The following is a 72,089-nucleotide window of genomic DNA, read 5'->3' as shown; positions in this document are numbered from 1 at the left end:
ATATATATATATATATATTTTAATGCACATGATAACTGAATCATTTAGATTTTCTCATGAGCATGCTTTCCAAATTTTATTTTATTCCTTTTTACTTTTCTACCTTTTTGTTTCTATTATCCATGTTCCCAAAAGGTTTCCTGCATTTAACTCTATTTATAATTTTCTATCTTAAGCTAACCAAGGATTCACTTGGAATTTTATTTTGTTTTTCTGCTTAAGGCTAGTAATTTGGCTAAATAGAAAAAATGAGTTTTGAAAGGCTCAAAGGGGCTAACAAGGGTAATGTAAAAGGTAGGCTAATTTGGGGTGAGTGAGCTAAAATCAAATGATGGCCTCAATCATTCTCTTGGTATGTATCTATTCTATATTCTATAATTGGACAAATAGATTAAAGCAAAGTAAAGAACATCAGAATAAAAAGAAATGTGACACACAGAAATGAAATTATGGTTTGAATGCAACCATATAATTTAACCTCAAGACTCACAGGCGGTGTGTTCTCTAACTCAAGCATCATATATCATTCATATTCTCTTGAAAAAAATTATTTAGGGTAGCTTTTAAAGTTTTAATGTTCCTCCTTGATGAAATGTTGTCAACTAACATGTAATGCTATATATACAAGGTGTAGGTTATTTTGATTCTGTTAAAGTTCCTAGTTTACTTCCTTTTTATATTTTTCTATTTAAACTATATTATCTTATACTAAAAAGGGTAAACTATACTAATTAATCCACTAATAAATCAGAATTGCAAACTAAACTAAATAACTAAAATGAACTAAATAACTAAGATATGAACTAAAGATGCAAAATGCAGAAAATAGAGTAAAATACACAAGTAGCAATGTATAAGTACTCAGAAAATAACAATAAAAGAAAAAGAGAAAAATATAGAAAAATATCCAAAATAAAAGAAAAAGTATGTAGTAGTTCACCAAAATAAACGCTAGAGATGGCGACCTCCCCACACTTAAAATGAAACATCGTCCTCGATGCTCAATCAAGCCTGGTGTGAAGGAGTGTCATCAATGGTAGGGATGGCAGCTGGGGTCTCCGTGGCGGTGGTGGGCTGAGGGTCTGGCTGTTGTGGAGGTGGGACGGACTGGAGCGGGATCTCTGGATCTGTAGCCTCTATCGGGTGCATAACCTCCTGATGCGGGGCAGCCTGCTCTGTGGCTGCCTGCTGATGAGTCTCCGCCTGGGAATGAGGCTCCTCCTCGTGCTCATCCTCTAATGGCTCTGAAGGGGTGTCAGGCTCGGAGGGGATGTTGGCGCCCTGTCTGATCATCAGCTTCAGATGGGAATAGCGTCGCCTGCTGCGGCGCTCTAATCTCTCATACCGGCGCCTGTTACGGCGCTCCATCTGATCAAGCTGGCGGAATAGACGGTGCACGAGGCGATAGACTGGCTCAGAGGCGGGTGGAGGTGCAGTGGTGGCAGCAGGGGCAGCTGTGGATGAAGAGGGTCCAGCAGACGGAGGGGCTGTCTCATCAGTAACAGTGACAGGTGGTGGTCTGTAGCCCAAAGCAAGGAAGTTCCTGCTGTGCGGGATGATCTTCCTGCAGTCCGCTGCGGGTGGTCTCTCATCGGCATCCTCCCAAGGTACATCAGTCTGACGGCCTAGCCGTGTAACCAGGTAAGGAAAGGGGAGGGTGCCTCGGACGTGGGCCCTGGCCATATAATGCCGGATAAAACGAGGCAGATAAATGTCCTTACCCTCCAGCACACACCAAAGGAGGGTGATCATGGTAGCCGGGATCTCCGTCTCGTGAGTACTCGGCATCACAAAGTTACTCAAGATCTGATGCCAAAGCCGAGCCTCATCATTTAAGTACACTCTCTTGATCCCTCTAGGCATAGTGGTGTTCTGACCCATCTCCCAAGGAACAGCAGGGTCGAGAGCTATCCTTGCCTTCACAGCATCCCAGTCAAACTGCATCTGGCCCATGTCCTCCTCAGCCTGTGCAAAACCATCTGGCTGATCGAACTTGGCTGGGAGCTGGAGAATGGTCTCTATGGCCTCCTCAGTGACCAGAATTAGCTTTCCTCTCAGGTTCACTGCAACTAGGGTAGTAAGGTAGTAGTTGCAATAGAATTCCCGGACCCAAGATGCATTCACCGCTGTCAGTTGTCTCTCCAGAAAGTACCAGCCCCTTTGCTTGATTTGCTCAGTAGTGTATTACTGGAGGGCCTCTGGAATCTTCAAGGTACGTTTCAGGTATAAATTTCTGGAGTTTGCAAAAGCCGGGTACTTCAGTTCACAGTACCGGTTTGCAAATTTTATAGGATCATTTGCAGGAAGCAGTTGGTTAGCTTTCTCCTGCTGTGTGAAATTCTTCTCCCGCCATGATGTATCGTGCATTAGAGAAATGATGGACTGGGAGGAATCTCCTCTCTTGCGCTTGCCTTTACCTTTCCTCTGTGAAGCAGACATCCTGAAAAACAGAAAACCAGGAATTGGATAAAATCGGAAAGCAAATAGGCAATTAAATAAAGGAAATCCAAGCGGCAAAGGAGAAATAACATAAGGAAAATGAGTAAGTGAAATATGATTGAATGAATGTTAAATGGAAAGAAAATAAGCAATATGCCATGGTTAGAAAGTTAGAGGAAAGTGAAAATAATCAGAAAAGAGATCAAAAGGGTTAGTATGGTTAGGATTGGAAAAAGAAATTAGTAAATTAAAATCAGTGAGTTAGGAAGGTAAGTGGCATAGAAAAATTCCATATAACAAGGATTCACAGGTAAGAATAGAAGTACTCATAATTTGAACAAGCAGTTTATGAACCAGGAAATCAAAAAGGATGAGAAGGTCTGCCATAGCGTTCATGTAGTGGTTTGGGTAAAGCAGAGGGAAACAGATTTCAGAAATGCGAAACCAAAACATGAATGAAAACAAATTTTTAAAAAAATTGGGCAGCATTCCAGCTAAAATTGGATTGTCCCGAAAAACAAACAGCAATTTAATCAGTTCATATGAATTAAAAAAAATCAAGCTGCATGTACATAGATATAAAATAAACATAAAAACTCAATGTAAACAGCAGCAACATACAAGAAAGCAGCATATGAAACATGATTATAGCAGCAACATATTTGCACATAGGGTAAAACAGAAGTAAGAACGGTGCAAGAGCCTAAACTACCTAACAACCTAGAAATCCACTACAACATGCAAGTCTAACTATCCTAATTATGAACATAAACGGAATAAAAAATACAGAAAATTTACGAACAGATAAAAAAAATGGTTGCGTGTTGCGGAACCTGGTAAGCGGAAGGGGTGGAACAGGGAAGAAGGTGGCTGCGGCGGCGTTCGGCGCGGTGGTGGTGCACGGCGACGCGGTGGTGGCGGCGGAGGAGGCAGTGGCGGCGAGGATTCGGGTTGGTGATAGAGGAAGGGAGGGGGGCTTGCGGGTGGGTGGCGGAGGGGTGTGCGGCTGGGGTGCCGGCGGCGGGGGGCGGTGGTCGCGAAGGCAGTGGCGGAGAGGGGAGGGGAGAGGAGGAAGGGAGAAGAAGGGAGGGGAGGGAGTTAGGGCGCGGCGTACGGGGTGGCGGCGGCGTTGGGGTGGTGGTGTGGCGGCTGGCCGGCGGTGGCTGGGAAGGAGAAGAAGAGAGAAGGAGAAGAGGGTTGGGGGTGAAAGGGGAGGGCTGCGCGACTGATAGGGTTCGCGGGCTGGGGGGTTATATATTCGAATCCACGCGGCCGCGTGGGGCACGCGATCGCGTGGCTGGGACGAGAATGGGAGTGACGCGATCGCATGGGTCGCGCGATCGCATGGGTCGCGCGATCGCATGGGTCGCGCGATCGCGTTGCTGAAATTCGTACTAAACGCACGACTCCAGCGCCGTTTCAGCGCAACTCTCTGTCTCCTTTTGGGGTGATGTGCAATCCATGCGGCGCGATCGCGTTGCTCACGCGGTCGCGTGGGATTGATATTGTATATGTGATGCGATCGCATGGGCCAATTTGTGCGAAACGCACAAGGGCCGCACGATTCCAGCCCAACTTTCTATTCGTTGGATCCTTACGCCGATATATATATCACGCGGCCACGTGGGTCACGCGGTCGCATGGGTGGTGTCTTTCGCGATATGACGCGATCGCATGGGGCGTGCGGTCGCGTCGTGCAACCACTTTTTTTTTATGCACGAAAAGTACAGGATGCAATGACTATCATGGATGCTTATGCATGATTCTAGGTTTAATAAATAAAAATAAAAAAAGAAAAATGAAAGCAATTAATAAGAAATAAATTGAAAAAGAAGAGACCATACCATGGTGGGTTGTCTCCCACCTAGCACTTTTAGTTAAAGTGCTTAAGTTGGATATTGGAAGAGTATCCTGTTATGGTGGCTTGTGTTTAAATTCGTCCAAAAATCTCCACTAGTGCTTGGAATGCCAATAGCCTCCGAGGTCCCAAACTAGGCATGTAAAGCTTCTGCGCAGCTTTAAACAGATATTCAGCCTCCCGGGATGACGAATGTCAGAACATAATCCATGATCCCAAGCTGTGTTTTTAGATCCGCCTCCGTTTTGATTTGTAAGTTTCCATTCGGGCGGGTTAAAGAGTAGAGTCTCACTGTGGCGACCAAACGTTCTCTGTGATCCATGCAATTTAGCACGATACCAATCTGTGTACTTCGAGGTGAAGCGTGGAACCTTATTGAACCTGGTGCACCAGCTCTGAATACGAGCCATTTCCCTCTTACTCTTAAAGCCGCAGAGAGCTCTAAGCTGGCCATCTATTTCAAGCAAACCATATTCAAGTGAATAAGTAAAATTATAAGTTAAGGATTGTACCCACTTGAAGCTTGTATTGGGTGGTAATGGCCTTGGGATAGGTATTTTTGGTGGTTCTGCAAGTTCCATTTCCTTGTGTTCTTCTGTGAATTCTTCCACTTCCTTGTAAAGATCTTCAATTGTATCTGTTTCCTGGTCAAAGTCTTCTATGTCTTCCTCATCACTCGAGTCATAGATTGGAGGTTGAGAGAAATCTACCTCCGCATCATCTTCATATTGACTTGGGGAAGATTCTTCGATCTCAGAGAATTCACTTGCGGACGCAAGTTCATCACTAGGAGCACTAGACTTGTGACTATCATCATCAAGGAAATTTGCTTCTTGGATTATTCCATCTGATTCTTCGTAAACGACTTGCCTTGGAGATTGTACGGTATCCTCCTTAGCGTCAACTGTGGCATCTTGGACGGAGTTTTCCTCAATTCTGGATTCTCAAGGAAGTTCAGCATCGCCTAGATCTTCAACCAATTCAACCAACTCTTCTTCTTGAACAATGACAGCTTCTTCCACTTGTTCTAGTATGAATTCATTCTCTGTCTTGCCCGCTGGAGTCTCTAGTATTTCTTTCATGCTACGCTCTTCATCGGGCTGTCCACATGGAGCTGTGGTTGATCCTTGTATATTTAAGCACCTAGTAGCCCATTGAATTAGTGCTTGCTCCAACTGTTGAACGGTTGTTTGAAATTTAATCATTGTTTCTTTTAGGCGATCCTTTGCTTCGCGGTTTTCCAGACTTGGACATGATACAAAGGAAAGTGGTGACGATCGGGAACGATTGGATTGGTATTGGGGTAAGGAAGGATCATATGATGGCGAATGGTGAAGAGAAGCTTGTGAGTGTGGTGGTTCGAGGTTATGTTGAAAGGATGGTTCATATGCACGGGGTGGGGCTTGTTGGTAGTTACAAGGTTGTCCACCATGTCTTTCAGCTGGGTATGCACGGTAGAATGGTCTTTGTCCAGGATATCTCGGAGGGTGTTGCTGCCAAAAGGGTTGATTAGATCCTCTTGGTTCCATCCATCCTTGATTGGTCTGACCTTGATGCACATTCCTGCTGTAACTTCTATTTCCTTTAACAATATTAGAACCAAACTCAAAGCGAGAGGGGTGAGAGTTCATAGTAGCAAATAAAGATAAAAAGGAAAACGAAAATAAATAAACAGGCAAAAGGAAAATATTTACAATAACCAATAATAAGGCACACGTTAGCAGTTCCCCGGCAACGGCGCCATTTTGACGTCAGGGTTTCTGCCAGTAAAGAAATTCATAGAAACGGTTGCGTTGTAGATATAGTTTCTGAACCGGCAAAAATCCCTTTGTACAAACGTGTTGGGTGTCACAAGTAACAAACCCCTTTAAAAATTGTTAACCGAGTATTCAAACCTCGGGTCGTCTTCTCAAGGAACTGCGAAGAAGTGTGTTCTTATTATTGGCTATAAAGGTTATAATCGGGGTTTAGAAGGTGAGAAGCAAGTAATCTAAATGACGAGTGAATTAAATGGCAATTAAGAATAAATAATAACTGTAAAGCGACTTTTAGCAAGGTAGAGAAATTAGAGGTCCAACTTAGTTATCTCTCTCAACAATAATGAAAGTTGAATCTAAACTCCACTTGATCGACCTTTACCAGGGGTAAGGGAAAGTCAAGGGACTAATTAAGTTGACCTTTGAATCCTAATTATTTCCTCAGAAAAGGTTGGGATTATTTAAGTTCGGCTCAATTAGCAAGATCATGATTATCAATTGTATTGAGTTTGATAACTGTTGAATTACTAAATTCTTAACCAGAACCAAAAGGGGAAAAAGTAAAGTTGCTGGAATAATTGTAAAAATATCCTTAGATGGAAAACAATGGTAACTTAAGTCAAAGAGAACAATCATAAACTAAAAATACCTCAATTATCATTAATTCAATTAGAAATCTGTAACATGGAATAATTCATAAATAAATAATAATAATCAATTCAAATGTTGGAATAAATAAAGAGAAGTAATATTAAAATAAAATTAAACCTGAATCCAGAGTTACTCTTAAAACAAGAAGAAATCCTAAATCCTAAAAGCGAGAGGGAGGAGATCTCCCTCTCAACTAAATCTAATTCATTGAAAGGTGAAAATATGCGAGCTCCCTCTGAATGGAAGCATTCCCACACTTTATAACCTCTGGTCTATGCTGTCTGTACTTGGATCTGGGCCAAAAAGGGCTTCAGAATTCGCTGGGGGCGTATTCTGTAATTTCTGATGCGTGGCCTCTGTCACGCGTCCGCGTGGGTCACGCGGTCGCGTCAATTGGAGCTTTTCCTTGCCACGCGGTTGCGTCAGTCATGCGACCGCATCATGTGCGTTCTGCTTAAGGCGCGCGGTCGCGTCAGTCATGCGGCCGCATCGCTGCTGATTCGTGCTTGGCACGCGATCGCGTCATCCATGCGATCGCGTGGATACCAGTTTCTTTAAAGCTCCGTTTTGCTTTCTCCTTCCATTTTAGTATGTTTCCTTTTTCATCCTTTAAGCCATTTTTGCCTTAGAAAATCTGAAACTACTCAACACACTAATCACGGCATCGAATGGAAATAAAGGTAATTAAAATAATTAATTTTTAAAGCTTAGAAAACATGTTTTTCATTATATGACATAATAGGGAAGGGAAAGTAAAACCATGCAATTAATGTGAATAAGTAGGTGAAGAGTTGAATAAATCACTTTAATTAAGCACAAAAGAACTCATGAAATATGGGTTTATTACACATCAATTACGGCGCACATGAATTGGGCAATCTCAAGCCCACCGGCCACGAATTGATCAATTAGCTGGCGGCGACCACGAAGTGGGGAGGTTCGTTCCTGGCGTCCACGAGTTGGCTGTTCTAAACGGCAGCAGCAGCAAGGTCACATGCATTGGTTGTGTCTAGTGGCAGGGGACAGTTGGAAAGGGAGCCAAGAATGGTATAAAAGAGGGTGGGGAGAGCTTTCATGCACGGCTAAATTGCAAAAGGGGTAGAAAAAAAAGTGGTTAGCATGGTAAATGAAACCTGAGAGGAGGTGAGCTTCTGGTAGTGAGTTTTTCAATAAAAAAATTAACTTAATATGAGTGGGGGTGGGGTGAACGTGGAGGAGAACTTGAACCGGCTGGACGAACATCATATAGTGGCACATTTATTCCATAAGGTTTGTTTCCACCATTAATCCGATTGCTATTGTTAGGGATTGTTAGTAATATTTTTTCGATATTTACCTTTTTTATAGAGTATTTCTAACTGTTGTCTTTCTTGGTTTCTTATGTTGTAGCCCACACGTGTTCTTACTCCTCATGGCATGCTCGTAGATGTTTTCATGTTAGAGCCTGGGGATCCAACCATGGAAATTAGGCAGGAGAGGCTCGACCCTTATTTGAGACGCACCGGATTTTATCATGCCTCTTTGATCAAGCGCTTCGAGTACGACAATCCACTTATTAGTGCCTTTGTGGAACGGTGGCGTCCGGAGACGCATACGTTTTATCTCCCTTGGGGTGAGTGTACTATAACTCTGGAGGATGTAGCCATGCAGCTAGGTCTACCTGTTGATGGTCAGCCTGTTAGCGGTACGTTGAGATCATGGAGTAAGTTTCATCAGAGAGATATTTTGGAATGGTGTCATGAACTTCTAGGTGAGTTCCCCCCGGCCATGTAGGGACAACGAAGTACAACATCAAGTTGAAGTGGCTCAGAACTCGTCTTCAGCAGACGCCGCTTGAGTTAGATGATAATGGTCTCATGCAGTATGCACGTTCTTACATACTTTACTTGTTGGGAGGCGTGCTTCTCCCGGACAAGGCCAACAACACAGTCCATGTTTGATATCTGCCTTTATTGGCTGACTTTGATGCCATCGGTACCTACAGTTGGGGTAGTGCCGTCCTCTGTTGGTTATATCGTTCTATGTGCCTAGCAACAGATTACAGTGTTGAGGGTATGGTCGGGTGTCATACCTTGCTCATGTTGTGGATATACTACAGATTACCATTTTGGGCCCCGGATGTTACAACACCGTTTAGTTTTCCTTTAGCCACGAGGTATTTTTTTCAGTCTTCACACTTAGTGACTTTTATGAAGTATCCTTTCATGTTGGAAATGTATATTTGTGGTTAAGTTTGTGATTGTCCAACAGGTGGGCAGGGAAAAAAGGACAGAATGACTATGCTGAGCAGCGCCTACTTAGGCACCATCTGCGCTTGGACAATCTGCAAGTCGATGAGGTTGGTGCCCCTTGTTATTATTATGTACTCAATACCTGCCTATGTGGCTGTAGTGACGGCATTCCTTTTTCTTTGCAGTTTGTTTGGCAACCGTACATGGACCCCCGGATTCTGTCTAGAGTTCCCGTAGAATTCCTAGGCCACCCACATGGAGATTTCTATAGCGCCGTTGTGCCTCTAATATTTTTCAGGTGGATTGAGATCATAAATGTTTTACCGGGTGTTACGACAGTTTGGGGGAAAGCAAGGACCTCCAAACCCGCCGCTTAATATTGATACCTTCCATCGACAATCAGCCCAGAATGACGATGGTTGGTGGCCGGTTCGACTATCAGAATGGTTTGAGGTATGGTGCAACCGACGCATGGATGCATACCGGCTGCGGATTGATCGTGCAGATACATTGCGTCCCAGCCATGATTACTATAGGTGGTACTCTGAGAGAACAAGGAGGTTTCTGTCCGCCCCTGATGCACTGCATGACCCGCGGGGTGACGTTGTCCCCGCAGATGCGCCGGCAGAGTATGGAAGAGGCCCTGTGGTTAATTTGCCTCCCGTTCCCCGAGACCATCGGTGCCGCCGTCCCTGCAGAGCCAGAGTTGAGGGTCATACTGACCATGGGGAGGATGAGCAAGAGTTGCCAGAACAAAACTGACCCATTTTTGAGCCAGACTTCGGACACCATATTCCCCGAGAGGCTCCTCCAGTTGCAGAGGACTGCTACTACCCGCAACCTGCTGGACCAACGGAACCCCCCCAGCCTTCTTCCATTCAGCAGTTTATGCCATATCAGAGTAGCTACGAGGTTGGCGGTTCATCCCAGGGAGGTACCCAGGACTTGATTGATTCAATGGACAGAGTTGGGTGGACAAATTTCTCTTCATTATTCGACAGGTTGGACCATTTTATTCCTCAGCAGTCATCCCCACACATACCCACTGATCTTGCACTCGTCCTGCCTTGCTCCGACACGTACACGCAGCCTGCCTACGCGGGGATGAGATCCGCTTCTCTTGGTGACACAGCTGGTTCTGCACTTCGACCATATAACGCCATGCAGATGCCTGGCCGACGTCTTTCTTACACAGGAGCTGATGCTACACCAGACGAGGTTGAGGGACCAGCTGCTCGTCCTCGCCGAGACACTCGAGCCCCTTCGTGTGGCACAGGCGGCAGATTGGGTCACGAGCACCGTTAGTGTTATGCTAGTTTGTTGATGTTGTTCATTTTACTGTTTAGTATTGGTGTCAGTTATTCTTCCTTTTTAACATTTGCTGTTTTGTACGTTATTTAGAGTTTATGTCCTGTACTGTTACTTGTTTGAAGTTAATGTGTTGTTTCGGTTCTTTTATTAAGTATGGATTTACTTTATGTCTTCTTTTTACTCACGATTATTTTTAGTAATGATAGCCTCGCATTTTATTATCGTTATACCAAAACGAGAATGCAAATGTGAAAGAAACAACATAATCAAAAACAATAGACGAAACATTTGGGTCTTCTCCAGTACAGCGAAACAGAAACAACCAAAAACAAAATATATTGAATTACATTGGTTGAAACTTAGGTTGCAGAAGCATGTGGACAATGTCGCCTGGTATGTCCTGGTTGCCTGCAAATCCCGCACCTCTTCCCTGGTTCCAGCTCAACCTCGTCTATTTCATTCCGAATCCTAGTAGATACCGGACGTCCTTCCATTGTACGTCGTAGGAGGGGGTTGGGCCGGATATGTTGTCCTTCTGAAGGGGGCCACATCTCCTCATTGGGCATGGGCTGGAATTCCATTTGATAGACTCGAAACACACTTTCAACACGGTAGACTAAATCAACATACTGTTGCCAATCCAATCTCGCATTTGCACATGCGGCCAGAGCATGTGCACAAGGATAATGTAACGCCTGGAAGTAACCACAATCACATCTGCGGTACCGAAGGTTAACTCGGAATCGTGACTGCACCCCTGCAGCAGCTATCTCGTCGACTGTGAATATAGTGGTAGCTCTATCGTATGACGTCACCAACATCTGAGGAATGCCCTCACGGTTCGCTAGTATGGCTTTCTGCAAGAACTGTGAGAACACCTGACCGCTTGCAACATGCGCTTGTGCTTGCCAACCCTTCATGACGAATAACTCATTCAGGCGATGGTAAGTGGACTTCACAATTGCACACACTGGTAAATTTCTAGTGCCCTTGAGGACGGAGTTGATACACTCAGAGAGATTCGTCGTCATGTGGCCGTATCGTCGGCCTTCATCTAGGTGCTGTAGCCATTTAGGTGGCTCTAGCCCTTGGATCCACTCCATCATCTGCGGAGATGTTACCGGATCCTCGCTACTGATTAGCTCTAGGTAGTACTGTGACTGCTCTTGCGTCTTCGAATATGCAGCGTTAACCAGGTGTCTCTTGGCTTCCTTACTCTTGAAACTGGTAGCAAAGTTGGAGGCAATATGTCGTACACAGTACACATTGTGTTCCCAACCACACCCCTCACGTTCCAATGCGGCCTTTATTGCCGCATGCCTGTTGGATATAAGCAGAACTCCCGGCCAAGTTGCGACATGCCTCCTCAAATTGGTTAGGAAGAAGTACCATGAATCTATGTTCTCTCTTTCGACAAGTGCGAAAGCGACGGGTAGAATGTTGTTATTCCTGTCCTGTGCAATGCCCATGAGAAGGGTGCCTGCGTACTTACCATACAGGTGTGTTCCGTCCACTGAGACCAGCGGTTTACAGTGTCTGAAAGCTTCAATACATGAAGGGAACGACCAGAAAACCTGGTGAAACATGACACTACCACGGTCTAGTGTGTTCCCGACATAGTACGGCCGGGTTTGGAGGTCAGCAATTGTCCCTGTTGCGAAAATGCTTACTTAGTTAAACATGTAAACGACTAAATGGACATTAAAGAGCAAAGACCTTTCCATAATAAAATACAAGTAATACCTGGGACAAAAGCTTGAAGAGCATTGAGGTATCTACGCAGCTGGTCATACGATTCGTCCCAATCACCATAGATCCTTGAGATTGCCTTCTGCTTCGCGTGCCAAACCTTCTTGTAAGACACCTTGTAACCGTACGCTGACTCTACTGATCCTTGCAACACCTTTACACAAATCGTCGCATCAGCATGCACCATGGGAAATATGTGCTGGCAGATGACGATGCTATCAAGTTGGGCGTGGTCTTGAGACATTGTACTTGCCAAGCAACTATGAGGCCTTTCGTACTTTCGGATTTCCCAAAATCTACAGGACCTTGTCTTCGCAACCCGTACCATCCAACGACATTGATCCCCGAACTGCTTGCATCGACATACATACCTACTTTGGTCTGACTCTACAACCTTATATTCTGCACTCCTACGGATGTTGCAGTTTTTTACTGCTAGCATCGTTGTTTCCCGGGTAAGAAATTTCAACCCAATCTCGAGCTCCATCTCGCCTGACAAAGGGTACGTGCTCGGTCTGTCCTCTGCGTTAGTCAAATGCATTGCTCCCAGATTTAAGGACAGGTAGTGTGCCGGTGTGGAGGAAGATGCACCACCACCTTCAGGTTCGACCCGTGTTGGAGGAACATCATCGCCATGCAGAGGCTGCGTCTTTGGAACGACTTCTGCCTCATCACCACTGAAATCTTCAATCTCATCCTCGTCAGACGTATCTGCAATAGCAGCCTCTGGAACCCTATCGACCCCCACATGTGTAGAAGGGGCGGGGCGTGCTTCACGAATAACTACATTTTGTACCCGCGGAACAAATGCATTGAAGCTTGGACTTGGGGCCCTACTGGTATCCCGATCTGGAACAAAATCAGCCGCTCCTCGATTTCTAACACCCTCCACATTATTCGAACTGGACGAGCTTCCACCAATGTCCTGAAGATTCAGACAAAGCTCCAACGAATAGATACTTCCTATGCTGTGATGATAAGAAAACATCATTGACACATGCTGATCAGCTTTTATCTGCATTTTTTGATAGGAAAACGAGTTGGCCACTGCAACCGGCATTCTGTAGGTCAGCTTCGTGATTTCCTTTTTTCCAACCATTCCGGTATGCATCAGAATCAGATTCTTCAAATCTTGCAACGATGTTTGTGGTGGAATCATTATCCACAGTGGATCGTCGCAAACAAATATAATACCTTCTGCCGTATGAGAAATTTCTCCATTAGGATATATAATCACGTAAACGTTTTCCCCCGCTATACAAATATCAGACCAATATTACTACCTGAAAATTTTAAAGAAAGAAAGAGGGTGCAGAGGTTGAGGGCAAGTTTGGAGTGTGAGAGGAGAGTGATAATGTTTTCTTTCGCCGTTGATCCACGAGCGTTTATATAGCAAAATTATGTTACCAATTCGTGGCCGGTACACATGAGGTGCACCAATTCGTGCCCGCCCCCCATGCTATCCCTATTTCGTGGTCGGCGCAGTTGAGATAGACTCTGCTGCTGTCCCCCCTCCCCCCATTTCATGGGCGCCTGTTGCGAGTTGGTATGGAACTCCATTTCGTGGCCGGTGAGGTTGAGTTGGCCATGCGTATTTCAGTCATTAAATCAAGTCATGCGTATTCCTGGAATTAAAGTTTCTCCCATGCTTAATTATATAAAAATGCCTTGGTTGGACAGTGAAAGTTATTTGGTTTTATGGTTTGTAAAGAAATTAAGATTAGTCTAGAAAGCTCTTTGAAGGAACAAAATCTCGTGTTCTAAGAAAACACTCTCCTATTGATGGAAAAAAAATAAGGTGAATGCTATGGTATTTAAGACATGGTGCCTAACTTCCTAAAAAAGGTAAAGAAATAATATTTAATAAATTTTAAATATTTTTTAGTTTTATTTTATACATTTTATTTTTTACTTATAAAGGCAAGTTAGGTAATTTAGGTACCACAATAAAAGACACCATAGAATCCACCAAAAAATAAATCGTACCTTACATATAAAAATATAATCACGCTAGCTAGATGTCCACTAAAATTAATTACAAAAATTAATTTTTAGTATAAAATATATATTAAAAAATAATATATATTAAAAATAAGTTAAACAATATATGTATTTATATATAAATATATAATAATTAATTTTAATATATAAATAATATTTTTGATAAAAATGTAAAGTAAATAGACAAAAGTATACAATAAAAAAGTTTTGGATGAACAAGATTACAAATTAAAATTTGTAAATATTAATGTACATCACAAAATTTGTTTTCGACAAACAAAAAAAATCATATTGTTGTGGATTTGTAAAATATGAGATATATTTTTGTCTATAAAAAATAATCTTTTTAAAATATATTTTAATATTTGTAAATTTTGTGATGTACTTTTATCCATTTTAAATTTTTTTATATAAATTGTTGTCAATTTATTCTAAAAATCTAAAGTTTGTTTGTAAATTTTGTGATGTACTTCCCCTTTTGGTATTGAAATCATTTTTGTTGTCAATGTATATTTTTTTCTAAAAATAGTAGATTATATTTTATTAATTATTGAAAAATAAAATACAAAAAATGTCTAAAAGTAGGACAGCATCATAAAAAGTAGGGATTTTCTAAAATAATAAATTGAAGGTATTCATCTAACAGTGCATTGTCAAAAAACGAAGAAAAATATTGAAGAAGAAAGAATGATAAATCAAATTGAATGAAACTAAGAGTTTGTCTCATGGAGATGACGATCTAAACTGGAAGTTCTTTGGATTTCACGGAGTAACTTGACAGAGCTTGCTAGAATGGCAGACGACATTGAAGTACAACCTTCAAAAATTAACTGGTTGCGAGCTTTCCAGTAGCTCTAGCAAATGATGGCAAGCAATTGAGGATTACGGTCAGCATTCTTTAACGGGTTAAGCATCTCTGTTGATGCAATCCACCATGTCCAAAAGTCGTTAGGGCTCTGAGGGGGAAGATAGTCACGAAGATAACTCTGAGACCATACTTCTTTAATTCTAGAGCAATCGATCAAACAATGAGTGATTGTTTTTGTTGCTTCATGACAGTGGGGCATATTGGCGATATAGATGCACTACAAGAAAATGGAACATTTGTAACAAAAAATTTATATCAAATTTAAAATTGTTACAAAAAATTAGTATTTTGTAATAACAATTTTTGATTGTTACAAAAGAATAATGTTTTGTAACAACGTTACAAGTTGTTACAAAACATGATAATATTTTGTAACAATCTGTTTTATTTTGTTACAAATTATGTTAGTTTTTGTAACGATATAGTGTTTTGTTACAAAATATTGTAATATTTTGTAACAAAAAAAAAAACAAGTTGCAAAAATTCAAAACATTTTGTAACAATTTTTTCTTTTCTTTCAAAAACTCCAATTGTTTTGTAACAAAACAACGTTTTGTTTCAAAAATTCTAATTGTTTTGTAACAAAAAATTAATTTGTTACAAATTCAATATTGTTTGTAACAAGTTAATTATTTGTCACAAAATATAAGTATATTTTATAACAAATTCTTTTTTCAAAATGTTAAACACTTTAAGAGTAAAAAAATTGTGTATATATATTTTTTAAAATAATTTTATTTTGTTTCAAAATTAAAATTTTCTACATAATGTATGTATTCGTAAATTTTTAAAAAATTATAAATATTATTTTATATTCTTCTAAATAATTAATATATAATGTTATTAATAATTAGATTTTTAAAATTAACAAAAAATTAATTTATGTCATTTAAAGAAATTTTATTAAATTATAAATATAAATAAAAGTAACTAAATATAAAAGAAAAAAAAATCAAAATACTAAAAGCTGTAAAAAGGGATACACTGCAGTAAAAAATCTTAAGTCTCCCCACCCCCTCACTCACGAACACTCTGCGCTGTCTACCACTCCAGGAAGCGCAATGGAGATCATGCCGGAAGAATAAGAAGGATCAGCGTAGCCCCCGGAAAACATTCTCCTCGTTGTCATCTCGTCTGCTATTACTGTCTCCTCCGCCGTTGTGTCGTGAGCAGCGGCCTGGTGGTCTTCGATGTTCTTCGTCCCGTCGTGTGTGCTGTAAGATCCATAAATTTCAGAAAAAATCTTATTAAGAGCTAATTTTGATTTATTTATTTATTAAGTATTTTAATCTCAGAAATTATTTTATTAAAGATAATTAAAGGAAATTTTGATTAATTGAGTTTAAAGTAATTTAAGGTTTTATATGATTTTATAATTATCAAATTATTTTCTATATTTAAATAATAAAGTTTAACAAATATAAAATAATAAGAATTTTATATAATCTAATTTAAATAATTGAGATTTTAGAATTTAATACTTTAATTTTATAAACAGAAAATAAATTATATTATTTCTAATTTTAAATTAGAATACTTGATTAAAAGCTGATTAGTAAATTGATAATTGAGTAGTATTTTTAAAGTAATTTTAAGAGATTAAATTAGATTTTAAATTTATACAATATACTTTAATTTTATTAAAAATTTACCAAATTCTAATTTATCCAAAATTCTTAATTTCACTTTTGCCCCAAATTAAACCTTAATTCCCAAATTAAACCCTAGAAACTCTAACCTTAATTAACCCATAATTTTTCCCTTTTACCCAGGAACCCTAACGCAGCCTCTCCCTTTCACTTTTCCTCCTCTTCAGAGCAACTTCATCCCCCATTCAGCCATTATCATCAAGTTTGATCATCACCACCGTTCACCCCCTTCCTCCTCAGCTACCCGAACCACCCTTCTCTTCTTCTTCCTCCTTTCCTCCTTCCCTTCTCCTCTGTCCGCTGAACCATGGCTGAACTGCCGTCGTCAAGAACCAGAGAGCGTGTGCGAGGAAGGAGAAGCCCCTGTCCTCGCGTCCGTCGTCGTCTCCAAGTGTTCCTGCCGCCGCCATCGTCTTCGCCACGAAGCCAGCGTTGCCATGGTCCTCGCCAAGAAGCCAGTGCCGCCATCGTCACCATCACAGACTGCTGCTGTGCGTGCCGTCGCCACCGCCTCTGAGTTCGTCGTCGTCGCTTGTGGGGGCCCGAGGAGAGACACGATCGAGAAGCCGCATCTTGTGGTCGCCGTCGAAGAAATCACTGCCACCGAACCCCAACCTCGCCGTCGCCATCGAGCTAGGCAGAGAGGGAGAAAGTAACGTCGTTGCCATTGTTAGAAGGGAGCTCGACCATCCTTGTCGCTGGAGCTTGTCGCCGGAAGAGAGGAGGTGACGGAGGAGGAAGTTGCCGCCGCTGCTCTGCCTCACCGAATGGTGCTGGAAAACCGCTGCTGCAGCCGCTGGAGGACTCCCCTGCAGCTGCCAAACCCTATCCCACTCCAGTTTGGGTTCCGACCATGGTTTGTTTATGCCGGGTTTTGTTCTTCTAGGTGTCGGAGCTGCTGCCATTGCTTCGTCTCCATGTTTCTCCTTTCTTAAGTAAGTATATCTTTTTCAAATCCTTCACCGCTAGTGTATGTTTGCTCTGTTATGAATTTGATAAAGATTCTGAGATGTTGGTAACGTAGGTTCGAGTTCCAGTTGTTGTGTGTCATGCTTAGAGATGCGGTTGCTGCTACGGATGATGGATAAAGCTGAGGTTACGGCTGCTGCGGTCGCTGGCCGAGGAAAAGTGGTTTTGACGCGTTTTGGTTGTGCGAGTTTCGACTTTGAGGTAGGGGCGTTTTCATTAAACTCATTTTTATTCTTAAGAATTGTTATAAATTGATATTTAAGCAAATAAATATTTTTGGTGATTATGTAATCTTATGAATTGAGCTGAATTGCCTTGAATGAATGTGATTGCTTACTTAATTGTGGCTATTTCTGAATATTGAGTTGGTATTGAGATAGTGAGTTGGCTATTTCCGTGATTATTGAATTCTCTGCAGCTAGCTTTGTTGCATTGTTTCTGAGTAGTGAAAATTCTGAGTTTGAGTTGGCCTGAATCATCGGATTGGGATTGCTGATTGATGAATTTGGTGCTGGATATGCTGATGTTGATTGTTGAATCTGCAAGGTTGCACAAATTCTGGTCCTGCCCAAGATTTATGAAATTTAGGAAGTTATGTATGTATGATATTTCTCAATGCTTCAATACTGGTTTTACCACTACTTAGTACTTACAGATTAAGTCATCATATAATATATATAGCCAAGTATTTGTCATACAGGTTAGTAAGTGCCACTTAAATTTGAAACATAAGGTATGTGTTGTAATTTTTACCATCCTTAAGGCAACTAGGGCCTTCTGCTAAGCTAAATAACTGGAGAAAATATATCATACATGCTCTAAATATAATTGCAAATTGCTTAGGTTGTTCTTGATTGTTGTCATTCATTTTATTAACATACATGAATAAAGAAACAAGAAACTGCTTTACATCCGTAATAGGTTAAGGTCAAGGAGTGATTTAATGATAGAACTAGTCTATTTAATCATTTGTAACTCAGTATAAAAGAAGCTGAAATAACAAGAGTTGGATGCCTACAAAAACTTAGATGAAGGTCGTCAAATTAGAGGATACATTAACTTGTTTGGTAGATACAATAAACTGAATTCATTTATTGAAATTTTTAGTTGAATTTTGTTACAAATGCTCCACTATTATTCACGTACTCATTCTGGGGATTGACAAGGCTGGGAAAACAGTAATGCATATTTTGAATGCCATTTTTTTACAAAATTGTTGAACTTTGTTATGTTTCCCTGAGTTGCTGAATACATTAACTTTACAGACTTTGTTGGAGAGGATGAAGTCAGTGTACTCAAACATAGAAAACCTTCCTCCTGATCAAATCGTTCCAACTGTGGGGTTGAATATCAATCGTATATCAATCGTATTGAAGCTGCAAATAGGAAACTTGTGTTCTAGGACTTGGGAGGTCAGGTATGGTCATATGTTAGAAGGATGAATGATTAATAAAAATTGAATTGAATTTTGCTTGTTCGGTATCTTGTTTTGGATTGATTAAAATGAATGATGGAAATTTTATTGTTGTTGAAATTTTTGTTGTTGTTGAATATTCATTCAATTAAAAAGAGAAAAAAGGAACTAAAAGCAAAGTGTCTTGTTTTCAATGTTGCAGGTCTCATTTAATTTGAGTTGAACCGTTTAGTTATGTTGGCTATGTGATTTTCTTGTGCTAACTGAACAATTTGAAACTATAGGTACTAGAGACAGTAAAGCTCAAATTTTCTAGACAATTATTGTTGGTCGTCTTTTCAGGTGTGTGTCACTTATTAGAAGCTTCTCCATGAGAAAGAAGATGTTTGAACATGATGGAGTTTGTAATTTGTAGTTTATATTTTAGAGATTTATAATTCCTTGTTTTTCTTGTCCTATGTATCTATCTAGTTCATTAGGGTTCTTCAATGTGTCTTGTTAGTTTGTACTTTAAAGTTTATATGTTGAAGATTTATAAAACAATCTTAGTTAAATGAAAGATATTTGAACTATCTATGTTGTTATATATTATATGAATGCTGACTTGCTGAGTAAATTAGTTAATATATTAATTAATTAAAAAATAATAGAATTTGGCAAATTATGCGTGTAATTTGTATTAAAAAAAATTATTACAAAATAAATAGTGTTTTGTAACTAAAGAAAAAAATGTTACAAAATCAAGTTATATTTGTAACAAAATTTCATTATAGGAAAAAATAAATTGTCACAAAAAATATCTTGAAGATCAAAATTTGTTACCACTTTTATAACGACTTTTGGTTTTTTGTATCAGAAAAATTTGTTACAAAATATCACTTTGAAGTTTGAATTGTAACAGTTCCATTTTTTGTTATAAAAACTTTTTGTAACGGGACATACTGCAACGGCCCCTTTTTTTATTACAAAATTTTTTTGTTTCAAAATTTCGATTTTTTGTAACAATTTTTTTTGTTACAAATATTACTTTTTTTGTAGTGATGGGATGCGGTTGTGAATCTGAGCAAGCACCGGAAGCCAGCCATGGAGAGCTTTCCAGATAAATAGCTTAATTTTGTCAGACAAGTTCAACTTCCATAGATCAATCCACGACTTTTTCTACTGCATATAATTAGGGAAAAGCTCCAAAGGCGGATGGTAAAATAAATAGCAAATTCTGTAACCTGAAGCTGTATCATATTGCTTGGATTTGTTCAAATCCCATTACAATTTGTCCTTACTCTGCTGAATTTTAACTGACAAAATCTTGTCTGCAACGTTTTGGGAAAATAATTCTTGAATGAGATTCTGATTCCAATTCCTGTTTTCAGTAATTAGATCTTTAACTCTTGAAACCAATTCAGAAATAGCCTGTCTGTTTGGCATGTCAGAAATCATTAAAGGATATGGAGGAGGCAGTCAAGGATCCTCAAAGGTTTGGATATTCTCTCTAGTACCCACAACCCAGTTAAGACCTTTTTCAACAATCTTTCGGCGTTCCAGCATGCTCCTTCATCCCCCGAAGTCAATCACATGGAAAATGTGTAATCATCAAATAACTCACCATAAAGGCGGATCTGACTTAATTAAACTCTCACACGTAATTAACAAGTCATAACAGGCTATGAAAAGGTAACGAGCTGAACCATACCTTAAACAACAGCGGGGGATTCTCACGCTATAATCTTTGCACACATGGGAGGCACGTTGTAATAACCCCAACTCCTGTATAGACTAACAAGGTACAAAAACTGAAAAAACCAAACACAGGTTTAGCCTCCGTACTCAAATACTAATGCATGTTTAACGCACAATACATAATCGGTGAACTCATCAAGAATGCCACAAGGACAACAAACTTACATATAGTCGCACACAACCTCGGGACAGTGTGTGGCTACCTTAAATAAGCCTTCTACTTTGACCTAAACCCTCAACACTAGCTCTCAGTCCAAGCTCTTCGACCTGAATAAATGTTTTGGTTGAGCATCTAGGCAAAATTCCTAATGATCAACACAAAACAGAACAACAACATGTACACCAACATTATGTTAACCCTCTTTCGTATCACAATTACCCTCCTTTTTCCCCAAATTCCATTTTCGTTCTAACAATCTTGCCGAATCCATAAAAGGGTATCTTAAAGTATGTTGACTCAAGGTTTTCAGATACTCATCAGGATGCGCCGTTGGGGTAAGCACACTGTGACTACCCTCCTCCCGTGAGATGTTCGCAAGATCAAAGAGACCCAAAAGTTACTTCAAGGGATGCCCTAAATCGCAGTTATTTGAGCCTGCAAAACACGCCACGGGAACATCAATTGGTACGACTAGCATTAGTCTTGTTAGCTAAGGAGCTGGTGGAAAAATCACTCCTACTTTCTGCTTTGCAATTACAAAAAAAAAAAAAAGAAAAGAAAACTACGATATGCACATTTTACAATTGGCCAACAATGCAGCAACAGTTTGATCAACAAAAGAAAGTTGAAGCATGGCAATGCCCACATTGCATACAAAACGAAACTGAATCCCACTACAAACAACTTAACCCATTCTGTCTCGTATGCTACATATTAGTTCAGTTTCAAATCCTACATGTCGATCACTTATGTCCTTAAAATTCATATACATATTTACACTTGATAGCATGCTTATTGATCTTGTTAGGTGGACGACTGACTTCATGTATTCTGCACAACGACTATCAATGCTATCCAAGGGTCACTTGAACGTTAAACATGAAAACAAAAAGAGGGGCGAGGAAAGTCTCAAGAAAACTTAGCAATTGTAAATGAATCCCATAACTCTATTCCTACACCCATTTCGTTATTAACGTTGGTCGACACAAGTTGGCATTCGAGTGACATAAATTGAAAAATAGAAAAGTGCGAAGGCAGTCAAATGTCCAGGAAAACAACATAAACTAGATAACGATACTCCTTACCGCACCCTAAAGCCAAAACCATTGCAACGAAATTCTTCAACAAACTCATGGATTCATTTGAATTCGCTACACCCAATGCTCCAAACCACTAGAGTAACACCGGTTTCAATAAAGTATACTACAACCGAGCAAAAACAACCTATTTCATACCTGTGGTGATCCCCCTGAGTGACACAAAAGTAGCTCCCCACCACGTCTGCAGTGGCAGCGTGTCAGGGACAGACGCAATCAGTGCCTGATACGAGATGACTCAGCAACCATGACTGTAGTTGGTTTGAAGGATTCAACCTCCGACGCGGCAATACCTTATGCGGCTGTGTCTGTCTCCCTTGAACGTAGGGCTTTGTTTTTGGGCATAGTGTAAGGTCCCACATCGGTTGGGGAGGGGAACGAAGCATGCCTTATAAGGGTGTGATACCTCTCCCTAGCATGACGCGTTTTGACGAGTGAGTGTGGGGGGCTTCGGCTATCATCCCTATCGTCAAAGGCAAAACCGTGAGGCCTTGTGTGCCAAAGCGGACAATATTGTGCTAGCGGGTGGTCTGGGCTGTTACAGATATTGTAAGGTTGGGGAGGGGAACGAAGCATGCCTTATAAGGGTGTGGATACCTCTCCCTAGCATGACGCGTTTTTGACGAGTGAGTGTGGGGGGCTTCGGCTATCATCCCTATCGTCAAAGGCAAAACCGTGAGGCCTTGTGTGCCAAAGCGGATAATATCGTGCTAGCGGGTGGTCTGGGCTGTTACACATAGCAACTTCCTCAATACTTTGTCCTCCGTGGATGCATCACGATATGCCTTTCTTTTTTTTCCATCTCATTGCAAAAAAAGGGGCCTATCTTCTTTGAATACCCATGGTTTTTCTTGGCAAAGCCCACATCAAAAAGTCCACCAACGCAGACTCCAACCGAAAAATTCTGGCTCACGGCTCAGCCACCCATACCATCAACCAGGAGACAAGCCCTGCAACGACAGAACAACGTATACTCACATACTATTTCAGATAAAACATCTATAAAATCTGTATCAAATTGAATCTGTACCATAGATTGACCCATAAAAAACACGTCTCTTTCTTCAGATTTTTCTCTCTCTAGGATCATATTTTCAGATATATTGTTCACCTTTTGCCCCCTAAATTTATTGCATGCATTCTCTGGTTTGCCGCCTAAATGCCTCCTGCCAGCCCCTCTGTCCTACTCTTCTTTTCTTCCAATAACCTCTCCTTTAGTATATCTTCTCATTGATGTTTTCCATTGGTTGCAAACCAAATCCATTCCTTGTGATGCTAACTTATTGAACAACCCAAAGAAAGCCCATATCCCATTAGTGAAAGAGGTAGTCCCCAAATATTGCAAGTCCACTAGATTGTTTTAGCCATAATCACTCATCAACTGTCAATCTCCTTTCTTTCTCCCTCAACTTCTCCACTCTCTACTCTCAGAGCATCTTGGTGACGGCGGCCATGGCAGCCTCCGCAAAGTTAAATACTTGTCCCTTTTGTCTAGTGATTTGTATTGTATGTCTTGAAGCATGCACCTAATCTCATTCTCATAAGTCATTAGTTGGTTTGTTGACTAATGCAATTAAGTTCCTTCTCCTTTTCTCTTGCATAGAAAACATTATTAGCATTAGAAATGTGTAGTTTTATATTTGATTTACCATTTTTTGTTTTATTTACAGAAAAATCATTTTGAAAGGGAAAAAGAACTTAATGTTACAAAATTTGAAGATCAAATTCTAAAGAGTAAAAGTCATGAAGTTGTGGGCATGATGATAAACCTACAGACTACTTAATTACTTTAACTCTTTTTTGTTATTGAATATTTTGCAAAGATGATATAGTTAGAGATTATTATGACTTATACTAGTATTATGGTATTTTGCAATGATGATGTAATGTGTGTGAATCTTATAGAATACTTTATAAATTGAATTTGTTGGTAAATATTCTATTAGTTTTTTTTAGTAATTTGATTCAAATAGTTAAGGTTATTTATTGACACTAAATAAAAAAAAAGTTGGAATACTAATTTCAATATAACATGAGAAAACCATTAGAAATAAAAAATATATAACTACAAAAAATTGTTGTAAAAAATCACAAAAAACAATAGTGTTAAAACGGTAGCTACAAAATGTCAATTACATTAAAACCGTTGTTAAAAAAAAACCACAAAAGGCAACGGTTCATAAACCGTTGTCTAAATTAGTAACAAAGCTACAACGGCGTAGAATCGTTGCCTATCCTGTTACGGTTGTAAATCGTTACATAATTTACCGTTGTTTAAAAATTATTGTGAAAACCGTTGTCTATTAGGGTAACAGGGCAATGGTTTTCTTTGTTGCCGTTGCCTTAGACAAAAAACCATTACCTATAGCATTGGTAACGACCGCACATACCACAGATAAAAAATCGTTGTCAAAACGTTGCCTAAAATTTTAGAAATAATTTTCTAATCTACAACAATGGTTTTCAACCATTGCAAAAATACTTATCTATTGTAATGTTGTGCCTCACATAGAACTTGACATCCCATATGCTTTGTGATCATTCAACCCTTGACCACTAAATGAATTATTCTCTTGCATTACATCAAGAACCAAAGTGAAATAGTGGCTCAGAATCAATGACAACTGATTTAAAACAAAAATGGTGTTAATAGAAGAATTGTGATAGACTACAAGAATTGGTTTCAATAGAAAGAATTGGGGTACTATGCACAAACTCAAACTCCTCATCGTTGTCATTAGGTACATTGGTCTCAATTATTGCATACTCGTCATTTGGTTCAGAATCCTCTTCCAAGTGGTTGACTGGATTAAAACATGGGTACCGGATGGGAGGTGGTGCTCCTGCTGAACCTCCACAGCTATAATAATCTCAAAATAGAACTTGTGGACTAGATCTTGAAGGCCCTGCACCTCCCCGATGTCTACAACCTCAATGTAGAGCTCTATCACTTATTAGGCCAAAATTTTGCATGACAATCAAACATCACTCGAACTTGCTCATTGCCTTCAAACTAAAGAATCGATATCGGAAGCATTGATTTCTAACAATTGTTAGAAGTCTGTATCCAAAATTCACTATTTTATTTTATCTAATGCCCTCATATTCATCAATATGAGATTTTTCAACTCAACCAACAATTCATCATGACAACTAGGTATTAGGTAGGATAGGCGTATTCAAATGAGACTTTCTCTCCACCATTCCTAATTACAAACGAAATAAAAAAAAAGTTTTTTAAACATATATTTTATTTTAAAACAAGATCAGGGTAAAACATAATTTAATACTTATCTCGTTGGTAATATAAACGAGATAGACACTAATTATTTTTGTACACTATGCAAATGAGATAGCAAACAAAATGTAAATATCTCAAGAAATACATATATTAATAAATATAATATATTTTTTTTATCTCAGCTAACTCATATACTGGTATTTTTAAAATAAAAAAATTGTATTATTTTCAAAAAGCACATCTTGATAAATCTTCTGAAATGAATTTAAATTGGTAAATAATATAATTTTTTATTTAAATAAAAAATATCCCTCACATAACTCATATGGCTGTAACTATCGGCTACTAGCCTACTATATTAACCAACATAACTAAATAAACTAGCATCTACTATAACTAATTCTATTATAAGCTTGGCCAAACACGAACTGCACTGACTACGCTGATAAGCGCATGTATCATTTATCAAGAGACTTAAATAGAGCATAAATAAAACCGTAAAGTAGGTTATAAAACTTGATTGTTGTCAATTAAAAAAAGATAAAATAACAAATAAGTTCTTGAAAAAATTATACTTCGTATATATTAATCTTTAAAAAAAAATATCAGTAAAGTCTTTTACATTAGAGGACATGCATAAATTATATTTAAATTAAAATTTTTATCTTGATTATGAAAACTAATTTAGAGGCAATGTATCCATATGACCATATCTATTATCGTTAAAAATTTCATTGGCATTTTTATTCCTTTAAAAATTAATTCGTCTGAAACATAAAGTTTATAGGATTTTATTTGTCACTTCACTCTTAAAAAAAATACACACATGCATGCATCCTGTTTAGAAAGAAATTTTACCGATAGGAAAAGTACATAACAATTTTGGTTCAAAAGAAAAAGTTATAGGCATGTAGCATGAGTAGCAGATTGGGTTTAAATTCTTAACATGTGCCAATGCATAAACAAACAAGCCCATAACAGTAGCCCCCAACTCCATTGTCCTTCGTAGTACACACGTTGGCGCAGCTGCTGCTCGAGAAACAAAGCCCCGAAAATGCCCCGCTTGGCTGTGTACAAAGTGCTTCCACAATATGCATCTCTAATTAAAAGAAACAAAAGAGAGAGGATCAAAATTCAAAATCTTGATTAAATCAAGTTATGTGATTGTTTTACGCATTGCAGTTGCAGCTTAATGCGATTGGACTGACCAATCTAAACTCGTAATATTGTGACTTTGTCGTTCGTAATTTTAAATCATTAGAGGTTGAGTAATGCTAGGGATAATTTTTTTTAGTCAACATCAGATGTTTTTTTTTAATTATTTTATTTATTTTAAATTTTAAATACTAAATTATAAACTTTAAACTTTAAATATTTTAAAAAATAAGAATTTGTATAATTCAAAAAACGATTTGTTACTGTCTGGTCCAAAGTCCCTGCGGGTCGACCCGACCCGGACGCCACCCGAACCGGACACATGCCCCACAACGATCCGGACACGCGTCCAGGACAGCTCATGCACAGTTAGGGGATAACCTCCCTGGAAACATGGGCCTGTTCTCATCGGGCCGACCTCTGACAGGTATAAAAGGGGAGGCTTGCTCTCCCCCAAAGGTACGTCACATACTTTATCACCCCATCCGCTTGCACACCTTATTGACAAGAGCGTCGGAGTGTCTTTGCAGGTGGCACCCCCCTCTCACTCGAAGTGCTCGGGACCTCGCATACCGCTGACCAGCAGTCCACGACTTGACGAGCCCCTACCATCATCCCGGATCACAACCCGAACCGTTCAGCAACCGACTTACCGAACACGACTAATATTTACTAATTAAAAATTAATTTTCTATATTTTTTATAGTAGTTTATTCTATTTCAAAATGGAACCCAAAAAAAATTTTTTTTTATAGTGACTCTATCTCATATTTTGATTTAACTGAATTGGATCTACATGCAGTGATGAATCCAAAAAATTTTAGAAGTGGGACAAAAATATATATACTAAAATAAAATTTTATTGAACATGATTAATTATACAAAAAATATAATGGAGATATAAAAATTAAAAAGAGTTAATGAACACTTTTATTTTTAAAATATTATTTATTATATATAATTTATAAAAAAATATTTCTAAAACTTAAATTTAAAATATTTTAATTAAATTATAAATAACTTGTTATTCTAACTAATTTTACTTTCATTTATTTTTATACACATGTAATAATAAAAGATTGAATCACTTGACATGTTAACGCCTAATAATATACTAATATTTATAATTTGAAGCTAAAATTATATATAAATACAAAAAATATAAAACATGTATATGAAAATTATGTTTATATAAAATAATAGAAACTTATTTTATAATTTTTTCTTTTTTTTTTAAATAATTAAATTTTTATTTTTTTAAATAATTTTAATATAATATCAAATTAAAGATTTTATGCATCTGTTTAACTATGTATTATAATTAATATATTTTTTATTATTTTTAAAAATAAAAAATATATTTTAAATTAATAAATTGATCAAGTCACTTTAAAAATTTATATGCAATATAATTACATATAATAGAATGAAAAAAAAACAAATAATAAAGATTGATAATAAATTGAGAATAAAATAAAATATATAAAATCGTAGAGAGAATAAAAAATTAAATTAATATCTAAGTTATAATTGATTGAATTAAAATTTACAATTAAAAATATCAAAAAGAGAACTATATAGAAGAACATAGAGAATTTGCAATTTACCTTTTGACGAATAGAAGATGACCACTAGATAAGGAATAGAAAAAGAAAATTAAAAATGTAAAATCAATAAATAATAAAAAATTTGGTGTCTTACTATTTTGTTTTCTCTTCATTTCAATATTGTTAGTAATTTAAAAAGAAACTAAGAGAATTTAAAGGAATAAAGAATTTACGGTTATGACTTGAGAGTTAAAAAAAACTAAATTTATAGATTAACCAATAATCAAACTACTGAAGAGATATGTACGAGATGTCTCTGGTACGGTTTGAAGGGTGGATCGGGAACCCGCGGACAGTGCTGGAGCCGGGTCGTTTGACGGGAGCAATGGGGGTGGTACCTGCAAAGACACTCCGACGCTCAAGTCAGAATGGATCTAAGAGGTAGAAAGTATGAGGAATGAATGAATACCTGGGGGACCTGGGTCCTCTTATTTATAGGTGATGGTGAATATCTTATCTTATCTTATTTGGTTAAGATAAGAGAGATATTTGGGTTAGAGGCTTTGAAGGGCCGGTGTTTGGGCCTTCGGGTTGAAGCGGGTTGTCTCCGGGTAACCGAGTATGCGGGATCCGTGGATCGGATCCGTAACAGTTGCCCCCCGCAGCGGGAGAGCGAGCGAGGTCGGTCTGTCGCTGGGAGACGTTTGTCATGGGCTCGACTTTTTCTCGGGTGCCCGTCTGGTTTCTTTGAGATGAGGTCGGTGCCTCGGTCTCTGTGTTTGTGGAAGATTCGTCTGACCGTTTAGGTCTGGCGTGACTCTTCCGTATCGGTCGCGTCTGTTGCGTTCTTCGAGGCATTACCTTTTTTCGAGGGGTATTTATTGCAGGTTGTGTTTTTTCTTTTTTGTCCTTGCGTTTGTTTTGCTTTCTTAAGGGTATTTTCGTCGTTGTACTTCTTTCAAAAACCGTTTTGGTTTTCCTCCTTTAGTTCCCTCGTTTTGCTTTTACTTCTCTATTGCTTCTCTTTCTGGTTACAGCATTTCCCTTTCTCCATTTTCGCTTTCTGTGGTTTCGGTTGGATTTCTTTTGCGGCGTCTTTCCTTGGGGTTGTCTTCCTTCGATTTATCAGGTTAGCATCTCTTTTGTTACTTTTTGCTTTCTTCTGCTTTATTTTCTGCAGCATTTTGTTTTTGTTTTTGCTAAGTGTAGGCTATTTTAGAGTAGTTTTGTGGTGTTTGTATGGTGGTTTAGATAGTTCTGTTGGTTTCCTAGGAGAGGGTTAGGGCGAGTGCCACCGTATAATTGATGGTGTGCGGTGGCGGTATTTTTTGGTTTTTTACCCGCCGTCGTTTTCTGCCGTGAGGTTTGGCTGATGGTGGTGCTCGTCGATCTTTTAGGTATGGCTCGCCGACGGATGGAGGGTGTGAGGGCTCCGGTGGCCCCGGCGGGGGGTGTCCCTGACCTTTTTTCTTGGGTCACCAGTGATGTTTGGGGGACACCGTCGCGGATGACGGAGGCAGACCTCCAACGGCTCCGTGATGAAGGGGCTGTTTGTGGGGGTGGCGATGCCGAACGCCACTACGAGCTTGCCCTCTCTGGGGTTGACGAGAGGGTTTGCTATACTAATCTCGACTCCCCGACCGTGCCGGATTGGATGTGCGTGTATGAGGCGATGTTCACCCGACTTGGTGTTCGGCTTCCCTTTTCTCCTTTTGTTCAGCAATTGTTGAATCGGTGCTCCGTGGCGCCGTCCCAGCTACATCCGAACAGCTGGGCGGCAATACGGTCTTTTGAGCTCGTTTGTGATTATTTAGAGTTACCTGCCTCAGTAAACGTTTTTCTTTTCCTTTTCTTGTGCACTCTTCCGACTAAGGAGGGGAAACATAAAAAGGGGTATGTGTCTTTCCGAGCTCAGCCCCATCGTCGGATTTTCGGTTTGTATGAAGACTCCTTCCACGGTTTTAAGAGTGGTTATTTTAAGGTTCGTCCCTCGGAGGGACATCATCCCTTTTGGTTGACGTTGGAGGGTGATCGTCGGTTCCCCACTTACTGGAATTTTAAGGCGGGACCGTCGGTTTTTACTCGGGTTTCGAAAGAGTTCCTGTCTTCGGAGGAGCGGGATATTGCTCTCGTTCTGTGGCAGTTGTTTGGAGAGCGTCCTCTTAATCCCCGGGATGTGATGGGTGATCCGATTGCTTGTCAGTCATATGTTGGTGTGTGTCTGTTTTTTCTTTGGTTTTTTATGTTTTGTTTCCCGTTTTTGTAACTTGGGAATTTTTTGTATTGTTTGCAGTTGAGATGGCTGGTGGCTTGACATCCTTGGCGCATCTGAAGGCGGCGATGGCCCAGGAGGAGGGGTCGTCGTCCCCGGCTACTCCCGTTTCTAATCCTGCCGTAGAGTCGCAGCCAGTTTCTCAGGAGGTGGTTTCTTCGGGTGCGCGGGCCGATACTCAAGTTTCCCCTGGCCCTGCGAACTCTCTTGAAGTCGTCGTGGTGACGGCTGCTGAGGCTTCTCGGAAGAGGAAGAGGCCTGAGGACCCGAGCAGTGAGACTTTTGAGGATGAAGGTCTTGTGCCCAGCGTGATGGATCGACGCTTCGATGCTCCGGGGTTTATTGATCAACACTTGATGCCTGGAACGGAGCCGTTTTTTGATGGCTGTGATGTTTTGTTCCAGGCCAAGTCGGTGTATCGTGCTCTCCTCCGGTCTGCCGTTGTTGTTCGGAAGGCTGAGCCTGTGATGGCTCAGGTCGGTTTGCTGGACAAGAAGCTTCGTCATTCTCATGCTGAGGTAGCCAAGTTGAAGGGGGAACTTGAGGCTGCCGAAGCTGCGAGGGAGAAGGCTGTGAAGTCTTCTGAGGAGGCCGGGTCAGAGATTCTTCGACTTGCCGAGGTTGAAACTTCGCTTCTCTCTCAGCTGGCAGAGGAGCGGCAGCGGGCTTCTGATGTAGGTTCTCAGGCTGCCATGCTTCTCGCCGAATCGGAGGCTCTAAAGGCCGAGGTTGCTGCCTTGAGGAGGGAGAAGACGGAGTTACTAGCTGATGCGAAGGACGCAATTGCGGCTACCGAGGAAACGATGAGGGCTCAAGCTTCAGTGCTGGCTCCTGGTGTGGATATGTCCGTGATGGGGGCCTTCAAGACTGTTCGCGATGGCCAGATCGTTGATCTCGAGTAGCTTTTACTTTTATCTCTTTGGATTTTTTCTTTGAACTGTGCTTTTGGATATTTTCGGATGGTCGGGGGCCGTGTATTTTGATTTTGGAACACTTTATTTTTGTTTTAATGGTACTTTATCGGCCGTTCGGGCCTTTTGTATGTTCTGTTTGTTGTTTTTGGGCCGTCCGGGCCTATCATGTATTCCGTTTTAGGCTATTTTGCTCCCTCAGACCGTCGTTTGGTCGGGTTTTTTCATGGATATCCGCGTATTTTGGACCTGGGGGGTGATCAGTTCCCCAGTTGTGGCCGTGTTTTCGTTCCGTTTTTTGGGACGTTTAGGAAAATATAAATAGCTGTTTTATTGATGGTTGGGCCTCGTTAAAACCCTCCATTGGTGGCGGGAAAGAGTACCCGAGTTTAAAACTTAGATGAAATAAAAACACTTAGAATTTGCATACAGGTAGGAGAAGTACAAAAACATAGATGAGGGCAAGGGTGCGACCTTGTGGGTTGGTCTGGGCGTAGTATCGTCGCAAGTTGGCGGCGTTCCATGTTCTCGGGACTTCGTCGCCACTGAGCCGTTCGAGTTTGTACGCTCCTTTTCCGATTACGGCCTTGATTCTGTATGGTCCTTCCCAATTGGGGGTGAGCTTCCCTTCTCCTGGGGTCGGGGGACCGATGTCGTTTCGTCGTAAAACGAGGTCGTTGGCCGCGAATTCTCGCCGGATGACTCCGTGATTATATCTTAGGCTGATTCTTTGCTTTAGGGCTAGTTCTCTGAGATGGGTTATGCTTCTTGTTTCGTCAATAAGGTCTCGTTCTGCTTCCTCGTCGTTACCTCCGACCGTTTTTCTGGGGCTTGGGTCTCCGATTTCTACCGGGATGACCGCCTCAACGCCGTATGTTAGTCGGAAAGGTGTTTCTCCCGTTGTTGTTTGGGGTGTGGTTCGGTATGACCATAGGACCGATCCGAGCTCGTCGGCCCATAGTCCTTTGGCTTCGTCGAGCTACTTTTTAAGTCCTTTGACGATTATTTTGTTCGCGGATTCCACCTGTCCGTTTGTCTGAGGGTGTTCTACCGAGCTGAAACGGTGGGATACATGTAGCCCCTCTAAAAATTCTTTGAATTTTTTGTCGGTAAATTGGGTTCCGTTGTCCGAGATAACGATCTCGGGGATCCCGAATCGGGTGATGATCTGTCGCCAGAGGAATTTTCGGCATTGGGTTGCCGTTATGGAGGATAGGGGTTCGGCTTCAATCCATTTAGTGTAGTAGTCTATGGCGACGATGAGGTATCTAAGCTGGCCGGGTGCCGTTGGGAAGGGTCCGACGAGGTCGATGCCCCAAGTGCCGAACGGCCGTTCTGCCGATATGGTGCTGAGCTGGTGCGGTGTGGCTTGGTGGATATTGGCGTGCCTTTGGCATTTGTCGCAGTTTTTAACTATTTGTATGGAATCTCGGATAACCGTGGGCCAGAAGTAGCCTGCTCTGATGACTTTTTGGGCTAAAGTCTTGCCCCCGACGTGGTGACCGCAGCAGCCTTCGTGGATTTCACGGAGTATGTACTCCGTATTCTCGGGTTCTATGCATTTGAGCAAGGGCTGCGAGAATCCGCGTTTGTACAGCTGTCCTGCGACAATGGTATAGTTGGCGGCTTCCCTTTTTATTCGCTTTTCTTCTTTGGGATCTGGTGGCAGTGCTCCATTGAGGAGGTATTGCAGGATCGGGTAGGTCCAAGATCTCTGGTTTGAGATTGTCAGGTGAGCGCTGATTGTTGTTGACACGGAAGGTGTCTTAACGACTTTCTGGATTAACGATTTGTTGCCGTGTCCGGGTTTGGTACTGGCTAGCTTGGAGAGTAGATCTGCTCTGGCATTTCGTTCCCTAGGGACGTGCCGTATGGTGACGTGTTCGAATCCTTCTCTTAGTTCGTTTACCTTGGCGAGGTATTGTTGGAGTAGGGGGTCTCGTGTCTGGTAGTCTCCGTTAATTTGGGAACTGACTACTTGTGAATCGGTATTTACTTCTAGGACCTTTGCTCCGACTTCCTGGGCTAAGGAAAGGCCTGCCAAGAGGGCCTCGTATTCTGCTTGGTTGTTTGATACCGGGAATTCGTATCGTACCGATTGTTCGATCGTGATTCCGTCTTGATTTTCGAGTATGACTCCGGCGCCTCCGTAGGTGGAGTTTGATAAGCCGTCGACATGTAGTTTCCATGAATCGGGGGTAAGCTTTCCCGGGGTCATCTCGGCGATGAAGTCGGCCATAGCTTGTGCTTTGATTGCATTTCGGGGTTCGAATTTGATCTGGAATTGAGATAGTTCGATGGACCATGCTAGCATTCTTCCGGCTAGGTCGGGTTTCTGCAACACTTGTTTGACCGCTTGGTCGGTTCGAACCGTTACGGGGTGAGCTTGGAAGTATTGTCGTAGGCGTCGGGAGGCTGTAAGGAGTGTGAAAGCTAGCTTTTCTAAGCGTGAGTAGCGGGCTTCCGCGTCCTGTAGGACTTTGCTTATGAAGTATATGGGTTTTTGTTCCTTTTTCTCGTTTTCACGGACGAGTGCTGCTGCGAGTGCCTCTTCCGTTATGGAGAGGTATAAGTAAAGTGTTTCCCCTGTTTGGGGTTTGGCGAGGATTGGTGGTTCCGCTAGGACCCTCTTGAAGTGTTGGAATGCTTCTTCACATTCCGTCTCCCATTTGAAGGGGGCTTCTTTTTTCATTAGTTTGAAGAAAGGGGTCGCTTTTTGGGCCGATGCCCCGAGAAAGCGTGACAATGCCGTTAGTCGGCCGGTAAGCCTTTGGATGTCTTTAAGGTTTTTGGGGCTTGTCATCTCGAGGATGGCACGACATTTCTCTGGGTTTGCTTCGACTCCGCGTTGCGTAATCATGAAGCCGAGGAATTTCCCTGCCTCCATTCCGAAGGCGCACTTTGCCGGGTTGAGTCGCATTTGGTGCTTTCGTAGGGTGTTCATTATGACTTTGAGGTCGTCGGTTAGTTGTTCGCCGGATTCGGTCTTGGCGAGCATGTCGTCTATGTAGACCTCTAATTTGTTACCGGATAAGTCTCGGAATATCTTGTTAACCAGTCTTTGATAGGTTGCCCCAGCGTTTTTTAGGCCGAAGGGCATTACTGTGTAGCAGTACGTCCCGTCTGGGGTGATGAATGCTGTTTTCTCTTCGTCTGGTCGGTGCATCGGAATCTGGTTGTATCCGGAGTATGCGTCCATGAAGCTGAGGTATCGGTGACCGGATGCGGCGTCTACCAATCCGTCGATGTTTGGTAGGGGGAAGGCGTCCTTTGGACAGGCTTTGTTGAGGTCCGTGTAGTCGACGCACATTCGCCATTTCCCATTAGATTTTTTCACTAGTACGACGTTGGCTAGCCAAGTCGTGTAGGGGAGTTCTCGGATAAAGTTGGCCTCGAGTAGGGCTTTGACTTGTTTTTTGACCTCGGTGGCTCGGTCCGGTGACATTTTTCTTCTCCTTTGTGCTATTGGTTTGGCTTTGGGATCCACGGCTAGACGGTGAGACATTAGGTCGGGGCTTATTCCCGGCATGTTGGCCGGTGTGAATGCAAACAGGTCCCTATTTTGTTTCAGGAGTTGAGAGAGCTCCTCTTTGAGGTCGTATGGGAGGTTCCTGTTAATGAAGGTGTACTCATCCTTGGTTTGCCCTATTTGTAATTTTTCCATATCCCCTTCTGGTTCTGGCCTGGGTTGGCCGTCTTGTCGGGCATCCAGATCGGCTAGGAATACACCGGCCGCATCCCGTGATTTCTTCCTTAGGGCTAGGCTGGTGTTGTCGCATTCGGCTGCGACTTCTCGGTCTCCGTGGATGGTGCCGACGGAGCCGTCGTTGGTTCTGAATTTCATAAGGAGGTATTTGGTAAAGATAACTGTGGAGAAGTTGTTGATTGTTTTCCTTCCGAGAATCACGTTATAGGCTGTGGAGTCTTTTAGGACTACGAATTCAGATAGAATTGTCTTCTTTTGGCTGCTCGTTCCTATGGTGATGGGGAGTGTGATTGAGCCGTCTGGTTTGAGGAAGTTGTCTCCGAGTCCCGTGACGCCGTGGCGGTGTGTTTGGAGGTTGTCGTTGCGGAGTCCGAGTTTATCGAAGGCTCCCCGAAAAAGGATGTTTGAGTCTGCCCCGGTGTCTACTAGTATTCTTCGTACGAGTCCTGTTCCGATTCTAGCTGAGATGACGAAAGGGGCGTCCTCGGCTGAGGTGCCGTGTTGGCAGTCCTCTGGTAAGAATGTTATCGTATTGTCGGCCGCGGAGATTGGGACTTGGTTCCTTACAGCCATTATCTTGAGGTCTTTTTTCATTGTTAGTTTTGACTTGCTTGATACGTCTTTGCCTGTGATGACGTTCACTATGATGGTTGGATCTTCCTCTGGGCTTTCCCTCGGGGGTTGCTTTTGGGTTCTCGGGTTGCGTCCTTCCCTCTCCGACGACCTGTCTCTCTCCGCGCGTCTCGGTTCTCTGATGATTTTGGCGAATTCTGGGAGTTTGCCGTCTCGTATGGCTTGTTCAATGGCGTCTTTAAGGTCGAAACAATCTTGTGTTCTGTGACCGTAACCTCGGTGGTATTCGCAGTAAAGGGTCTTGTTGCCTCCTGTCCTTTCCTTGAGTTGCCGTGCTTTCGGAATGATGCCTCGATCTGCTATTTGGTGGTATACCTCGGTAATTGGTGCTGTCAGGGGCGTGTAGTTTGAGAATTTGCCTATTCTCGGTGGTCGGCTGGTCGGCCTGGGGTGGTCCCGTTGATTCTCTTTGGGTGTTGGGTTTTGGTGAGAAGCCGAGTTGCCGCGCTGGGCGTTGCCGTGCTGCCGTTTGTTGGCGGCAACGACCTGGCTGACTTCTTCGTCGTTTATGTAATCTTTGACGACGTTCTGGATCTCATGCATGGTCCATACTGGTCTGGTGGTGAGGTGTTTGCGAAAATCTTCGTTCATTAGCCCATTGGTCAGGCAAAGGCTTGCGACGGAATCCGTGAGTCCGTCGACCGTTAGGCATTCGTCGTTGAAGCGGTCGAGGTATTTTCTTGTGGATTCTTCTTGTTTTTGCGTGACCCCTAGTAAGCTGATGGGGTGTTTGGCTTTGGTGATCCTAGTAGTGAACTGGGCCATGAACTTTCGTGTAATATCGTGGAAGCTGGCTATGGATCCGTTCGGGAGGGCGTTGAACCATTTGATCGCTGGCCCGGCGAGGGTTACCGGGAAGGCTCTGCATCGGACCGCGTCGGCCGCTCCTTCTAGGTTCATTCTGGCCTCAAAGGCCGTTAGGTGTTCTTGGGGATCCTTAGTTCCATCGTATTTCATATCGGTAGGTTTGTCGAAGCCTTTGGGGAGTTTTGCCCTCAGGATTCTTTCTGTGAAGGGTGTAGCTCCCATTATTGTATGGTCGTTCCTCGTGCGTTTGGTGTTTCGGTCCCTCCGATCTTCGTCTGAGTAGTGTTGATAACTCAGATCTTGAGAAGCGCTGCGGTTATGTTTCTTGTTGTATCGCCGTTCTGGCGATTTCTCGCGTCTGTGATCGCGTGTTGAGCTGCGACCGTCTCTTCTGTCGTGTCGTCGGGTTGGCGACCTTCCGCGGCGAGATCCTGATCTGGAGGTTGCATGGCTTCCGTGCTCGTTGTTATGTTTTCCTTTATCGGTTATCTTGCCTTCGAGTTCTTGGACTCGGAGGCAGAGATCCTGGATGATCTGCGCTGCTCTGTCGCTGGCTTTTTCAGGATGTCGTCGGTTCGTGATGTCGTGATCGTTCGCGTTTTGAATAGTGCTTGCTATTCTTGCTTGGTTCGTTATTTCACGGTGCTCGGGGGTTGGGTTAATTGGTTGAGAGTCATCCTGGCTTGAGGGGGTTTCCTCCAGGACGTCCCCCATTGGGTCCAGCTGGCGCAGGATCCCCACAGACGGCGCCAATGTACGAGATGTCTCTGGTACGGTTTGAAGGGTGGATCAGGAACCCGCGGACAGTGCTGGAGCCGGGTCGTTTGACGGGAGCAATGGGAGTGGTACCTGCAAAGACACTCCGACGCTCAAGTCAGAATGGATCTAAGAGGTAGAAAGTATGAGGAATGAATGAATACCTGGGGGACCTGGGTCCTCTTATTTATAGGTGATGGTGAATATCTTATCTTATCTTATTTGGTTAAGATAAGAGAGATATTTGGGTTAGAGGCTTTGAAGGGCCGGTGTTTGGGCCTTCGGGTTGAAGCGGGTTGTCTCCGGGTAACCGAGTATGCGGGATCCGTGGGTCGGATCCGTAACAAGATAAAAAATTAAATTTTAAATTTTAAATAATTGAATTTAATTTATTTGAAGTGAGGTCATTTAAAATTTAGAATAGAAGTATATTATATATAAATATAATTGTTTTAAAAAAATTAAAATTTTAATGGGGCAAGTAAGTGCTCTCCTCATTTCCTATGTAGGTCCGTGCCTAGGGATGGCAAAATTTTTCGAGACGCGGGGATCCCTGCGGGGACTGTCCCAAATGGGGATCCGATTGTGGAGAATTTTTCTCACGGGGATGGAGATGGGGGACAAAATTCTCCCGAAGCAGGCGCGGGGACCCGAGCGGGGATCCCCGCTCCGTCCCCGCTATTCTCCGAAATTTATGAATTCCTTGAATTATTCTTAATAGTTTATTTCTCATATATGTTTTTTAGTCATTTCTCACACACACACACACATATATATATATAGAAACCCAAAATTCCTAATCTTTATTTGCATAACCCCTCTTTAATTCAGAGATCCCTAAGGCTGTCCATACTCCATCCAACCTCTCTGCAATCACCCCCTTGTCACCCTTCTCACCGCATCGTCACACCTCACCGTGCCATCACCCTTACCGCGTCGTAATTTCTATTTGCGGCATTCCCTTTCGTAACTCTGCCGTCGTGTCCATTCTCCTCTCTGTTACCGCGTCTCCCACCTCGTCCACTGCTTTTTCCTTTGGCTCGTCGTTGCGTCCCCCCATTGCGTTATTTCGAAAGAAGTCACCATCGTGTCATTTAGACTTTTTGTATAAAATCTTGCAGTTTTTATATAAGATAGATACTTGTAGCTCTATTCATATGAAAATTAATAATTAGTTAGAACTATTATGTAGATAGGGAATGGGATCCCCGCGGGGAATGGGGCCCCGTGGGAATGGGGATGGGGAACAATATTCCCCCACGACGGGGAATGGGGGCGATTAAATTTCTTAAATACTCTCGTCTTAACATTTTTACATATAAACCTGGAAAATGATCATTCCATTATCAAAAAGTATTTTTGATAATGCCACTTTAAATATCATTTTTTGGCATTGTATGCTTTTACGAATTTATAAAAAGAAAAAATGAAATGACATTATCAAAATAAGAATTATGGCAATATCATTTCCTATAAACCTAAATGCCTAATTTTATCTAGTGATGATAATAAGGTTTGCAACTGTTACCGCTGGTGGAGAAAAGCAGAAATGCAAGGCAGAGGAAGACTACGAAAGTAAACAATTTAGAAACCCAATCAGCCATGTCAATGGGAGAAAGACACAGAGATCCGTAAAGCGGAGGGAGTGAAGTGTGTTATGCTCATTACGATGGAGCATACTATTTATATAGTTCCGATGACAAAAACCTATATAATGTGTGAAAAACCCGCTAATTGTTCTTTTTTTTCTAAGACGATAAGTTTAGTTAAAATATAAATCTATGATATTTAGTTATTTTCAAATCATATTAATTTCTACTTCTTACGTATTTTAAACAAAAAAAAAATTTAATTCTTAAATCAGATCAATTCTAGTTTCAAAAGTTCTGAACAATTCGTATACATTTGGAATCATTCGGACCGTGGCACATCCCCTGACCCTAACGGGCTCATGACAATTGTTGACATCTAAGTAAAATTAAATAAATAAATCACAGAAACGGGGAAAATCCCATGAAATAGAAAGAAAATAAAAGGAAAACTAAAGTTATAATTTTAGATAGATATAGAAGAATGCAAGGTTACGCTGTGTATGAAATTATATTATAAATTACATTTAACAATCGTGTGTAAAAATATGCATGAACTTCGTAGGGAATTCAGTTAGATAATATCCAATATTCTTCTATTTAATAAAAAAATGTAAAAATATTAAGTATAAATTTAAAGATATCAAATGATATACGGACTGCAAATTACCTAAGATTCCACAGTGCCGGCTTTGATCGGCCGGTAAGAAGACCAAGTCATGCTTAATTGCTTATCGTGCATTCTCATATATATTCCTAGGCTAAGTTTTAAAATAGTTGGATGAGAGATATGCCTTAATAGATTAACAAAAAGGAATTATCTAGCTTTCTAATCTATTTCAAAACTTTTAATGATATAAAATTAAATTGAATTCTATTAAAAATTAAATTTTAGTCAAAATTAAATTAAATTTTAATATTTAAAATAAATTAATAAAATTATTAAATTTAATTAAATTTTAATATTTAAAATATTTAACAAATAAGTTAAAATTTTATATTAAATATATTTATTATTTATTAAATTATACAAAATAATTAAGAGTGGTAATTTTTAATTAAATTTTTTTAATTAAAATTTGTTTACCTCTTTTAAAAAAAATAAAAAAAAATATAGAGAATATATCTAATGAGGATGAGTTGTTTTATTTATATGAGAATGTGATAATGCAATTATTATTATTGAAAGTTCTACGTCCATGTAAAAATTACATTGATGTTATCCAAGTATCTTCCACTACACGCGTTTTACACTTGTTTGTTTTACATGCGCCTCATATAATGTATATAACGTAATCCTTCTTTTGCGTGATCAACCTTTCTCAACATAAACATTGTTCTCTTCTCGCGTTTTCTTTCTTCTTCTTCTTCGATCTTCTTCTTCTTCTCTTCTGTTCGCATTCTTCTTCTTGTTCTTCTTCTTCTTTTTCTTTCTCTTCTTCAACCTAATTAAATTTGTTGTTCTCCTCTGGTCACGTCATTTTCTCTGCATTATGGATCTGGATTGACTTCAACATAATTAGCTTCGTCGTTCTTCTTCTTCTTCGTTTTCTTCGTCGATATGCACTTCTGAATTGAAACAATGAATGAATCAACTTTAAATCAGTTGAATGAGTGCGATTTGGATAATTCTTCTGAAACGCATCAATTTGATGAAGTTTGGATTATTGAATTTTGAATCGAATTCAATGGAATGCAATTGCTAATTTTATTTGAATTGAATTGAATGGACTGAGGTGATCTGTATCTGGATTGAATTGAATTGAATTGATAATATGTAAATTGTAGACAGAGTTGTTTCAAATTTGGTTTTGTATAATGGTTTCGTTCACTGTGAGTAACTATTCGGTTCGGTAAGTACTATAAAGTTTCACCATGTCCATGTGTTCGGTTCGGTATGCAGAAAGGAGTCTAAAAAAATTAGATGAATATATTCTGTTTTGTTCCCTAAGCACTATATAATTGTTTCACCGTAATTAAAATTTTGGTTTACCGTATTTAAGATTTCGGTTCACCGTGCAGACCAACTGTGTTGTGGATGAAAATTTTGTCCCAAAGGTGGGAATGATTTTCAAGATACTAGAAGAAGCTGAAAAGTTCTACAAACATTATTCCAAACTTGCCAGTTTTTCTACAAAAATAAGGAACACGACTCGAGACGGAGACAAGATTAAGAATCAACTAATTGTATGACCAGAGAGGGGAGGTGGAAATCCAAGATATCTCCAACTTTGAAGACAAACCCTTCAGCTGGGTTAAATTGTCCGGCCAGAATTTACGTACATATAATGAAGGATGTTGGTCTTTAGACAATTTCCAAGTTGTTTTGAATCACTCACATCCTTGTTGTCCAAATCAGGCTGAGATGCTCAAACAACATAGAGAGCTTAGCATGTTCGTCCGTCGCACCATCGAAACCCACGAGGAAGCCAAAATTAGACTGAGCAAAACTTACCAATCATTTGTGACAGCAGCTGGCAGCCACGGTGAACTAGATTTTATAGAAAAAGACGTTAGGAATTACATCACAAGGGAAGTACGGAATATTTTCGAAGAAGACGATGCGAAAGAATTTGGGAAGTACCTAGTGGGGTAAGTCTTAAAGTTGTCTCTAACGTTTGAATCGTCCTATTTAAGTCTCTAACGTTTTAAAATTGACTCAATATTGTCCTACCGTTAGGAATCTATTAATGGAATTAACGGCGGGACAAAATTGAGATAATTTTGAAACGTTAGAGACTTAAATAGGACGAAAACGTTGGGGACAAAAATGATACATAGAAATAAATTTTAATTTTATCCTTCACTAATATCAATTTTTTACGGTACATAGTTGTTCAATTATTTTTTAATCACATTTAAGTAAATTATACTTAATCACATTATTTTGATTCTAAATAATTTTTTTTAATAATTTTACTCTTAAAGATTTTTATTCATCATGAAATATTTGTAAAATGACTAAAATCACATTACTTTATTATATATGTATCATTTTTTTCCCACAAATTTATGTACTAGTCATTCAACAAACATTTTATGATGAGTAAAAATTTTTAAGAATAAAATTATAAAAAAAAATAAATTTATTTAGAATAAAATTAATGTGATTAAGTGTAATTTACTTAGATGTGATTAAAAATAATTAAATAATTATGTACCATAAAAAATTGATATTATTGAATGATAAAATTAAAATTTATTTCTATGTATCGTTTTTGTCCCTAACATGCTCGTCAAAAATCCCGAACGTTTCAAAATCGTCTCAATTTTGTCATGCCGTCAATTCCATTAATAGATTTCTAACGGCAAGACAACATTGAGTCAATTTTAAAACGTCAGACACTTAAATAGGACGATTCAAATATTAAAAACAACTTTGAGACTTACCCCAAACGTTGGGGAGAAAAATGATATTTTACTCTAAAATTAAAAATACTTTATATACATATATGAGATATATGAGATTAACGTTACATAATATGTATTAACTTTATACATATATTATACTTTACGTATATAATTAATTATCATAATTATTAATAAATTAAATATGATTTAATGATTTAATATAATCATTTAAATAATAATTAATTAAATAATTATGCTAAATTAATATTAAATATTATTATATTAAATATTATTTAAATAATTTTATAAATTAATTTAATCTCAAATTATATATTGTGTATTGTTATATATGAAGTTATTAATTAATTAAGTGAAGTCACAATAGGGACTAAAATTAATTCCTTTAAATGAAGAAGTGAGAGATGCTTTGAATTCTTATTTATTGTTTATGATGCAAAAACTGATGTGGAGTTACTTTTTATGACAGGTGTGACATAAATAAAGACTGAGATGAATTCTTTGCTGAAGATGGTCTTAGTTTATATATATATATATATATATATATATATATATATATATATATATATATATTAACTCTTCCATTTAGTGCCTTTTTCACGAGTCTCTCTTATTGAAAACTTACCAAAAGCACTTCCATCCCCATCCCCCCAACTTTTGTTGCTACTGTCTTGAATGTGTCATCGTTGGCGCATACCGACCGATGAGAGTGCCAGTGTCAACTCTTCATGAGAGAGGAGGAAGTGAGGAACCATGTCCATATTATTGTATTACATATGATGCAATACTTTGGACTTGCCTAACCAAAATATATACACAATTTTGAATTTTTTTTTTCCTCCACGTTGTCAGGAACACTTCCACTTTACAACAAATTTCAACCATCTCATTTATAATGAAGTAACTTAGAACACAACCTGAATGAAAATCAGGCTGGTTCCATTAGCGGCATACATATGGTATTACAAAAGAATGAATGATTGTTCCCTGCATGGGCAAAAGACCAAGAGATCTAACTTAACTATCCTTTGACAATACAAGGCGGTCTTGGCCTTCGACAAGCTTTGCAGAACGAATAATATCACCAGTTTTTATCTGGGGTAGGATATCTCTCCCATTAGTTGTGTATCTGCATATTTTAATGGCATAATAAACAATGGAGGACAAATTTGACTCTGAAATTGATTATATAGCAAGGTTACAAGTAGGCGCTTACCCGAAAACCGAAAATTGTCCTTCATCAAATGATATCCCTCCCAAGCCAGCCTAGAACAAAGAAAAAACTTACACGAAATAAGGAATGAATTCAGTGGGTAAAAAAAGCAACTACATCTAGAGAAAATCTCGAGAGCCAACATTACACAACCAACATTTAGCTTAAAGAAGAAAACATCTGAAAATCTTTAAAACAAGAACCTGTGAAAACTCAATTAGAAGAAACATCCGAAATCCAAACTCAACAAAAATTCATTTTTAGTAGATTTAATACTGGGTTTGTTTGGCAATCCATTGTAGTATTGGCTGAAATTGGTTGTTATAGTGTTGGTTCCCTAGTGTTTACTCTTACATCTAAGCAAAGCAATTCAACTTCCACCTTTCACTAATATCTTGACTTTTATAACAGAAGTAAGTAAATCTAACGGATGCAGGGGGGAAAACGACGGATTACTTACACTTCGTTTATCATAGAGATAGAAGAAAAACTGATAAGGCGATGAATACTCATCAGAGACTTCATTATGCGCCATAGCTACTGCCCCGTAAACAGATAGAGGAAGAACTGGAAGTTCTCCATCCTTTTGCAATATTCATATGCAAGAAAACAAATGAAATCAGTATCACAAATGCCTGTCAAGTCATGTCTGCTGCAAAAACTCTCTGCCAAGATATAAAGGTTAAAATAAAATCAAACCTGCACACTCAGCGTTGTTTTGTAAAGGGGCTCGAATTGTCCAGAGGGCATTATTTCCAAGGGAACACTGAAACCACTGTTCTTATCAGCTCCATTATCTGATAGAATAGCTTGGTTGGAAGTGCTGAGCTTCGCACCATCATAAGCTCCATCCATCACCTGAAGGATATATAACCACTGTGAGTGCTATTTCCAGCAGATTGTACAGTCCATTAATTTAACATTTAAAACACCAAGACTTGAAGAAAGGTAATGCAATATAAAATTTCAAGTGCACAAACAGAGCTTCTAGACTCTGGTCAAAAGAAATTCAAAATTCCAAACAAAAGGACAGGTTCAGTCCATGCGAAAATTTCTGTAACATTTGCACTCCGGCTTTGGGTTAGGGTCTTAAAGCAAACATTTTGGTTCATTTCCCATCTAATTATTAAAGCTAACTTTTACACTTCAAAATTATACATATAAAACCATTTATGCACTTCAACTAAATTCTACTTAAAAGTTCAAGTTTTTAGTAGAAATGGTTTATAAGATGGTATGAGACTCTATGATCAAAAAGTCTAGAGTTCAATCTTTTTTGTCCAAATTCTTCTAAACAAAAATCCAAATTTCAACATAAGATATGGGTTGGCCTATGCATGGTCCACACTTCAAGCCCAAAATAGGTTTTTGCATTAAGGGACATAATAAAAACTTGAGCTTTTAAGAGAGATGATTTATGATAAGGATAAATTTTCTGCACATTTAATACTCAAAATAAAAATAAAAATAAATAAATAATTCTGAACAAATTAAACATGGTATTCAATCGAATGCAACTTCTCCTTACACGGAAACTGTTACTAGAGCCGTGGCAAAGGTTGAGCATTTGGAAGCCACTCTTTTTCTGTTTAAACCATTAACCCCATAGACCAGGATTAAATGGATGGTTAAGAAACCTTGAGTATTTTTCTCAAGAGGCAAAAAGGATTTATTTATCTTTTTAAAAATAAATAAATAAATAGCTAATTGACTGCATAATTAAAATAGTAGCATGAAAAAATTGAGAGATACAGGATGTGATGATGGACACATTAGCCAAAGATACAAAACTATTCAAGTAAAGAGCATTCATTACTTATTTATTGCACTCAGAACTAGAAAAACTGAATGGATTAATCATCAGAGATGACGAAAATCAAGAGTGGGAAATGTCGTCTTTGCCAAGGAATAACAATCGACAATATTGATAGGGCTGAAGTACTGCTCAACTACCTTACCAGTTTTGCAAAATTCCCTGCAGTTAATGGAGCAGAGTATCCATCAATAACAACCTGACATCAATGGTTAATCATGAAGGTTAATCATCTATGAACAACTGAACCAATTTTTTAAGTATGTTGTATACGTATACCACCTCTTCTGTCAAACAGCTAACCATGGAGGAAAGCATATGGAGTGAGTTATACCTGAATGGTGGCAGTTTTTTTTGATTCACCACCAACTGGAGAAAATGTTGAACCATCTCCTTTCTCAATGGTAAACTCAACAGTTCCTCTCCCTGAAAGCCTACAACAAATTTTAGAAAATATTGATTTTCCTCGCACACTATCTAATTCCCCAAAAACATGAGCTATGAGTGAAGTGTTAGTATATCATTTATTATGTTACTCTGTCAAATGACACAATTTATGTTGAAATTTTAAGAGGTGAAGTGCTAGAACTCACAAGCATCCACTACAAAGGATCTATATACCATATCTAGGTAGTGAAATTTCAGAAGAGATACTGACCGTGGATATTGCACATATTGCTCTGGCAACAAGAAAGATATTCCCGGTGCCTGTTGGAACAATATCAAATTCAGATTATGGACATGCTCATACTGCTGTTGTGCATAAATGCAGCTATCTTTTAGAAAGATCAACTAAATATTGATTTCAAGATATTATCATATTATCTAGCAGGGCCTGCCTGTAATAACTCTAGCTCTGCTACAGTATCTAGTGCAGAAGCAAGGTTCACAGATACTTTATCTGCATCCTGTTCCTTTATAGATTGTAGAAGTGCTTGCAACCCACCCTGCGAAATATTCCCATCATTCAGACAGATTCTAAAAACATAGCTACCTATTTGACATGATATGTGAATTATATAACATTAAGAAGATTTCATTACCAAACAAAATGAACTGAAATCACTTGAATAGGCAAAGTTCAGAGTCTAGTGATTTAAACAAATACTTTTATTGCATCCAACAAGTTTTAGGTGCAAGCACAACATGTATTGGTATATATTGGATTTATAAACCAAGATTTGATCCACCTGTTCGGATACGGTTACTTGCACCAGAAGAGTGTCCTAACTTCTAACTTAAACTATGTCTACCCTCAGACATCTTTTTCGATGTTTCCACTTGTTATTTTCTTTGGTCTCCCTTTTCTAGTTATTAAGCTGCAGCACATTGAGATATTTACGAACCTTCTCTACACATGTCCAAACCACCTAAGGCAAGATTCTGCAATTGTTCTCACAATAAGTGATACATCAACATTTTCTGTAATACAACCTACTAGGAAATAAACCATATTCTATTGAATCCATCATGTGATTAGGGTGTGACATTGAAAAATAAGAATCTTAGGAAATAACTGAGAGATAAGTTTTTGTTCTTGAAACTATGCATCTATTGACTCTTTAATGTGTCTATATATTTCACAGCTGGCTGTCTCTGGAAAGGAACCCAAGAACGTAGGTTATTGGCCACAAATATTGTTCCACACCTTTTCCACCGCAACAATTTTCTTCAAATTCAACACATGTATTCCCATTCCCATCTTATCTTAGTGTATTCAACTATCCAACACGTCTACATCTTTGTAACATTTGATTGAATTTTATTGTGTCATCACCTAACACTAACATTTAATCACATACAATATAACCCATGTAAAGTAGTGTGGTAAAATTCTCTTTAATCATGAGTGGTACTTTTCAATCACTTAAATCACTTCTCCATTTCAACTACCCAACTTGAGTCTATAGTTTATTATGGATCCAAGATACTTAAAACATGCGACTTGTGGTATATCTTCCCCAATTTTCACTTCTAAGCTAGGCTTTCTACACATCATATTAAACCTACAGATTATATATGCTGCAGTACATTACTTAAACTAAAACCATCTGCCTAAATTCTGTCTACTTCTCATTTATTTCCTCTATTATAATCTTATTAGGACTATATCATCTCCAAAAACTATGCATCATGGAATCAGTTCTTAAATTTGTTCACTAAGAATGTTTGAATTTCATATTTATTGTTTCATTATTTGAATCCTCTTTTGAGGTATCCAGCATGCTTTTGTCTACAGACACAAGTTATATTGGTAAACAAGGTTTATGAGAGAAGCAATAAAGGAAAAATGACCTTAGTTTCAATATATGAATTATCCTCTAGAATATATTCTTGAAGTCGATTCAACTGAAATCATACTATTTTTGGTTTTTTTCAAGAAGGGAGGCTAGCAAAGGAATGCTGGTATTTGAAATGCCTAAAGTCATACAAATATATACATACAATCATATATTCTAGAAGTTGTCCATTTTCTGAAATACCTTTCCATCTATTAGAGATGCATGTACCAAAGAACCCTTTTCCTTCAATTCTGCTGGTATACTTGCAAGTATAGACTCCTTTTGATCTACTGCTATCTGAAGCAAGGCAGACAATTACCAAAATTAGAAGCCATCGTGCAAACATTATACAGGATGAGGTTATTGTCAAACTAAATAAAATATAAAAAATACAGGGAGATATTCTAAAGCAGTAAACACTACACATGTTCTGTATTCAACTTGTGAAGTATTCAAGTGTTTAAGCTATATACACCAAGATTTTAAAAGAACATAGGCACACCCTAATTTGGGTTTCGGTCCATTCTGTTTAACAACTAGAAAATTTAGAAAGTTTAGCCAACCAATCGTACTCCTTGACCAGCACTTGTCCACCAAGCAACAAGGTTTAATATTTGACCCTAGGCAACACCAGCCAGACAGCCATGATAGCAACTAAGCAAATAGCAACACCAGCAGAAGATGATGCAGTGCACCAAGCCAATCAAATTGGCAGTGGCAGGTACCATCACCAACAGAAACAAAGTAGAGCAAAATCTTCACATATTAAAGCAAAGCAGAGATGAGAATCAACTAGAAGAGGGAAACTTCCACAACATGGTCTGGATTGGATTTGTTTAACTTATGCAAGATGGGCGTGATCACTACTTCTAGTTCCTACAGCTAATCGTAGATGCATATTCTAGCTGCTATCTCTGGTTAGGCCGACTACTAGACTACTAGAGTTTACTTCTAGCTTTCTATAGGGGCCATAAAAGATGGTAACTCGGCCTGGGCAATCAACCAAACCACCATTTTCAAGCAAGCACGTCAATCCCAACTCTTACCTGCAATTAGAACCTGGGAGCTAAATGTATCACATCTGACAATGTGAAGTGTCAGCTCACGATTTTAATAACTTTGGTCATAATGCATATACACCAATCCAACAATCATCATTCATCACACTCAGAAAAGAAGGTAACTAGAAAAATGTTCCTTGACTATAGAGCAATTTAATAAAATAACAATTAAGTACCAGTTTCCTATACGATGACTTGATAATATGCTTGATTTAGTGACTGCAAAGCTAATTTTCCCTTAAATATTGTTAATAGGATGTCAAGAAGGACATCAAATCTAATTAGATTCCCCGATTTCTTTTATGAACCTTTTCTGTAAATAGGATTAATTGTGATATTCTTGTCTTTTTAGTTTAACTTACTTTTTAGGAAGTTTTATTATTAGCAATCTTGCCGCTATTTTGGGCTAGAATTTTCCTGTTTTCTAATTGTTCCTATCCTCTATAAAGAGGATGTATTCTATACATTCAAAAAATACACAATATTCAAACACTTCATGTAATATTCATCAAAGTGGTTATCATTAAATCAGAATTCAATTGGGAGATGAATGGAAAACATCATTCACTACAAAATTTAGGGCTCTTGAGTGCTCGGGATGCCATGAGAGCTCACTATTTCTGTGCAATTTCACGAAGATAACATATTGCTTTCCGGCAATACATTGGCAGAAAAAATTTTGTTGTTTATTTAGATGATACAATCATTTAAAGCCACAAGAAAGAAGAGCATGCATCTTACCTTGGAACGTTCTTGGAGACTCTAATGGCATAAAAGCTCTAAATTATGTTAAGAATGAGTTCTTAAGTGATCGAGTAAATTTCTTGGGTTTTACTATCTCTTCTAACGGTATGGATGTTGATCCACACTGTCCAACAAAATGTGGAAGTTAGAAGTTTCCATGAGATGGCAAGCTTCTATAGGCTTTTCTTTGGTGAAGTGGAGAGTTGAGTGAAGAGTGAAGATTCTCACTAGATTAATATAGGACATGTGCATTACATATGATCTTTCTTTTTTTTTTTTTTTTTGACCTTTACTCTTATAAAAAGAACCATCTTCACTCTTCATTCAAAAACACTCTTCACCATAGTATTACCCCAATTTGTAACTTTATTGTACAGGGAAGACTTGCTGCACATTTTGGAAGAGATCTACTACTTTAATTGAAGATCCTTTATATTAGACTCTACTAATGGACAATGATGAAAAAATTAGATGCAAATGTTGTATATGTTAAATTTCTGAAGAAACAAGACTCTAGTTATAATAGAGATCCAGTCACTAACATAGTTTAACTCTCACTTGAAAAGTCATTGTTTTGATGCAAGTGTCCAATAAGTCCAGAAGCTTATAAAAGTATATCTTTTGCCGTTTTTTCAACTAAAAATTAGAACTCTAATCATAACAGATTTCTATCCAAGAAAGTGGACTCCTCCAACACTAAACTTTATCTCATTTACCTACCCATTCTATTTGCATTAATACATTTTAGTATTTTACTGAATCCTTAAATGTAAATAAAGCTGTCATCTACATCCAATGAAGTAGTTATTTTTTCCAACATGGCAATAAGTAATTGAGTGCACATATAGAACTTCTTTAACTATCAGTACATCAAATTAACATTAACAAAACAACATTCACAAAAACAACAACAGCAAAGCCTTATCCCACTAGGTGGGTCGGCTATATGGATCAAACTATGCCGTTGAGCCATATCATGTTAAAAATAACACTTAACAAAATAATATTCACAAAAATCCATAAAAAAAAAAATCATCGTCCACAAAAATCTTAAGGAATTGAATGACATTTCTCATAAAGATTAGATAAATTAGTTGTCATCAGAAATAAAAGTAAGGAAAGAAACCTCAGAGGGAAATATTTAAACCTTTAAATACCTTCAATGCTTTCTTCACGTTCCCCTCCATTGTTCCATATGGTTTCCTCTGGGGGATCCGTAACAAGTACGAAATATCTTCCAGAGAATCCTAAAATCAGTAAAACAAAAAAATGCACATTGCTGACAATTAAAAACTATAACAAACATGTATTTAATCTTCAAAAGATGCGACAAATATCGACCTATGTTTAGATTGATGATAATGGATAAGTAATTAAGTGCAGTGGAATAGAGTCCAAGTCTCCAAGAGAGTGAAATGAAAAGACCAACAACAATATTTTTCAACTCTATTGTTTAAACAAAATAATAGTGTCTTTAGCAGTCTTTGGATACGAAGGAAGGGAAAAGAGGTATATACAAGATAGCAAAGAGTCGAGAAAGAGAGAGGAGATATTTGAATCAAGTTAAGTGCATTAAGGACAAAGATGGTGAGATTTTGGTCATAGAAGAGCGTATTAACGAAAGATGAAAGGGCTATTTTCACGAGTTATTTAATCTGGCATCATTTGATTCATGTAGTCAATCCCACCTAGTGGGATAAGACTTTGTTATTATTTGTTTTTGTATTGTTTAAAGAAAACAGGATTCTATCCCCGACATTTTGAACAAACAGGGAATAAGGGATTTTGGTGAAACTTGATAGGATCACATTCATAACTAACCATTGCATTCCCTAATAAATTCAACAATATAGACAATAGAGTTTCAATATATCCCTCTGAACTCTATTCCATTTCACCCAAAATCACTAATCCAATTGTATCCTTAAAGTGTGATTGACTTCAAACAGAATTCCAAAAATTTAATGTGACATTATACTAAGTAAATTTTTTCATATCAAATAAGTTCTTAAAAGTAAAAAATAAAAAAGAAAAAAAAACGTGACAGCACTCCATATAACTTTACCACAAGTGCAATTATTCAAGGGTCGTGTTACTACTACTATATATACTCCAGTTCATTATCAACCTTTTGCTTATGCACAATATCTATAAAATTAAGATAAATAAATTATTACTATTTTTAGTTTCTCAATTACAGTTCCAAAATATTGATATAATGAGGCAGTTTATCTAGTTATTAAATTCAGTTGGAGTAAATATTCAATTCCGTCCTTGAGATTACAAGCACGATTCAATTTAGTTCCTCACATTTCAGGGGTTCAATTTAGCCCCTGAGACCATTCTTTGTGATTCAATTTAACTCCCAATGTTATACTTTGTATTAAATCACCAAGAACAATCTAAGAAACTAAGTTGAACATCCTGAAAAAAAATCGTAACTAAACTGAAATAGACGAATACAATTTCAACGATCAAAATTGCACATTTGCTACAATTTAGTAAAAAAGAATAACCTGAATGGATTTCATGTTAGCGTTTGCAGGAATAGCCCTTCTCAAAGCAACTTCTCCGGTTCTGGGAACCTTGGTATCCGGTGAATACAGAATCGCCATTGCAGAAGGTGACAGATACGACCCTGAATAATCCCATGGTCCAACTAAAGGAAGCAAAAGAGTGATCTGAACCGACACAATTATGGCGGGAACTAAATTCTTCAACTTCAACTGCTTCACAAAACTAGCTTCTGCTGCTACTGATGCTGACGTGTCACGCTGGCCTGCCACAAGTTCCTGCAAGCACCAGAACACAAAAAGCTTCAGAGAATGCGGAACAAATTTGACAATGCAAGAGAGAGAAGTGCACGTGACGGTGACCTTTGCGAGCTCGATGGCCCTCGCAAGGTGGTTCTTGGAATTGGAGAAGCACGTGATAGTGGAAGAAGGAGAACAAGCGGGTCTGGTGCGGTAGAAGAAGGAACGGGTGGTGGTTGCTGGAGAGAAGGATGAAGAAGAAAGCTCGCGAGTGAGGGAAACGGTTAAGGAAGAAGAAGAGAAAGAGAGTGACATTGTTGAGAAGGTGCAACCTTTTGCTGTGGTGATTGCGTTTGAGCGTCTAATCCATTAGAGAGAAGAGGACGACTCGTGTGTGGAAGAAGGAACACGTCCTCCTGTGGCTGTCGTCGACGTGGATGCGCAACGACGTCGTTGCCAGTTTCCTTGAAACTGAAGTATAAAATTACGAAAAAATAAATAAAATAAAGGACAATTTATTAAAATAAAATAATTGAATTTTAAATTTATGAGATTGTAATTTTTTACATGTTTGTAACTTTTATTTATTCTATATTTATCGTTATAGTCTTGTCTACGACGGCTAGGTATAATACGAGCTTTTTTCTTTTTTCAGATCAGGTAAGGATAGGTGATTAGCTCAATAAATTTTTAAAGTTTTGAAAATTTTATTCATATTTTTGAGTCTATTGAATTTGACATTCTTTTTTGAGGATTGCAAATAAGGGTAGAAATTTCAAAGTCGATCTTGCTAAAAATTTACATAAGGCAACAAATTTATCATTTAACTTCTGAACTTTCTTTAGACAGGTCAAGCTTTTCATCTCTATGACAACCCTATATTTCTCTGAATTGGCTTTAATGGCTCTTTGAGTGAGCATAAATTCCAAGAATTTCTCGACTTTCACTGCAAATATGTACTTTGTGGGATTTGCACCTTGTGGGATTTAATCGCATCACATGCTGTCTTATCGTGTCAAACACTTCTGCAAGGTCGGATAGTGGATTGGCTTCCTCCTTGATCTTAACAAGCATGTCATTCACGTAAACCTCAATTAATTTTCCGAAGTGAGATGAGAACACTTTGTTCATTAAGCATTGATGTGTAGTCCCAATATTTTTCAACCCAAAGGACATTACTACGTCTAGAAGCGTTATGTTTTCTCCTGGTCTAGCTTATATATCAGAATTTAATTATATCCTAAGTATGCATTGATAAAGGATAGGTATTTATAACTCGATGTTGAGTCTACCAGAGCATCAATACTGGGTAGAGGATAAGGATCCTTGGGACAGACTTTGTAAAGGTTGGTATAGTCGACGCACATTCTTCATTTTCCGTTCTATTTCTTCATGAGTCCCACATTAGCAAGCGATAACGGATATTTTACCTCCCTTATGAACCCAGCTTCAAACAGTGTATGGACTTGCTCTTCTACAACTTCTGCTCTTTCGAGATTGAACTTTCGTCGTTTCTACTAGACAGGTCTTGAACCCGAGTAAATAACAAGCTTGTTGTCGGGATAGATTTCAGGCATGTTAGAGGCTTTCCAAACGAAGAGGTCGAAATTTTTTCATAGGAGCTTAACGAATTCTTGTTTTAACTACTCTTCTAGGTTAGCCCCTACATTTGTTGTCTTCCCAACCTCATCCCCGATATGAACCTCTTCAATTTTTCCTTCAAGTTGGGGTCTCAATTCCTTTTGAACTCGGATACCTTCAAACTCTATGGTATTGACTTCTTTCCCTTTTGCATATCCTCGTAGATTCAAATTTTCGTTGTAACACCTTCTCGCTAGTTTCTAATCTCCTTATATAGTTTTTATTCCCTCAGGAGTAGGGAACTTAATGCAAAGATGAGGATTTGAAATTACTACCGCAAGTGGATTTAGCGTTGACCGACCTATTAAAGCGTTGTAGGCAGATGCTACATCCACCACAATGTAGTTTATGCTTAAGGTTCTTGTTTTTAATCCCTTACCAAAGGTAGTGTAGAGAGAGACAAACCCAAGAGGTCGAATAGGGGTATCTCCCAGACCAAAGAGAGTATCTGTATATGCTCTCAAGTCTTTTTTCTCAAAACCCAGCTTATCAAAAAACTGGTTTGAATAGGATATCTGTCGAGCTCCCTTGATCTATTAAAGTTTTATGGAGGTTTACATTGGTGAGGATCATTGTGATTACCACTAGGTCATCGTGCCTGGGTATTACTCCTCGTGTGTCTTCTTTGATGAAGGCAATTGTGGGTAGGTCGGGTATTTCAGCATATTTTCTGACCTAATACACTTCTTTTAGGTGCCTCTTCTGAAAAGATTTTGTTATCCCCCCTCCCCCTCGACAAATCCTCCAACAATCATGTGGACATGCCTTTTCAGGAATTCTTGGGAGTTGATGCGGGCCAGATGTCGGTTTAGAATTTCTCAAAAAGAATCGCGTTGCAAGTATAGTTCCAAACTAACAAATTACCCATATCAAAGTTTAATTTGTTTGTCACTAAGTCAAACCAATAAAAATCGAGAGTATTAGATCTTGGGTCGTCTCTCAAAAGAATTGCAGTGAGGTGTGCGTATTATTAGTTATGAGAACAGGGGGTTTGAAGGTAAAAATGCAAGAAATTAAATTGCAAAAAAGTAAAGATAACAACTAAAGGAATATGAATGCTAAAAGACACTCCTAGCAAAGATTGAGAATCAATGTTTTCTAATCAAGTCATTGACCACAAATATAGTGATTACTTAAAGTTAATCTCATTTCGTCATCCCCAACATCTGGAGAAAGTCAAATAGGCATAGTCAGTCTTAATCCATAGGTCTTACTCGTCAATGAAAACAAGAACAACTAATAACGCTAAATCACCAATCAATATTGGACATCAATAACTCTCGTGTCACTAACCATGACATGACAATTATAAGAGCAAATCCAATTAGTAAACATCTAATGGTGAGATAAGTCAACTGGGTTTAATCAATCTTAATCTATAGGTCTTACTCGTTAATGGAAACGAGATTAATTAAAATCTCTAAATTAACAAGTAATTTAGACATTAATGACTCAAGGTCACCTCAATTACTCAATTCCATGCCAGGAGTGTAAAAATCCACCCTAAAACTAAGAGAAACATTTTTACAAACACTTGAAAGACAAAAAAAAGTAAAATATGATAAAATAAGAAGAATAATAAAATCTAAAGCTACCAAATCTAAGATAACAATAGTCATAATTCAAAACAAGCATCAAGAAAATATAAAACATTAAATGACATTAAAGAAAGCAAAATCCAACAAGAGTTCATAAAACTAAAAGTAACAAAATAGAGAAATTAACAAGTAAAGCTAAGAGAATTAAGATACTAGAACAATAAAAAGTAAGAAAAACTAAATTAAAACAAGATCAAAACCTAAATCTAGGAAGAAAACTAAACCTAAAATCCTAAATTCTAGAGAGAAGAGAGAGTTTTTCTCTCTAGAATTCTAACCTAAAACATGACAAAAACTATTCTAATTGCTCTCTCCTTGTTTCTTCTTGAGTTTGACTTGAAATATTTCAGAAAGGAGTTGAAATTGGGCTTGAAAAGGCCTTGAAATCGCCAGCCACGTGTTTTCTTAAGTGAACCACGTGCCTTCAGTCATGCGTACGCATATGCCATGTGTACGCGTAAGTTGGGCAAAAAGTAAGTCATGCGTATACATGAGGCATGCGTACGCACGACCATGAAATGCTCCAAAATTTCATTTCTTCATGAATTCTCATCTTTTGCATGATTTTTCTTTACTTCTTCAAGCCATCCTTTGCCTTTTAAGCCTGGAATTACTCAAAAAATTATATCAAGGTATCGAATGAAATAAAAGTGAATTAAATTTAGTAATTTAAATACTTAAAAATAATATTTTTAATCATTACACACAATTAGGAGAAGTTCACAAAACTGTGCTATTTCAGTGAATAAATAAAAGGTAAGTTGATAAAATCCACTCATTTCAATTCAAAATAAACCATAAAATTGTGATTTATCAGGGGTCAGTCTCGTTTGTCCCGATCTTCATCTCTTTTTCTTTTGCTGTGATCATCCAACCTTTCGGCAAGATACCTATTCAACTGACCCTCTCTAGCCAGTTGTTCATTACATTCTTTAAACCATAGAAATTATTGGTGGAATGGCCGTACATCTTGTGGTATTCACAATATTCTGACTGATTTCCACCTTTATTGCTTTTAATGTGTCTAAGAGGCAGTATCTTTTCAGTGTGGCAGATTTCTTTGTACACGTCGACAAGAGAGACTCGTAGCGGGGTATAAGAATGGTATCTTCAAGGTCTCTCCGAGCTGTACTCTTCTTTTTTCTTTGCCTCTTTCTCTTTACCCCGTGCTTGATACTGGCTGCTCTATCCTGATATGGGTTTCTTTAATCTTGTCGTTTCTTTCGTATTTATATATTTTTCCACCCGTTCTTGTACCTCATATAAAGATGTTGAGGGTCTTTTTGATATGGACTGAGAGAATAGGCCTTCTCTGAGACCATTGACTAGCCCTATTATAACCGCTTCGGTAAGTAAATTTTGAATCTCCAAGTACGTTTTTTTGAACCTTTTTATATAGGTTCGCAGTGATTCTCCGACCTCTTGTTTTACCCTCCAAAAGACTCAGAGCATTCTTGATCTTGTCTTTCTGGATGGAAAATTGGATAAGAAAGCTCCCCATCAGGTCGTCGAAACAGGTGACAAACCTGGGTGGTAAGCTATCGAACCACTTCATTGCCGCCTTGGTTAATGTGGTCGGAAAAGCTTTGCAGTGAGTTGCATCCGACGCGTTAGCCAAGTACATACGACTCTTGAAGTTATTCAGATGGTGTCTTCGATTGGTCATTCCATCATAAAGGTCCATGTCTGAACTTTTAAATTTTCTGGAAACTTTAGCCCGTATAATGAAATTTTGAGCTTATTCTTCGTCCTCCTTGATTTGTAGGGTGTGTATCTCCAACAACTCCTTTCCCTTTGTTAGGTCGAGGAGGTATGACAACCGTGCAATCATGGTTGTGTTGTTCTTCTTCATAGGCTTTTGAGTCGGAAGCCGTATGTCCCTCTTCTGGGATGTCATCCGCCATCATATGGTGTTGATTATTAAGTCCCCGGCAATGGTGTCAATGTTCCGGGAGTTACCTGAAACTGTGATTTGGGACTGAACGTGAGGTCCAGGTCCTTTTAGTGATTATATTTGATGTCCCTGCTAATGAGGTGCCGCCGTCCAACGTCTTGGTGAAAGCGGGTGGTACCTGCTAGGGACCCTGATGCTTAAATTTGCAAAGATTTTAGGCAGATTTTTAGTAGATTAAAATTTGAAAAATACATGAGAGTGTCAAGATATTTATAAATATAGGGGTAAAGTTAATAACCACCTTTTACATAGTTCCATATTTGATAGTAAATAGGTTGCTCCGTTTTATTAAGAATGTTGTAGAGATCTCTTTTTTAAGTTAATAAAAAATATTGTAGGAATTAATTACTTATTTAGCTAAATATGATTAGACTCATGTCATTATGTGCAATTTCTATGAGATCAGGTGGTAATGTAAATTTAAACACTTTTTATAAAATATTGATTGAGTTTTATTCATTCTAAAACTGACTAGGTCACACGTATATTGTTAATATTTTTTGTTATTATTACTAATTTTTTAATACTAAATGCACGCGTGAAAGCAACACATAAATTAAGAGTTAATTTAAAACATTCTAATATTATTGGAAAATTTTCACATGTTCCAACTACTTTATTGGAACACTACTGTACCAAATACGGATCAGTTATAAGTTAAATTTTTGTCATTAGTATGTATTGCAATGTAGGGATGCACATGGGACTGGGTGAAGTTGGGTTCGCCGTGACCCGAACCCGACCCTAAATAATGACCGGGTCTATTTATGAGACCCTTACCCGACCTTAGACCCGATGAAATCGTGTTATTTTCGGGCCACACTTAAGCCGAGTCTAGACCGGGTGAAGCCCGGGTCTTGATCAACTTTATCACGACATCACCAAAAATTAGATTCTACATCTTTTGAACCTCTAAATTTTGGAAAATAATTATTCCATAACATTACAACATTCACATAATAATAATTTAGAATCTAACAATAATAATTTAAAGTTTCATAATAATAATTATATCAATTACACATTAAATATTCAAAATTCAAAAGACAATTAAAACAAAGTTAACAACCAACACAAGATTAACATAATAATAATAATTTATAGTGTCATACCAACCAATAACAACAAAATATTAAGTAACAAATAACTACACGGGTCCAACGGGCCGGAGCCGGATGACCCGAGGCTTGGCCCGAACCCGATTTAATAAATAACCGGACCATCTATTGAAACTTCGGGTCTGACCGGACCATAACGAAGCCGGGCCAAATTAGCCCCGAAGTCATCGGGCCCAGTCTGGGTCTTCGAGCTGGACCGGGTCTTGTGCACCCCTATTGCAATGTCAGAAAAATCTCTGGAATAAAGATTAAATAGAAGAAAAGAATAGTGATCTAGCGACTATGTTAAGAGGGATACGATGAATAGAAGTTTTTGAAATTGATTGAGCCATGAAATGGTTAAAAAAATCAAATAAAAAATTAAATAAATTTTTTTTATACATAAAAATTTGAGTCAAATAATTTTTTTTAATAATAATAATAATTTTTAGATTTAATTAAAAATCAATGTCAACATAATTCTTTTTTTTATTTAAAAATATTTTTTATTTTATTCAAGTACTAGAATAAAATTCTTTTCTAAAGAATTATATAATTATCAAATAAAATAAGTAAATTTATATAAAATTTATGAAATTGACATGAACATCTCTGATGATTTTAGTTTACTCGCTATTAGTTTAAATTCCATAAACATAATAAAATAATGTTAGATGAAAATTCAGAATATATATATTGTATCTTATAATTTATCTGTAAATTTTTTTTAATTATCATATACTATATACTATATGCCATGTATTATATATGCATATATGACTATTATTATATGATTAAAAAAACATTAATTTAATTTTATAGTATTAGTGATAATAAATTTGGGTAATATTAATTTAGGTATAAAATAAAATAAAAAAGTAATTTAAGATGATTAAATAAAATTTTATTAATTGAGGTGTGACAATAGTCCTTTTCTCTATATAATAATAATAATAAATAAATAGTCAAATAAAAATTATACTTATAGAAGCATAGAAAAAATTACACTTATAAAAAAGATAATTAATCCTTTTATTTTAAATATATTTCATTGCGATTAGTTTTATAAATTATTAATTCTAAATTTTAATACAATCATATCATTTAATTTTATTATTAATGGGTAAATACTATTGCTTAGATAAATACTTAACAAAGTTATTTGATTGAAAACTTATATATTTGACTATCAATAAAACATAGTAAACACGGTATATCTAGCAACTTCTATTTTGTTTTAAAAAGAACAAAAGAATACCTACATGTTTTGATTTTTTAAAGAGAAAAAACAAATATACAAATATAAGAAATAATAGCATTTTTGATTTTTTAAAGAGAAAAAACAAATATACAAATATAAGAAATAATAGCATTATATATATATATATATATGTGTGTGTGTGTATTATTTCAGTAATTATTAAAAAAGCTTTTAATCCTAATTGTTTTTAATTTTAAAAATACTAATATAAATTTATTTAACTTTCTAATTTTTATAACATTTTAGAAAAACAAAAACAATACAGATATAATGCATGAGTAGCTCTGATTTTAGTTAATTCTCAAATTTTTGAATTATTTATTATTTTTAATGTTTATATATTTTTCTCTCTTAGTAAATTGAAATGGCTAAAACCGATTTATATAAATTTTCATCTTTTAATAAATTGGCTTCAACTGAACTATATATAATTGTATTAATGTATTATCTACTAAATCGTACTTAGTTAAAATAATTTATCTATATCTCTATCTCTTATTATAGCCTAAGACAGTTTATTAATATCTACTACTAAATCGTTCTAGCTCAAAAAGATTTGTATAAGATATATTAATAACAAAAAGAAATTAAAAATAAATGGATAATATTAAAGGAGATTCATTTTAGATAAGTAATTTATTCTTAAATTTGTAAAGACTTAAAATCTAATCTAATATTGCAAATACGACAATAGTATATTACTACAATTCACCTTTTTATTGTTCAAACAAAATTATTTAATTTAAATTATTCTATTTTTTATTATTTTAGTAATAATTATGAAAAATTTTTGAAAATTAGTAACTTTTAGTAATTTTGGTCATTATTTAACCAGCACAAATATTAAATTATTTTAACAAATAAATTTTATTAATTTATATATACAAATTCTAAAAATTATAAGTGCAAATTATATTAATTTATGTGTATAAAGCTTTAGTAAATATAAATACAAATTATATGCTCTTATGTGTAAAATGTCTGTAAATATAGATATAAATTATTGTTAACAAAAAATAATAATATTTGTTAGCGACTATGTAGCATTGTTCATATTCTAATTCAACTTACCATTTCTCTATCCATAATTATGTATCCCTTTTAATTACTTGCAAATTTATTTATTCATATATTTATAATATGTCATATATATATATATATATATATATATATATATATATATATAATGCTTAAAATTGTTAATAATAATAATAATATTTTATTTATTCAATTATGAAGTATATTTAAAAATTGGCATTATGTTTTCAATTATTTACATATTTACTTAACTATTTTTTCTATTAATCTGTTAAATACTTTTAAATTCTAATAGTAACTAATTTATATACTTGATATATGTATTAAAATAATTAAAAAATACAAACAAAAAAATTTATAAAAAAGAGTCTAATTATGCAATGTTTATATATAAATGGTCCTTGGATTTGATTGTAGTAAAATTGACTTAAGTTTTTTTAATTTGTAATTAAGTGAAATAATTACATGAGTGAAAAATTTTGGAATATAAAATTAGAGAGTTATGTATTTATAATATACATTATTTTTTATTCTTAGACCAAAAAGCACCATTCAACTCCTTTATAATATTTTTTAGTCGTATGTAAATTAATTAAAAAAGTATTTTAATTTTTTAAATTAAATTCAAAATTTTAATTTCTATTACAATTAAGAAACTTTAATCCTGAAAATAGTTACATTAGGATATAAAAAATTGAACTCATTTTGAATCAATACTTTGTTATTGATTTTATTTAAGTAATAAATACTACATATTAGTAATATGTACAATTTAGATACTGTGATAATAATTAACACAAATAATTTAAAATGAGTTAAAAAAGAAGTTTTTAAAAGTTATGAAAAAGAAAAATATATCTTTTACAAATAAAAAAGAGAAAAATGTCATTTTAGTATCTTTTAGAAAAAGAGAGTAAATTTTTTTTTTAAATTTTATCAATAATAATATATATTTATAGATAAGTTTGGATTAATACTGTGATTAATTTATTACCAATATATTTATTTCACTTATTAATGGTGAAAAAACTATGTCATTTGAGGTATAGCTAGTTGGTTACTTTTTGTTTAATTGTTGAATATTTAAAAATAAATAAGATTATTAGACACTTTCTAAAAGTGTTATTACTTCACATTACACTGCATCTTTATGTAAGTTTAATTTTTTATTTTAAATAAATTTTTTAAGTGTCAGTTGGATCTTCTATTTATTAGTATTTTATTTTAATTTGTTCAAAATTTCTACAGTTCATATTTTCTTTTGATTTATGTGTTTGATATTATTTTTTTTTTTTGAAATTTCCGTTATATGGTTTTTTTCTTTATATGTTTCATTATTATTTTTTTTTAATTTGTATTTTTTTCTCAAATTAAAAATCCTAACATGTCTAGATGCGGCAGTGATGTTGTGAAAATTATTACATTTGAAAATTATAATGTCCTTAATGTTAGTAAAGTATAATAAGTTATTGTAAAAATTATTATATTTGAAAAAATGCTATAATAGTAGTTAAAATTTGCAACCAAGCAATTCTTTTTTAAAATTAGAGTACAACAAACATTTTATGAACCTTTTATATTTAAATTTTATTTCTTTGTACTAATCCTAAAAAAGCTACTAAGCTAATATAAATAATAAATAAAATCTAATAATATTTAGCCTGCAAATGAAACAATTTTTTTTATTTCTTTGGCTAAAGTCTATAAATATAGCTATTAAATAGTTCTCACGTTTACTATTGTTTTTTATTAGTATTGTTCTCGTATTTATTTATTCAACCTAATTCCATTTATTTTTCTAGTGGACTCAAAAACACCTTATTTCCATTAATTTTTGAAATTATCAATCTAGACTAGCCATTTAAACAAAAAGGACCTCTTACTGTTCAAGAACCCCAACGGCAACCACTACTGTTGGGTGGGAGAGGCTTGACTTAGCTACAAGCAAATGATCCAGCCATTCAACAATTTAAGACAAAACTTTTTAGAAAACAGTAAATCCACGTGTCAATATGACAGTAAAGTGAAAGAATATCTATAAATCTGTACCAATTTGCATTTTTACTGTAGTACTCCCCTAGTATTTAATATTATTTAACAACTTACAGTATTGATTAGACTAAATAATAATAGTTTAATAATAATGATTTTATTTAGTTATTTTTAATATTTGGATAAATCACTCTTTTAAATGGATTGGTTTTTAGTACTATTTGATTATCCTGTTTTAAATTACGTTTCTAAAATGTCTTTATATAAATCGATGTAAAACAATTTATTAAGAAATTATAATAAATCGTTTTAACTTAAATTGATATACTATTTTATTATATTTGGTTCGATCACAATTAAATCTATATAAAACTTTGAAATAATTAAATCTCTAACTCCACTAATTAAATGACCTAATCAGTTTTCATATCTTTGTAAAATAGAGTGGAAGAAATAGAGTAGCAACTAGAGCTGGAAGTGAGTCAAGCCAGCTCATGAGCCAGCTCGAGCTCGACTCGTTAACAGCTCGATAAGCTAAGTTCGTGAGCTGGTGAGCCAAGCTTGAGCCTGAAATTGAGCTCATAAATTAAATGAGCCGAGCTTGAGCTTGGATAAGCTCAGCTCATTAGCTCGTGAGCTGGCTCGATTATATATATATTATAACAATCTTAATTATTTAATATTTATATTTATTTTTTACATATAATTTTAATATAGGACATAAATAAAAAATTTATAATTTATTGATAGATAAACAATATATAAAATTATAGATTATGTATTTATGTTTCTCTTATTTGAACCAGCTCGTGAGCTTGAGCCAGCTCGTGAGCTTTTGGTGAGCCGAGTTTGAACTTAAGAAATAAGCTCGATTGTTAATGAGTCGAGCCGTGAGCCAAGCTCAATTTTTGTGAGCCGAGCTTGAGCTTGGTCTAGCTCGGCTCAGCTCGGCTCACTTCCAGCCCTAGTAGCAACCAAAAGTCCAAAACCGTCCTCTGTTCATGAAAACATTAACATAAAAATATTCCTATTTTTATTAACTATAAAAATATTTCAAAATATTTAAAATAAAATAGAATACCAAATGTTAAAATATATTTTCAAAAAGTACTTTTAAAATTTTATTTTTATGAGAATTTTTACAAGTTTAACTAAAAAAAATAATTATTTTTATCCTTAAAATTTAATAACTTTATATTAAGAATTAAAAAAAATGAAAACAAAAATCCAAAAAAATTTGATCTGACATTTTATATATATTTTTAAGTAGTTGTCCAAATTAGGGGTGTTTATGACCCGGTCCGACCCGAAGACTCGATCTGGTCCCGAACTTTTTAAGGGCTAATTTGGTGTGATTTCATCGAGTCTAGAGTTGGATAAGGGTCTCAAAAATAGACTCGATCATTATTTCGAGTCGGGTCCGGACCATATTTTGAGTCACCCGAACTCGGTTCGGTGGCCCAGTCATCATACACAATTAATATTTTGTGTTATTAGTGATGGATGATGGCTATTCTTATGTGGAATTTAAGTATTGGAAACCTTAATATTTTGTGTTATTAATTATTATAAGACTATAAGTTAATGTTTTATATTTAAAATGCATAAGACTTTTAGACTAATGCATAATATTGTATTATTTGTATTGATTTAAATATTTAGTGTTATTAGACAATATTAGTATTGATTGTGGTTATGCTTTAATTTTATGGAAGGGTTGGTTCTTGTTATATTTTTTTAAGTGAATTTTACTATGTCAAATAATGGTTGGGGTTTTGAAAATTTGGATATTTTTACATGCTAACTTACAAGAAGGTAATGTTAACAGCCCGGTTTTTATCCGGTATAATCGTGGCCCGAAAGTGTGTAAGTTTCATCGGATTTAGGGGTCGGGTTCGGATCTAACAAATAAGTCCGGTATATATTTCGGACCGGGTCTGGATCACATCAAATCCGGTTTCACCCGACTCATGAACACACCTAATCCAAATACTTTTATAACATTTTGAATCAAAAGTATAAATAATTTATCGAATATAAAAATATTATTTATTTATTTATTTATCAAATTAAAAATTTTAAAAAATATAAATTATAATTTATAAAAAATAATTTTTTAATAATTTTAATATTTTATTTTTACTATTAAAAATTTACCAAATATACTTAAAAAAATATTTTTTAGAAGTTAATAGCAGTCTAACCCGGCTCAAGTTTCATAGCCTTTTCTAGGGGTGCACATGACCCGGCCCGGCTCGAAGGCCCAGCCCGGTCCCGAACACTTTAGGGACTAATTTGGTGTGATTTCATCGGGTTTAGGGCCGGATAAGGGTCTCAAAAATAGACTTGGTCATTATTTCGGGTCGGGTCCGGGCCATAGCTTGGGTCACCCGAAGTCGGCCTGGTGGCCCGGTCGTCATACACAATTAATATTTTATGTTATTAGTGATGTGTCATGACTATTCTTATGTAAAATTTAGGTATTGTAAACCTTAATATTTTGTATTTTTAGTCATTATAAGACTATAAGTTAATGTTTTATGTTTAGAATGCATAAGATTTTAGACTAATGCATAATATTGTGTTATTTGTATTGATTTAAATATTTAGTATTATTAGACAATATTAGTATTAATTGTGGTTATGCTTTAATTTTGAAGAAGGGTTGGTTCTTGTTATATTTTTCTAAGTGAATTTTACCATGTTAAATAATTGTTGGAGTCTTGAAAATTTGGATATTTTTACATGCTAGCTTACAAGAAGGTATCAACGTAATGTAATGTTAACAGCCCGGTTTTCACCCGGTTTTTACCCAATATAATTGTAGCCCGAAAGTGTATTAGTTTCATCGGGTCTAGGGCCAGACTCGGGTCTAATAAATAGACCCGATGTATATTTCGGGTTGGATATGGGTCACATCAAACCCGATTTCACCCGACCCGTGTGCACCCCTACCCTTTTCCGTCTAAAGTGGGGCCCACTTCCCCTATTAAAACAGCCTGTAAAAGGTTGTTTAGCGTTACACTTTAAAGTTTAAACCTCTGAAGTTGAACTTATTCTTCCTTTTTCCCCTGAAAAAAAGGAAAATGTTTCTATCACTGTCACTAATAACTAATAGGTTTCATGTATTCTTAAACAGGGATTTAAGATTTTCCCTCTTATTATCTTCATAAACGGTTCTACATTATTGCTCCCCTTAAGATTATAAGACTCTTACACCAACAGAACTCAACTCTTTGCTTTTGTGCTTGTTGTTACATTGGAAACTGCGTAATTTGTCTTTTCTTGTATTACACCTATGTCTGTTTCTGTGCATTGGTTCTGTTAGATCCAGGTTTTCTGCAGGTTCTGTGTTTTTCTTTTTTCCGATCCAGAACTTTCAGCATTTTTTTTCCTTTTTTCTTTTCGGGAAGTGGAATAGTTTATTGAACTTGTGAAGAAGCTACAATGGGGAACAAGTGAAGATGGTGGTTGTGAAAAGGATTCCAAGTGGTTTTGCTCTTCTTGTTGTTTTCTTAGTGGTTTTGGTTAATGGCACATTTGGTTCGTACACTTTTACTGATAACTATCTTATTGCTTGTGGTTCTTCGAAGAATATTACATTCCAAGGTCGCAATTTTGTTCCTGACTCGCAGCATTCGAAACTCACATTGAAAACTCAGAACTCGGTTGTTGCGGATTCAAATTCCAGTGCCCCTTTTCCAGTTTACAAATCAGCTAGGGTTTTCACTGAGGCAGCTTCTTATAAATTTGAAATTGGGCAGCAAGGTAGGCACTGGCTCCGGCTATACTTTTCGCCTCTTTTGAATTCCGGTCGCAATTTGAGTTCTGCTTCAATGACTGTTGTTACTGATAATTTTGTCCTTTTGAGTAATTTTACCTTTAAGAATCGGCCCCATGGTTCTTGTGTGTTCAAGGAGTATGCAATCAATGTTACTGATAATACCTTGACTCTTAGTTTCATTCCGTCCAATGATTCGGTGGCCTTTATTAATGCAATTGAAGTTGTGTCAATGCCGGATGAATTGTTTGTTGATCAAGCATTGGGTCTTAACCCGACTGCGCCGGTCACTGGACTCTCTGGGGTTGCTTTGGAAACTGTTTATCGCCTCAACATTGGGGGTCCTTCAATTACAGCTCAGAATGACACATTGGGAAGGACTTGGGTGAATGATCAGAAATACCTTCATGTGAACAATTCGGTTGTTAATGTGTCTGTCAATCCTTCGAGCATTAAGTATCCAGTAGGTGTTACGCCCGAGACTGCTCCAAATTTGGTCTATGCCACTGCAGAAGCAATGGGGGATCCAAATGTAGGCAGTCCGAATTTCAACATCACTTGGGTCTTCAATGTTGATCCAAATTTCTCGTATTTTATTCGGGTGCATTTTTGTGATATCATGAGCAAGTCTCTCAACACTCTGGTCTTCAATTTGTTTATAAATACTGACATAGGTATTGGAAGTCTTGATCTGTCATCCATAACTAATGATTTGTCTGTTCCTTACTTCAAGGACTTTGTTTCCAATACCTCGGCGGGCTCAAACACTTTGACAGTAAGTGTTGGTCCGGATAAAATGGCCGACTTCCCAAATGCCACTATGAACGGGCTGGAGATAATGAAGATCAGCAATGCATTGCGGAGTTTGGATGGGCTTTCTTCAGTTGGCAGTCTCCTTCCTGGCTCATTGTCAAAGAAGAACAAGATAGCAATTATAGTTGGTTCTGCTGTTGGGGCTTTGGTTGTCGTAGCATTGGTTGGTTTGTGCTGTTGCTGCTTAATAGGGCGCAAGTCGAAGTCTACTGAACGGGGTAATTCATGGCTACCTTTACCCATCTATGGAAACTCGCTGACCTTGACGAAAATGTCAACAACTTCACAGAAGAGTGGAACAGCAAGCTGCAAATCTTTAACATCGTCGAATCTCGGACGATTCTTCAGTTTCCAAGAAATCCTAGATGCAACCAACAAATTTGATGAGAACCTACTTCTTGGTGTTGGTGGTTTCGGTAGAGTTTATAAGGGAACACTTGAAGATGGGACTAATGTAGCTGTTAAAAGAGGCAACCGAAGATCTGAACAAGGTCTTGCTGAATTCCGAACAGAAATTGAAATGTTATCAAAGCTTCGTCATCGTCATCTTGTGTCGCTCATTGGTTATTGTGATGAGAGGTCAGAAATGATTCTTGTTTATGAATACATGGCTAATGGACCCCTTAGGAGTCATTTGTATGGAACAGACTTGCCACCTCTATCATGGAAGCAGCGACTTGAAATTTGCATCGGAGCTGCAAGGGGCCTTCATTATCTCCACACCGGTGCCGCTCAAAGCATAATTCACCGAGATGTGAAGACAACAAATATTCTCTTAGATGAGAACTTTGTTGCTAAAGTTGCGGATTTTGGCCTTTCCAAAGCTGGTCCTTCTCTTGATCAAACCCATGTGAGCACTGCTGTTAAAGGTAGTTTCGGTTATCTCGATCCTGAGTACTTTAGAAGGCAACAACTAACCGAGAAATCCGATGTTTATTCATTCGGAGTAGTGTTAATGGAGGTGTTATGCACAAGGCCAGCCTTGAACCCTGTCCTTCCTAGGGACCAGGTTAATATAGCCGAGTGGGCAATGATGTGGCAGAAAAAAGGGATGCTTGATCAAATCATGGATCAAAATCTTGTGGGGAAGGTGAGCGTTGCTTCTCTTAGTAAGTTTGGGGAGACAGCAGAGAAGTGCTTGGCTGAGTATGGTGTGGACCGTCCGTCTATGGGAGATGTCTTGTGGAATCTTGAATATGCTCTTCAGCTTCAAGAAACCTCGTCGAGCCTCACAGAACCAGAAGACAACAGCACAAACCACATTACTGGAATTCAGTTGACTCCCCTTGAACACTTTGATAACAGTGTTACTATGATCGATGAGATCAACTCTTGCACATATGACAATATCGAAGATGCAGCTACAAGCACAGTGTTCTCACAATTGGTAAATCCTCGCGGAAGATGAGTTCCTCTTGTATTCACCATTCTAGCCATGCGGCTATTCTTGCTGAGGAACTAGTTTGAAACCTCCTGTTTGGAGGATGGTTATGCCTTATTTAATTACTGCTTCATGATCCATTTTTCGTTCATAAGCAAGTTTATACATAATGTACTTCAGTGATAGTGATGATTGCCAACGAGGTTAGGAATTTATGTATGGTACTCCTAATATTCTGTTGTACTTCATACAAACCGATTAGGAATTCAGTCTTCCTGATAATTCTTACACATTAAAATCATAAATAGGACACCACAGGTTGTTTGATCCATGTAACCAGTCTCAATTAGTGGAATAAGACTTGGTTGTTGTTACATAATATATGTGGGTTAGAAATTGCTTCTTCAGAGCTCAGGCAATAATAAGCTAAATCGCTTTCCATTTTCACTTGTCCAAAATCCTTGGTAAGCTGTTATTTATGGCTGCTAAAACACACTCATTTCAAAGTTTATAATGATTTTTATAGAGTATTGTGCAATCAATGTGGAACTTCAATAAGCTAAAGAGTAAAGACTGAGAATGTTGTTTTGAGATTATTGTTTAAGATATGAACTGTTATTTTGTCATATAGAGATTATAATGTATTTTCTTTTGTAGCTGAAAGGAAACCAATTTTGCAGGCATGTTGATAGGACTAGCAATAGCAGAATGATCAAGCTTTATTGATACACTGGGAGAGCCAATTAGCTCACCCTAGAAGGTTCTACACAGCTGGAACTACCAGCTCAGAGAGAGAGAGATTCTCTCCAACTTCTAACAGAATTTACAACAAAAAAACTATCCTCCCTCAACTAACTATAACCTAGCTATTTATAACAACCTATCAGCCAGCTGGATATCCTAACAACTCCTAAAACACCTCTACTTGACCTCTACTTATCTCTCCTTTTGTAACACAGTCCAAACCTGTTAGTAGTAGGCGCATCTCTATCAATACTCCCCCCTCGGACAACCACCTTGTCCTCAAGGTGGAGCTCCGGAAAGGTGGCCTGCAATGTCGCCGCTCGTTCCCAACTGTCCTCACAAGGAGATAGGCCCACCCAGCGCACCAAATACTCCAAGGCCTCATCCTCTGCAGTTCGCGATGCCACAATCTGGGATGGCTGCATCACCAGCTCACCATCCTCAGCCAGCCCTAGTGGAAGCGTTTGTACCTGCTGCTGTGGCGGGACAGCCTTTTTCAACTTGCTAACATGGAAGACTGGGTGAAGTCTGCACTCTTGAGGCATGGCTAACCTGTATGCCACTGCTCCTATCCTCTCAACCACTTCAAATGGTCCATAGTACCGAGGGCTTAGCTTCTCATTGACCCTCCGCGCTAGTGTCTGCATCCGATAAGGTTGCATTTTCAAATAAACCCACTCACCCAGTTTGAACTCGACATCCCTTCGATGCCTATCCGCTGCTTGTTTCATCCGCTGCTGAGCCTGTACCAAGTGCATCTTCAACTCTGCCAACACCGCATCCCTGGCTGTGGTCAATGCTGCCACCTCCTCAACATGGGAGGGAAACGTCTCTCCCCGGAAAAGAATAGGTGTCGGCACCCCATAAAGTGCTTGAAATGGAGTTGTTTGGGCTGAGGCATTGTAGGACGTATTAAACCAAAACTCCGCCCATGGGAGCCACTCCAACCATTTCTTCGGGTAGCCCCCCACAAAGCACCACAAATAAGTCTCCAAACAGCGATTCACCACCTCGGTTTGGCCATCGGTTTGCGGATGAAATGCCGTGCTGTACTTCAATTTTGTCCCTGCTGCTTGGAACAGTTCGGACCAAAACTTACTCATGAACACCCTATCCCTATCCGATATGATTGACTTGGGGAACCCGTGTAGTTTAACTACCTCTTTAATAAAGGCTAGTGCCACCTCCTTAGCTGAAAATGGATGAGCTAAGGGGATAAAGTGAGCATATTTAGTCAATCGATCGACCACAACTAGGATAGTGTCCATGCCTTTGGATTTTGGCAATGCCGCCACAAAATCCATCGTAACGTGTTCCCAAACTCGCTCCGAAACTGGTAGTGGCTGCAACAGCCCCGCCAGTTTCATCGCTGCATGCTTGTTTTGCTGGCAAGTGTGGCAGCTCGCAACATAATCCTTGATCCGTTGCCTCATGCCGCGCCAATGAACCGCTGCTGCCAGCCGCTTATAGGTTCGAAAGAAACCTGAATGTCCACCCGCCCCGCTGTCATGGGACTCAGCCAGCAAAAGTGGGATCTGAGAAGAATTTGCAGGCAACACTGCTCTCTCTTGATAAAACAGCCGACCCTTGTGTAGGGAATACCCCGGATAGTCATCCAGCCCCTGCTGCAGGGCGATCACAATCTTTTGTAGCTCTTGGTCATGAGCCACCTCCTCTTCCACTGTTTTCCAGAGGTTCATATGTACTACTGAAATCACCCTTGCCATCATTTGCCGTGACAATGCATCTGCTGCCTTATTCTCAAGGCCTGGCCGGTATCGGATCTCAAAATCCAAGCCTAACAATTTAGTAGTCCACTTCAAGTAAGTTGGGTCCATGAGTCGCTGGTCCGTGAGGAACTTCAAACTTCTCTGATCTGTGAGAACAATAAAATGGCGGCCCAACAAGTAATGCCGCCACTTTTGGACAGTGAAGACAATGGCCATCAACTCCCTCTCATATGCAGATTTTTGTCGGGCCCTTGGAGATAGTGCTTGGCTTAGGAATGCTATTGGCCTGCCTTGCTGGGACAGCACCGCACCCAACCCCTCACTCGATGCATCCGTTTCCAAAACAAAGTCTTGATTGAAATCCGGAACTGCTAGAGTCGGTAGGTCTGCCATCAGCCTCTTCAATCTCTCGAAAGCCTCTTGTGCCTTGTCATTCCATTCAAACGCATTTCGCTTTGTCAACTCCGTTAACGGCTTGGCGATTACCCCATATCCCTGCACAAACCGCCTATAATAGCCGGTAAGGCCCAAGAATCCCCGTAAAGCTCGCTGGTCCGTAGGCACCGGCCACTCTAGCATCGCTGTGGTTTTGTTAGGATCCACTGAGACCCCTTGTGCCGAGATAATGTGGCCCAAGTACTCCACCAAGTTCACTGCGAACGTGCATTTCTTCTCATTCAACACCAGCTGGTTCTCCACTAAAATCTGGAAAACTTGTTGGAGATGAAGGGCATGGCTATCCATATCCTGACTGTAGATGAGGATATCATAAAAAAAAACTAAGACAAATTTCCGCAATAGAGGCTTAAGAATGTCATCATCAAGGCTTGGAAGGAGCTAGGGGCGTTGGTCAAGCCGAAGGGCATGACTAGAAACTCATAATGGCCTTCATGAGTGCGGAAGGCGGTCTTGTGGATGTCTTGATCCCTCATCCGAATTTGGTGGTACCCCGATTTTAAATCCAGCTTAGAGAAGACTGCAGCTCCCGCCAATTCATCGAGTAGCTCATCAATGACGGGAATAGGAAATTTATCCGGCACCGTAATACCATTTAGCGCCCTATAATCGACACAAAATCTCCAGCTGCCGTCCTTTTTCTTCACCAGCAATATCGGACTCGCGTAGGGGCTGGAGCTTGGCCGAATTATCCCTGAGGCCAGCATTTCTCGTACCATTAGTTCAATTACTGCTTTCTGATGGTGCGGGTAACGATAAGGTCTTATATTCGGAACCGAAGCTCCTTCTATCAATGGAATGGCATGATCATGGCAACGATGTGGTGGCAGCCCTGGTAGTGTCTGAAACACCTTAGCATG

The 72,089-nt window shown here is 37.9% G+C and overlaps 2 protein-coding genes and 1 pseudogene across 3 annotated transcripts; 1 reads left to right on the top strand and 2 right to left on the bottom strand.

Moving 5' to 3' along the window:
- Nucleotides 1–31,432: 31,432 nt before the first annotated feature.
- On the bottom strand, nt 31,433–36,877 carry LOC148570157 (uncharacterized). Its single transcript, XM_088506876.1, has 5 exons — nt 36,579–36,877; nt 34,439–34,850; nt 33,566–34,189; nt 32,996–33,487; nt 31,433–31,996 (listed from the first exon to the last, which is right to left on the bottom strand). Exons 1-5 carry the CDS (start codon nt 36,875–36,877, stop codon nt 31,433–31,435), a joined length of 2,391 nt encoding a protein of 796 aa, XP_088363002.1.
- Nucleotides 36,878–42,690: 5,813 nt separating this feature from the next.
- On the bottom strand, nt 42,691–52,193 carry LOC107630088 (Cyclophilin-like peptidyl-prolyl cis-trans isomerase family protein). The gene is made up of 12 exons (XM_016333123.3): nt 51,867–52,193; nt 51,507–51,782; nt 50,148–50,237; nt 47,387–47,482; nt 45,743–45,850; nt 45,562–45,611; nt 45,238–45,337; nt 45,049–45,102; nt 43,790–43,948; nt 43,551–43,673; nt 43,094–43,143; nt 42,691–43,006 (listed from the first exon to the last, which is right to left on the bottom strand). The coding sequence occupies exons 1-12, from the start codon at nt 52,056–52,058 to the stop codon at nt 42,895–42,897; spliced, it is 1,410 nt and encodes a 469-aa protein (XP_016188609.1). The 5' UTR covers nt 52,059–52,193; the 3' UTR covers nt 42,691–42,894.
- A 13,246-nt stretch (nt 52,194–65,439) lies between these two features.
- Nucleotides 65,440–68,683, top strand: LOC107630089 (receptor-like protein kinase THESEUS 1 pseudogene; annotated as a pseudogene). Its single transcript, XR_015907514.1, has one exon. The product of XR_015907514.1 is annotated as a receptor-like protein kinase THESEUS 1 pseudogene (transcript).
- The last annotated feature ends 3,406 nt before the right edge of the window (nt 68,684–72,089 follow it).

The sequence above is a fragment of the Arachis ipaensis genome, chromosome B3 (genome assembly GCF_059453495.1).
Source record: "Arachis ipaensis isolate K30076 ecotype BB chromosome B3, ASM5945349v1, whole genome shotgun sequence".
NCBI classification, from domain to species: domain Eukaryota; kingdom Viridiplantae; phylum Streptophyta; class Magnoliopsida; order Fabales; family Fabaceae; genus Arachis; species Arachis ipaensis.
Note: the sequence above shows the minus strand (reverse complement) of the source record. Positions and strands in the feature narration are given on the sequence as shown.

What these genes read in the sequence shown, in the direction of transcription:
- LOC148570157 (XM_088506876.1), bottom strand. Translation starts at nt 36,877, where the DNA reads ATGGGGGACGTCCTGGAGGAAACCCCCTCAAGCCAGGATGACTCTCAA. An exon ending in CACCGGACCGAGCCACCGAG is followed by an intron (nt 34,190 to 34,438) that starts GTCAAAAAACAA and finishes GGATACAACCAG; the next exon opens with ATTCCGATGCACCGACCAGA. An exon ending in ACCTCTCCATAACGGAAGAG is followed by an intron (nt 33,488 to 33,565) that starts GCACTCGCAGCA and finishes AAAGTCCTACAG; the next exon opens with GACGCGGAAGCCCGCTACTC.
- LOC107630088 (XM_016333123.3), bottom strand. Translation starts at nt 52,058, where the DNA reads ATGTCACTCTCTTTCTCTTCTTCTTCCTTAACCGTTTCCCTCACTCGC. An exon ending in AAACAACGCTGAGTGTGCAG is followed by an intron (nt 43,674 to 43,789) that starts GTTTGATTTTAT and finishes ATATTGCAAAAG; the next exon opens with GATGGAGAACTTCCAGTTCT. An exon ending in GGACAATTTTCGGTTTTCGG is followed by an intron (nt 43,007 to 43,093) that starts GTAAGCGCCTAC and finishes TAAAATATGCAG; the next exon opens with ATACACAACTAATGGGAGAG.